Source organism: Lampetra fluviatilis, chromosome 16, assembly GCF_964198595.1.
Source record: "Lampetra fluviatilis chromosome 16, kcLamFluv1.1, whole genome shotgun sequence".
NCBI lineage: Eukaryota > Metazoa > Chordata > Hyperoartia > Petromyzontiformes > Petromyzontidae > Lampetra > Lampetra fluviatilis.
The window spans coordinates 11,765,956-11,816,860 of record NC_136290.1 but is presented as its reverse complement, the minus strand read 5'-3'; the positions used below and the strand labels follow the sequence as shown (position 1 = coordinate 11,816,860).

The 50,905-nt window shown below is 47.8% G+C and overlaps 2 protein-coding genes across 2 annotated transcripts; both read left to right on the top strand.

The window, feature by feature from the left end:
• The first annotated feature begins 287 nt into the window (after window positions 1-287).
• On the top strand, window positions 288-7,570 carry LOC144936414 (D(4) dopamine receptor-like). The gene is made up of 6 exons (XM_078863463.1): window positions 288-530; window positions 1,443-1,555; window positions 2,926-3,207; window positions 4,423-4,675; window positions 5,957-6,065; window positions 7,347-7,570. Exons 1-6 carry the CDS (start codon window positions 288-290, stop codon window positions 7,568-7,570), a joined length of 1,224 nt encoding a protein of 407 aa, XP_078719589.1.
• Window positions 7,571-10,401: 2,831 nt separating this feature from the next.
• On the top strand, window positions 10,402-18,962 carry NDUFB2 (NADH:ubiquinone oxidoreductase subunit B2). The gene is made up of 3 exons (XM_078863722.1): window positions 10,402-10,528; window positions 14,495-14,636; window positions 18,643-18,962. The coding sequence occupies exons 1-3, from the start codon at window positions 10,452-10,454 to the stop codon at window positions 18,715-18,717; spliced, it is 294 nt and encodes a 97-aa protein (XP_078719848.1). The 5' UTR covers window positions 10,402-10,451; the 3' UTR covers window positions 18,718-18,962.
• The last annotated feature ends 31,943 nt before the right edge of the window (window positions 18,963-50,905 follow it).

The following is a 50,905-nucleotide window of genomic DNA, read 5'->3' as shown; positions in this document are numbered from 1 at the left end:
TAGCCTTAACAGACTGTCGGGGCAAGTGCCGTTAGCGAGCACCTATGAAGGCCGGTACGGCACACGAGGGGGTTGGTGGCCAGCACCACGCCCGGCCGCCTTTGTCTCCCCCGTGCTGATATTGTACACGCCGCACCGGGTCGTCAATTAAGACTAAGTCGACTCACTGTCACGCACAGACAGACACACACGTGCAATAACCCCCACCTCGACACACACACACGCGCGCGAACAGCGCACGCCGTTCACCTAAACCCAATCAGTGAGCCCCAATCTATCAGTCAATCATGCGCAACCTGAGCTCCGGCGAGCCGTACGGGAGAGAGGAGGGACAGGAGCGACTCAGCTACCCGGCACTGGCGCTCGGCGTGGGTCTCGTCGCGACAACTCTGCTCGGCAACTCCCTCGTGTGCCTCTGCGTGACCACCGAGCGCTCCCTGCGCACGGCCACCAACTGGTTCATCGTGAGCCTGGCAGTGGCCGACCTCCTGGTGGGCATCTTGGTCCTGCCTCTGTTCGTCTACTCGGAGGTGGGTGGCTGAGCTGGCTGGGTTGGGTCACGAAATCGCGCGTCCGCGTGTGTCTCTGTGTGCGCCGTGGTTGCTGGCCACCACCCCCCCCCCCCCATCGCGCGCTATTCCGGTTCGGGCTTCATAGGTGCTCGCTAACAGCACTTGTCACAACAATCTGTTGAGGCTATACGGGGGATCTTTGTCTTGTGTAAATAGTGGAGAGCGGTAGCGCACTGCGCTGTGAACACGGCGACCCGAGTTCGATTCCCGCTTACGGCCAACACCGGTGACGATTATCTGAACCGGTTCTGGGCCTCCCCTAGGTCGACTCAGCCTCAAATACGTACCTGGTGCGATGTGTTAAAACATGGCCTCCAGTGAGACGAAGGCGGCCAGGCGTGGTGCTGGCCACCCACCCCCTCGTGTGCGGTGCCGTTCTTCACAGGTGCTCGCTGACAGTATTTGCGGCGACAAGCTATTAGGGCGATACGGAGGAGATTTACGTGTGTAAGTATCGCCACTGGGGAGACAAAGGCGGCCAGGCGTGGAGCTGGCTACCCACCCCCTAGTGTACCGTGCCGGTTTTCATAGGTGCTCGCTGACAGCACTTGCCCCTTAAGTCTGTTAAGGCTACACGGGGGAGCTTTGTCTTTGTGTGAAGGGGTGTTCGTGTCGTGGATTATGCCCGACTCTGTAGCGGTGGGTGGCGGTGTTCTTGGTTGCTCAATGTGGTTGTCGTGTGTTTTTAGTCTTAGCTTATTTTATAGTTTAGTTAGTTCGTGCTGCTGCTGATGCAGATGCGGATGATGGTGGCGATGTTGCGATCTCGGAAATTCCGACCTCGCCCCGTCCGCTCCCGGCGCGTACGTACAGCGTGTGTGTGCGTTGAACATTTTTCGTACCGTACGCAACGTCCAACCGTGCGAGCAGTTCCTGAGCGGCGTGTGGACCCTGGGGAGCGGCCTGTGCGACGCCCTGATGACCCTGGACGTGATGCTGTGCACCGCCTCCATCTACAACCTGTGCGCCATCAGCCTCGACAGGTGTCAGATACCACCCACAGCCTGGCTTAAGGTGTCACTTTGGTTCGTCTACAGCGGTGATCTTCGCTAACTTTTTTGTTCTTTTGTTTTTCATCATCAGTGCGAGGGCCGTCACAACATTTGAAACCACTGGGGAGGTGTGGGGGGGGGGTGACAGCAGCACGATGATGATGATGATGGGCGGTGTTTTCACTCTCTGTGTATCGTCGTGGGTCACAACGTCAGGGACTGCACTAAAGGCGACCAGGGAACGCCAGTGGCACGCGGGCCTTGCGATGAAGAACACTGCTTTTCAGTGTCTACGCGGCGTTTTTCAATGATAACATTTAGAGGGAAAAAACATGTCCAATATTAGCCCGATTGTCATATCGGCCTCATGTAATGAGATGATGAATCCACTTGGATCTCTTGCACAACAGTGCAACCCTTCGTATTAGAGGTGGTCGACGGAAGTGGATATAACGGAGCTACCGCTGAGATCTCTTCGAGTGACGTAGGGAACAGCACTTTTATACCTGCTCTGACATGCAGAGTAATCCTCATCACATTAGAGTTAAAGTAATAGATATTCTTTGTGTCTTTCCGTAAAGTTACGTAGATAGAAACATGAAAAAATAATAAAAAAATAATAACAATATCACGACATTTCGATCGCAACACAAGCAAATATTTTTTTTCCTACCTCAGCAGCTCTCCCACTATATTTTTCACCTAATGACGATTGCTTGTGTTGCGATCAAAACGTCGGGATATAGTTATTATGTTATTTATTTTATTATTTTAATTATTTTCCTATCGACGTGACTTTACCGAAAGACCCAAAGAATATGAATTCTTGCAGTCACGAAAGCTTTAAGTCGAGATTCAAAGCAACATATTTTCACTTTCAGAACTGAAGAAAAGCGAATTTAAATCCAGAGACAAATTTTATGTGATGGGGAGTTGTCTGTGTGTGCAGTCATTGTGGGGAGCGATCGTGTATGAACCTTGCGACACGAGTTCGATTCCCGCTCACGGCCAACACCAGTGACGATTATCCGAACCGGTCTCGGGCTTCCCCTGGGTCGACTCAGCCTCAAATGAGTACCTGGTGCGATGTGTAAAAAAATCGCAATGAGGGATACAAAGGCAGCCAGGGCATGACGTTCTTCATATGTGCTTGCTAACAGCACTTGTCCCAACAGCCTGTCAAGGCTATATGGGGGATCTTTGTCCATTGTGTGCATGCGCGTCTCCCTACGCGTGCACGAATGGTCCGTCTCTATGCGTGCGCGTGCATGTACATGTGTACCGTACGTGCTAGTCGTTTGTGCGTGCTAATCGGAGGCGCGTCTCCGTGTGCACGCGCGCGGACGCGTGTTCGCGAGCAGGTTCATCGCGGTGCGCGCGCCCCTGCGCTACGAGCACAAGCGCGTGAACGTGCGCCAGGCCGCCCTCATCGCCGCCACGTGGTTCCTCTCCCTGGCGCTCGCCTCGCCCCTGGCCCTGGGTGCGAACTCGAACCCGGAGCGCGACCCGGCCGTGTGCCGCCTGGAGCGGCCTGCCTTCGTCATCTTCTCGTCCGTGTGCTCCTTCTTCGTGCCCTGCCCGGCCATGCTCGCGCTCTACTGCTGCGTCTGCCGGGGGCTACGGAGATGGAGTGCGCGGCATAAGTAAGATAAATTATTCGGTGACGTTGCTGCTGCGTTGGACTTAAAATAACAAATGTGTCACATATATACGATAAACTTGTAAATGCACGCAATATTCTCAGAAGGCGCAAGAAAACACAGACGGCCAGGAAGGCAACCAGGCGGCGAGCCGGCGACTGACAATTGCCCAAGCTCTGGCGTCCTCTCTATATATGTTTTCATCTTGTTAATGAGTGTTTGCCCGTGGTAGGATACCGAAGCACCCAGGGAAACCCCAGTCTATCTCAGGGGGTTGAAAAAACAACTCAATGTTTCAAGAGCCGCAATGCACGTGAATACGAGACGGTGGTCCTTAATAAATTATGTCACGAAGCAGTCGCTTATGAGCCGCCTGCGGCTCCGTAGCCACAAGTTGCCCACCCCTGGTCTATCGCACACAGGGGGGACAGACGATCTTAGTCCATATTTTCGCTCGAGTGCCTTCTCCTCCTCGACGCCCACGGGAAGGGAGTTTCACAACATTTGTGCGGTGAGCCACCAACCCTCGCTGTTGTCCCCACAGTGCTGGATCACAGGCCACGTGCATAGCCACCACTGGCCCCGCGCCGTTTAGGCAGGGTGCTATGAAGTAGAGCCATTATTACTCTTAGGTTTTTTCGGTAAAGTCACGTAGGTAAAAAAAATTAATAAAAGTAAAATAAAACAAATTAAAAAATTCACGACGTTTCGGAAGCAACACAAGCCTCCGTCTTCAGGTGGAACCGTCACAGCCACGAAAGCTGTATCACCTGAAGACGGAGGCTTGTGTTGCTTCCGAAACGTCGTGAATTTTTTAATTTGTTTTATTTTACTTTTATTAATTTTTATTTTTTACCTACGGGACTTTACCAAAAAAAACTAAGAGTATGAATCCTTGCAGTCACGAAAGCTTCAAATCTAGAATTAGAGCCATTATTGACAATATTTACGCGATATAAAGTCCAATACCCGCGCAATTAACCCAGTATTCAGAGTTAGATTCCAGGCCACGGCTAACATCAGTGGCGAGTTATAACTGAACCAATCCTTGGCCACGTCTTTTACAACCCGCACTGACCAGTGTTCTAAGGTATGGCCAAACAATTCCCTTAGCCGACGCGGCGTGGGAAGGGCCTCTATCCAAAAGTAGAATAATAAAGTGCTGAAAATTATCACGATAATTGTTATTGCTATGAATATGCACGCCGGCCATTTCAGATGCAGCAGCAGCAGCGTGCGGCGTAGCCAGGAGAAGGAGAGTGTGCGGACGAGACAGCTCAGCGGCGCAGGAGTTGTGAGGCCGAGTGGGTCTCCAACCTGCCGGGGTGAGAGTTCAATCCCTGGTGAGAAGGAGCAGCAGCATCATCAGCAGCAGCAGCATCATCATCAGGATGAGACGAAGGAGGAGCATACAAGCACCTTCACCAACCCCACCAGCAGCACCATGAACAGCGCTCACCGCGACCTGCAGGTGAAGGGGTCAGGTTGGAGTGGCCACCTGAGTTTGATTCCAGGCCACGGCTAGCATGAGTGACGAGCGACATCACACCCACCATGAGACGACATGGGTGGGAGGCCTTCATCCATCGGTGAATTTATAAACGAGTAAAAAATAGAATTTACTAATTGTGTTCTTGGCAACATGGTGCCATGATATGGAGACATTTTTACAATAAGAATGTGGAATTTCCACCACTCACCAAATGCACCTAGCATAATTGCTACGAAGGGCCATTTCCCGACATGTCGCCTATTATATAGATGTGTTTTCCTTTAAAGGCCACAGTGTTGTTACTGATGAACGTGTTGAGTTGTTTGGTTCACGCAAATGAGACGGACTGAGTCTCTGCAATGAGGTGCTCGCCAAAATCAACGTTTAGGTCGTTGTGTTGTGCTTGGGAGGAGACAGCAGAGTGTGAAGAAAACACCACGTGGGGAGAGAGAGAGGGAACACGCGCAAAGCGGTGCACGTATGTCGGCAATCTACTTGCTGCGTTGCTATCTAACGTACAACTAAACTATTTTTATTTGACCAGGTAAGGCCCACTGAGCTTTTTTTCAGAAGCGACCTGGCCACAAATGGCAGCTCGACGAAGTGGCTTGTCACGTGGACATGAAGAGCAGACAATTTTTCTAATTGGTGCTTAACTTTTCATGCAGCCTTGCACCCATTTGGTTTACAATTTCAACAAAACGTACAATGTTAATAAATACACCGGGTTTGCTGAAACAAAGTAGTTGTACTTACGTGCTCGTGCTTAATCTGTGCTTCGATTATTTACCTTCTAAAAAACTCTGGCCATGTCTCGCACCTCCAGAAAGGACATATTACACCCCGAGGGGGTGCGCGCACCCCAGGTTAAGAACCACTGCTCTAAACGCACACGTTGATTCTAAATGCGGAGAGAAAACTCAGTGGACCCGGAGAAAAAATTCACGCGGCCACGGGGAGAGAGACATGCAAACTCCAACTATACAGGAGGCGTCAGGGTCAGGATCGAACCGGGGTCGAGGTAGTTATAACATCTCGCCCCACCTCTCGGCACCGGGCTGGGCAATTCTCGCGCGCGATTAATTGCGCGATCGCTCCAGTTGGGTCGGCGTTGTGCCCGACAGGAGAGGGCGCTCCAGCACGCGGTACAAATCAAGGGTGTCCGCGCCGCGTGCCGTGCGTCCCCCACGACGACGATGACGACGACGCGTTACTCACACGGAGCCGGGGGGGGGGGTGGGGGGCGCGTGCGGTCCGTAGGGCTCGTGCGGCAGGAGAGGCACCACCGAGGAGGTGAGTGGGATGAGACCGAGCCGGTTCATCGGCCGAAGAGAGCGCAAAGCCATGAAGGTGCTTCCCATCGTCATCGGTAAGATGCAGTGAGTTCAGATGCTCCATACACAGTGGTGGGGGTGGGGGGTCTTTAACTTGATTCACTGGTGGGGCTCTGTTTTTTTTTAATTAGCGGTTAGTTGGTAGGGCACGCCTATGCAGTACTGGACGTGTGTGCAGTACTTCCACTTTGTATTGTATACGTGTGTGCAGTACTGCACCAGTGGTGTAACGAGCAGGGGGACAGGGATGCTTTCACCCCCCCCCCTCGACCAAAGTTACGAGTTGGAGCCCCCCTGAGAACCCGCATGGGATTTGTTTTCTCAACAATATTGCGGCGCCAACTGGCCGATTGCAGTTACGATGCCACCGGTGACCACTCGTGTGGATCTCTTGTCTACAGCTCTTTAATCTCGATCATGCTCATTCATATCACGAATCTGTGTCTCTTATCCACTTCTTTCTCATCTCTATTCCTTGTTCATCACTGTCGTTTAAATAATCTTAAACCATGGTATGCAAGTGTCTCATCTCTGTCGCTTGTTTATCTTTTTTGAAAAAACAATCTGAATCTCTCTTTACGTCTCAGCGATCGGACCATATCTCTGCGGGACACTCTGAGATTACCCATTTGCTCTGTACTGCGCTTCCACTTTGAATTGCATTTTAAGGGTTGGTTCAGTGGCTTGGCTATCGAGTGTGCCAGGTGGTGCAACTGCACGTGTGCTCACGTGCCAGGCGGGGCCAAGGCACCGGGCTCCTAAATGGGGTTCAATTGTACAGGGCTCCAATGCCACCTACGCTTCACCACTGGCCTGGGTGCACGTGCATGCGAGCTGCACGCTTTGCGCATAGGAAATGTTGTGGCTCGGTTCGTATGTAGGCAGCCTATAACACTGGATTAAAAAACAAACTTGTAGATTAGTGGTGATTATGCCATATGTTATACGCGTAAGCCATCATCTTGAGCTGTAGCAGCAGCAGAATCATAATTATCAGCGATAGCAGCAAGAGCATCATCATCAGGAGCAGCAGCGGCATCACTGTCATCCATAAATGACGTCACGCGATTTTGGACGATTTTTGACCCCCCCCCCCCCCCTTGTCACACGGCATCACAAAAAGTCAGACCCTCCCTCAAATATGACGTCACAAAGCACTGCCCCACCCCCCTTCAGTCGCTGTGTCGGGTGGTGGCGGGTTTAACGACACATTTGTATCTACCCCCCCTCCCCCGCTTTATTATAAATACACGGGTGGATTTTTGCCGATGTACAATTAACATTGCGGCATCGGTTTTACGCACCCCGCTTCCCAGGCGCATTCCTCGTGTGCTGGACCCCGTTCTTCGTCGTGCACGTGTCCCACGCTATGTGTCCCGCGTGCCGGACCCCTGCGCTGGCCAGCGGGCCCTGCACGTGGCTGGGCTACGTGAACAGCGCCCTCAACCCCCTCATCTACGCCGCCTTCAACCCGGACTTCAGGCGCGCACTCCACAGACGCTGCCCTTGCCGGAGCGCGCCGCGTCGCCGCCGTTGTTGACAATCGTGTGGAGGTGTTGGTGGTGGTGGTGGGGTGCGCAGAGAGAGAGGTGGGGATGATGGGTGCTGGGATGCGAGAAAATCTGTCAATTGCCAACAGAGAAGTCATCCCGAGCTGCAACCTCTCCTACCGGTGCGTGCATCCCTTTTCCAAAAAGGTGTAATTCGCAATCTTATCTGATATGGATGTATATGGCTCCTTAGTCCAAGGCACCTCCGATTAGCAAGGTTGGTTACGTATGGTGCGAACGAAGTTCAATGTTCAGTACACATAGTAGTATAAATGGGCACACTACAGTTATCTTCTTGGTTCTTTCGGTAAAGTCACGTAGAAGGGAAATAATAAAATAATAAAAATAAAATAAAATAATAATATAAAATAATATAATAATCTAAATTTAACACTACAGTTAGTCAATCGGTTGCTCGCGCATGATGAACTCAATTGATGGAGCATCTTTACAAGCGCCCCGGCTAATTGGAATGGTTGTCACAAGGCACGCGAGAAATGCGGAATCATTCTAAAAAGAAATTAGATAGTGATCTTATGTACATGTAACAGACCAGTTTTGTCAGTCCGTTGCTGGATATACGGACGTATGTTGAACTTCTTTCGCACCGTACGTAGCCAACTGTGCTAATCGTCAGGGTCGTGGGGGTAATTTTGGCCATACTTCACCACGCTGGCTAGTGCGAGTTGGCGAAGGTGGTTGAGCATATACAGTACAGTACGTGCAACCTTAGAAGTATAAAGTATAGTAACATGGTGTTTCGCAGCGTTGCCCGCAGAGTAACGCCACAGCAGCCTGCAACGCGTGTTGTGCATAGTTGTCGCCCAGCTAAGCAACATCCAGACTAAATCCTGCTTGGATTTCAAGCTTTCGGGATGACTGCAGACATGTCGGACGATGTGGCCATAGGCAGCCTAATCTCACCGCAAATCCAATGTGTTGATGATGTGTAAGGGCAGCTTTTTGGAAAACGAGTGTCAATTTGTTTAAATAATTCCAGAATCTATCAGGAGGGAAGTGATGGTCGCATCAGTGACGTTTGGCACGATGATCTCTTGGACCGTCACGATGATGATGTTGATGAATTAGCAGACCTTGAGTTATGGTTGTTGACCTTTCAGTAGCTGTGGGGTCTAGCATAAGGAAGGAAGAAATGGCGATGTGTGATGATGACGATTCGACATTTCCACAGGTCTCTGCGAGGGTGGTGGATTCCCGACCCTAAAGCTCCGAGGAAATTCGTCCAAGATGCAGCACCTGTCCAACCGGGGGTTGGTGATTCAGCAGAGATGACGATTTTCACGAGACACAAGTCGGTCGCCTCTATATGACAGTACAGCAAGTGGGTTGCAGATCATTTGTAGTTGCATGTTTTCATGCAGGCACCGTCCTTCCATGAAGCACCAACAACAACACGATTAAAATGGAAGTGGCCCAACATTTGAAGCAAGACCCTCCTGAAAAAGATGTATAGCGGTTGTCTACGTACGGTGCAAAAGAAGTTCAACACACATCAATGATTGCTGTGACCTTCACTCAACTAACTCTGATGTTCTGTTAATGTCGGTTATAAACATTCCAGATTTTTTTAAAATGGAGCCTATTAGAAAAATTGTGACAATTTTTTTCTTCTTAAATTAACAAAGTTTAATATGTCATTATCAAATTTTGATTTTAAGCTTTCGTGACTGCAGGGATTCATATTCTTGTTTCTTTCGGTAAAGTCACGTAGAAGGGAAATCATAAAATAATAAAAATATAAAACAAGAAAAAATATTATTTCCCTTCTACGGGACTTTACCGAAAGAACCAAGAACATGTCATTATCAGTTTTGATTAATCTAATGATGATGGTTTCCAAAGGTTCGGTTAAAACATGCGTTTAATAAGAAACAGATATTGCAAAAGTGTTTTCATGTCCCATTGCAACTTGTACACTTTAATCTTGATTTGTACACTTTACTACAGGTGTGTGTGTATGTACGTACACCTGCCATTCATCTCAAGTCGGCTAACCCAAATGAACACCTGGGCGTGTCCCGGAACCTCCTCATGCCAGCAGACAGCCTTTGACAATTCACGTGATTACCTCAAAGTGCACCTAACCTGGCACAAAATGCGGTGTCAGCGAGGGAATGACTGCTGCTATTGTTGTTTTTCTTGTTGTACATGTTACAGGTATTTCGTAAAACGCATGCAATCACGTGCATGTTTAAATCACATTTTTCTTTGCAATATAAACCACAATGCTTGTGTATATTGTGCACTTAAAAAACACTCTAGGTGTCGATATTAGTTGTAATGGATACCTTTGACATCTGTCAGTACAGCGCTTCTTGAATTGATGTACATTTAAATTGTTATCAATTATGACAATTTAATAAAAAGCCTCTTTGTCAACATACGCTACAAACGAAAAATAAAGTCACAATGACCGAACGAGAGGTCTGCGTGTAAATGCCTCGTCTTTCGTGGAATATTAATATTGCACAAGTGACGAAAAACAAAGCTTGTAATGACTTGAGAGATTTCCCCAGACTGCCACGATTCTGGGATCAGGACCGGTGCCCATCTGACTCACCACTGTTAGCCATATTTTAATGTATTGTTTTATTACCTACGTGACTTCACCGAAAGAACATAAGAGTAGGGGGACATCAGCCATCTTTGTCAGGGGTGCCATCGGCCATCTTTGTCAGGGAATCATCGGCCATCTTTGGTCTGTGCGTGACAGTCCCCACGCCCCCCCCCCACACTCTGAACCCCTACCAAAGATGGCCGGCGCTGCTCACGTCACCGCAAACTCGCCGGTGACGTCACCGCCATAGTGGGCAAGCGGGGAAGGTCGCGTCCCCGGCCTCAGCGGGGAGGATGCTGTCACCGCTGCTCAGGGCGGCCCTGTCGGCGCGCCGGGCCATGGTGACCCCTCTCAGGGTCCCCGTCCGCAGGTGAGGGGGGTGGTGGTGGTGGTGGTGGCGGTTTCAACGTTTGCGGAAAGAAATTTTTAAAAAAGCCAAGTTAGAAGCGAAAACGTTGAGCTTGTTAACTCTTGCGGCCTAGGTGTCAGGGTGAAGCCTGTGCTAGGGTTCTTGGGTTTCAATGTCACGTTTATCGATTTAAAAAAAAATACATTTCACGATTATTTGTTGATGTTGGTTTATTTGTATGTACACTCGTACATTGATTGTCCTTGTTTATTTTTTTAATATCCCCTGCTGGTTGAGGGTTTCCCCACGTCGTGCGGTTGGGGGGTGGTCATACTTCACCATATTGGTCAATGTGGCGTTTCGAAGGCGGGGACCGTCGACGCGGGAGCGTAGAAGTACAGTCAACAATGTAAATCGGTGCACTGCTCTGCTGCCCGCAGCCTACCCCCGCTGCCTATAAGCACCTGCTTATACATTGTGAGCACCTATCAAAGCACTCTCCAGCCATTGACTTATTCGATAAATATGTACTCGCTCAAATCATTACGGGGGCATACTCTTTGGTTCTTTCGGTAAAGTCACGTAGGTGAAAATAAAAACAATAAAAATAAAATAACAAAAATAAATCACGACGTTTCGGAAGCAACACAGCCACAGCAAATTATTTCTTGCTGTGGCTGTCCTACCTGATGACGGAGGCTTTCGAAACGTCGTGATTTCATTTAGTTATTTTCATTTTATTTTCACCTACGTGACTTTACCGAAAGAACCAAAGAGTATGGATCCTTTCAGCCACGAAAACTTCAAATATAGAATCATTACGGACTCGGGTGTTTACCGATAGCTTTAAAAAAACTACACTACCTAAAAAACCGAATATCTACATCGTTGGTGGAACTTTTGACCAAATCACCTGAAATGTGCCCAATCTCGTCGAGCAGAGTTAAAGCCTAAATCGTGTGTGGGATAGGCGACAGGCCATACGTAAACGTGTGGTCTTGTCAGCAGAGGGCAGCGCAGCATAACCTCATTGCTGTACTTTCTACGCTCGCCACGTCTATTCTGACCGCACTCTGCAGCGCGAAATAGTCGCCGAATAACCCCCCACGAGCCCAACGGCGTGCGGAGGCCCTCATCCAGCAGTGGATTGACGGTACTATATTGTCCTATGAGTAGTAGGTTTTTGGAAGTAATTTGAGTTCTTAGATATACACTTGCCGTTGCCCATACGTGTGTGTAATTTCCACTTCTCGAAGTGAAAGCAGATGCACTGTCTCAGTACAGGCAACATAGCTGTGCACTGCTCCACTGATTTAAGCTTGGGCCCAGACTCTCACTTGGTTATCATCAATCACTCCTGACATCAATATGAACACAGTCGTAAATTATCCACCATGCAATAGTAATCATTGCGATCCCTCGAGGTTCAGTGAAAGTGAACCGCTATAATTCCTTCATCCAGGAAACTCACTAAATCTCAAGCCTCGTTTTTAGGCGTTTGCAAAAAAAATGTGATGTTTGGCAATTCTGCCAAAAGAATTGTCAAATTTCCATCATCAGCTAAAGAAATGTCAAATTTCCACCATCGGCTAAAGAAATGCCAACTTTCCACCATCGGCTAAAGAAATGTTAAATTTCCACCACCGGCTCTAGGGGCTATAATTACGACGTTCAATGTCACAAGATTGTTTGATCAATAGAGGGTAATCCATTTACAGATACCGTACCCAAAAATATTTAAAAACGTATTTGGACAATGCTGTATTTCATTTAAAAGGCCCTACATGTAAGATATGGAGCCATCGATTTCACAATTTTATTTTCACAGTTGAGACGATTGTAAGAGGGTTATTAGAAATTTGGTATCTGTATCGCCCTGTATACCATATAAACTTGAGATATGTTACAAACAAAGACTGTGTTATTGTTATAAATGTGTACACTGTTCACTGAGTTTATGAAAATAACGATCCTTTGCGACGATTGCTTATTTATATTTTCGATATACAGATCTGTGCCAGGAGCATAAATACAGCTGGATGTGTTTTGTCACAGGCAGCTTATCGCTGTCAGAGGTGTTATGCCACAACAAGGTCTGCCAAGGTGCCATTAGCAAGTGGCCACAAAAGCAATGAAGAATGTTCCATTATTGGAACAGAGCTTATAGTTTAATTGATGAAAGTGAATGGGTCAGAAACCATAACCCACAGTGAATGCAATCCTTGCTAGCAAACTCAAAACGAAGCACTGCTTGCTGTAAGTGGCTGCAAATTTAATAGTAATTGCATTATGCTCAGTTTATTTGTGGTTACAAGTCGCTTTTAATGATGAAAATTACAGCATTCTATCAAGTAAATTGTTCAAAGTATCTTTTTCAGGAGGTTCCTGCTGCATTTGGATGTTTGTGAAATTACATTCAAATAAGTGTTTTGCACCTGGGAGGAAACTGGAGTACCTGGTGAAATCTGCTAATACGAGAGGATCTTCAAAAGGGCTGCACAGATGGATTCAGGAAACTACCTGCTGTACAGCTACCTGCTGGAAATCTTGTCTCACACATTTGTGTGATGCACTAACTCTTAAAAAGCATCGCTTGTCACCTTAAGCTGAAGGCCCTTCATATAAATCGTGTAATTGCGTCTCATAAAATTTTGTCAAATGCTATTTATATCATATACATATTTATTTATTCTCAAGTTTCTAGTCCAGTTACATAACCGCGCATGATTTAACACGACTTTTGTTCCTGGGTAGTAAGTGTTATTTTCTAATTGCTTATGCCTCAAAAGTATAGAAAACGGCTATTCCCCACAAACTTTGCTTTTGTGACCAGGACTTTACGTGAAGGAATGACACAAATGCACACCACGTTTTCTCATTGCAATAGGTACATAAAAAAATATATCTGGGTCACAAAAGCAAAGTTTGTGGGGAATAATAGCCATTTTCTATACATTTGAGGCATAGGCAATTAGTAAATAAGGGGCAGTCCATAAATGACGTCACGCGATTTTTGGACGATTTTTTACCTCCCCCCCCCCCTCATCACACGGCGTCACAAAATGTCAGATCCCCCCTCAAATATGACGTCACAAAGCTCTGACCCCCCCCCCCCAAAAAAATAAACATGCTTTAAATTGCTTTAAAGTATTGTCATTGCAGTGCGTATTTAATGTGGCGCTGCACTCTGATGTAGGAGAAAACATTTATTAAAAGTCTATTTATTTAAGTAGAACGTGTTGTCTATATTTATTTAAAGTTGCGCATTTTGATGTGACGTCACATTTCTCAACCCCCCCCCCTCATCACACATCGTCACAAATGTCTGACTCCCCCCAGGTGCGTGACGTCATTTATGGGCGGCCCCTAACACTTATTACCCAGGAACAAAAACATTTAAAATTTGTTATACAATGTTATTAATGGAGTAGGATTATTAACTTTGCTTTTGTGTCCTCGTCACAAAAGCAACGTTTGTGGGGAATAATAACCGTTTTGTGTACCTTTGAGGCATAAGAAATTGTAAAATAACACTTACTATCGAGGAACAAAAAAAATAAAACACAATTTGTTGCACAGTGTTATTTTAGTTGGCTTGCTTTCACTTCAATATTCACTTTAAAAACAACTGCGTAGCCCACAAGAACATCTACCTGCAGAGAAGGAGACATGAAATTGGCTCGTGCGCAGGAGCTAGATGGATTGTTTGCAGGACCATGAGAGATGGTCATGACTTGGGGGGGGAGGCCTTCATCCAGCAATGGATAGATCATGGCTGCTGATGGTAATAATGAGACATTTAAGATTTTATAAGGCATGCTGTACTCATAGGTATGTTGTCTTCAAGTGGATTTACAGACACCTGAACTGTGGTGTTACATAAGGTGACATTGATGTTCTCCAACTTTGGAAATGTATTCACAATCCAAGAATATTACCAAGGTCATCCAGGTGTGGATTGATCACGGCTAATACCGTGTCTGACAGATCTGGCGGCGGGCATCACGCAGTGCGCTATCGCCAAGCCACAGACCCGGACCCCTACTACGTGCGCTACGGCATGTTCCTGAGCAGCTTCATGTGGTTCTGGATCTTCTGGCACATGTGGCACACCCCGGAGGAAGTCTTCGTGAGTATCGCACATAGCCCGTGCCAGAGATCACTCGCACCATCCACATAGCCACACATGTAGTAATAATAATAATACTGGTTTACTTGTAAGTTATGGAAATAATAAGCAAAATCTGTCGTACTGAACTTCTGTGCTATCACATCTCCGTTCCCTGGCTTCACCAACCCACATTGACCAGTGTGGGGAGGTATGGCTAAACAACTGTCATGACCCATATGGCGTGGAAAAGCCCTGAATGAGCAGTGGATGGTAAAGGGCTGTACATGTACACTTAAGCCAATAGTAAAGATAGAACTGCTGATGAGACAAACATTTGAAATCAATGAGGCTATATTATATTTTATATTTTTTGGGTCTTTCGGTAAAGCCACGTAGATAGAAGAATAATAGAATAGAATAATAACAATATCACGACGTTTCGATCGCAACACAAGCAATCGTCATCAGGTGAAAAATATATGGCGGGACTGCTGCTAAGGCAGGGAGTTATAAAGGTTTGAGATGGGTGTAGCCCAAGGGTCAGTGGGGGGGCTAGAGATAAATTTGCATGTCAATGTAATATCGGATAAATCTTGACAAACGAATCTGTGGGGGTGGCCATTGTATTGTGAGAGATTAGCATGTCAATGTAAGAAATTTGCTTGTAATTGTAAGATCGGAGAGAGCTCGGAAAGATCCCCACCGCCACATCGAGGAAAGCGAACAACGGTGGCTGTGGGAGTGAATGTAACTCAGAGAGTCGAAAATAACTGCTAACATCGGCAGACTGTAAAAATGACACACTCACTGCAGACATGGATCAATACTACATAGATTACAGCATCACAATAATGTGAGAAATGGTGACAGCTTAGGGTGGCCATCATCCAGCGATCATGGCTGATGATAATGATGATATAAGCCAGCTATTTAGAAACAAAATATTTTTTAATTACTTTTAATTGTACCCTCAAGTATGTCTGTGTGTGGCCCAGCGTGTGTGTGTAACATTGTATTGTTGAGACAATACATGACCACCTCAGTTTGGTTTTCATTATGCAGTCCATGTCTGTTGTTGATGTGCGATCGGAGTTGCTTGGTTTGAAGGCATTATTTATCTGTAAACAATTAGGGTGCGTGCATGGGTGTGGGATTTGTAATGTATACAGTGAATTACGTAACTGTAATGGTGAAAATGTTATTTTCGCACAGGGACGCACAACTTTTGAATTTGAAGCTGCATAAATTGAGTAATGTCTGATTTGAATCCAATAGAGCCTTGACTTGAACACAGTATGGTATGGTTGGCTGGATGAAGGGGAGTCAGACTGAGGGTAGCAGAGGTGAATCATTGACTTTCCACTCAGCAAAAGTTGACTGGGGCTTCGACAGAAAGCCCTGATTGCTCGACCAAAGAGTACGTGGAGGGGAGCGGAGTGAGATTATGATATTAGGAGTGAGATAAGAGAGTGTGTGGAGGGGAGTAGGTTTGAGATGAGGAGAGAGCTCATTTCCATAACACTGCCTCTGTATGAAACCGTCCAGTAAAAACGTGCAATAGTGTATGAGAACAGAGATGAAAGTTCTAACTTACAATTGAGAAGAGGCATGTCATCAAACTAGATTCGAAGCTTTCGTGACTGCAGGAATTACTCTTTGGTTCTTTCGGTAAAGTCACGTAGAAAATCAAATCAAATAATAGAATACGACATTTCAATTGCAACACAAGCAGCAACCGTTATCAGGTAAGAATGAATGAGAAAAAAAACAATACGGTAAACTTATGAACACAATGCAACACAACCTACAGAGCCGGACTACACAACAGCCAATACCTCACCTGGCTGACCACGCTCCTCCAAAGAATGACAAAAAGAAAGACAGTGCCACTGTAGTCGTATTCTATTATTTTTTGATTTTCTTTTCTACGTGACTTTACCAAAAGAACCAAAGAGGCATGTCATCGCTAAGCTGTTTTTTTCTATTTTAATACACGGATGCGTGCATGTAGAAACACCGATCCCAACTCGGCAGTACCCACGAGGCACATAGCAAGCGAGGGGAAAGGACAACTTCTTTGGGTCTTTCGGGAAAGGGCAAGTTTTACAGAAAAACCTCTGACCCCCCGCCCCCACCCGTTGGGCTTGATATGATCAGCAGCACCTGCCTTTACTTGCCAGCCTTGATGTTTACAATGGAACATTTTATTTGGGACAAAATATGGCCAAGTTGTCTGTGCCGTGACATGCCGGGGCAGGATTAAGACCCCCCCTCCCCTTCTGTTGATTTTTGGATCACTTACACGATTTTGCCGTGGCTGGTGGGCGCCGGGATCTTAGAATACGCGAGCCATTTTTTTTTTGGCAAGACGTGTCTCTTGCAGAAAGTGCGGTTTTCAATTTAGAAAACCTTTGTCGGCGACACATGGCACTCTGTTGTGTGTAAATTGGCGTGACAGCCTGAAATGTTGGCGTGCAGTTTGTTCGTGAGCGGTCTCTGCATGTGTACGGCTCTTTGGTCAGTTTACTGTTGTATGAGAGCATTCTTCACACTTTAGGGGTCACTGTTTTTTTTTACCGTACTTTACGTTCTGTTCGTGCGGGCTGGTAAAGGTGTTGAGCGTACATGTGAGATCATAGAATCACAGTACGACCTTGGATTTTGTGACACCACCCTCTCCTGAGCACTGTGTAGCCCCGTAAGCCTTATGACAACCTGGTTGTGCATGGTGGTCACCCATCCGAGCACTATTCAGGCAAGTTGTGACTGAATACAGTGGAACTCATCTGACCCTAATTTATGTGGAGGTGCTGGGAGGTCATAGTTGTTGTCCTACCCCGGCACCTCCGATTAGCACGGTTGACTACGTACAGTGCAAAAGAAGTTCAACATACATACTCTCTGCACAAGTTACTTTTTTTTTCCTCGAAAAATTAGGATGATTTGCCACTACTTCCTGTTTACTTCCATTATCTATGCTTCATCATTAACTATGATCATTCCACTGTTGAATGAAAGCCTCCTCAAGCCACCATCATCTCTGCGTATCATCTAAATTATTCAATCTTAATTTTAGAACTTTCGTGACTGCAGGAATTATTATTTGGTTCTTTCGGTTAAGTCACGTCTAAAGATAAAAGAATAAATTAAATTAAATAATAGAAACGTCGTATTCTATTATTTAATTTAATTTATTATTTTATCTTTAGACGTGACTTAACCGAAAGAACCAAATAATAATCTAAATTATTACTTTTATTTCATAATAAAGGTGGTTTACATGAGTCAACTCAGATCTCTGGGTTTAATGCAATTTGCACAAGATTATCTAATCTCCCCTACCAACAAGCTACTGCAAGCTTACGGTTAATGTTTGCAGTGCACAAGAGTGCACTTGACGTTTGAACCAAACCCCAGGACTTTCGCTTCAACTGTAAAATATTAATTACAAGGGGCTTATCATGCAAACTGCGAGAATAATACTCGGTGCACATGTGAGTGTCGAGCTGAGACTTGCTTTCGTTTAAAAATGCTGTCGTGATAAAGGTGACATAATAACTTCTTGCGTTCCCCTTAAGCCCACCACTGTTAGAGATTAAAGTAAATGGCGACCAATTACAGTGAAACATCTCGTATAACGGATTACCCAGCACTCCTATAATCAGCGTCCACAAATTAATCCATGCCAAATCCTAATGCCTGTTTCTCGCTTCATCCTGTTATACGAGCATTCATGTCGAGGCTGATGATGGGGTGGCAAGCCAAAGGAAGGAACCTGCCGGATCGAGCGATGAACCCGGCTCTTGTGTAAGGTGCTTGCTGGATTGATACATCGCAGCTGCTTCAGAGACGGTGATGGCTTGGAGAGGCCTTCATCGACTCGTGTGGTTTGTTGTTGAGTGTTGCGGTCATGGTAGGCCATTCTTAGAATATTAAACAATTATTGAAACTTCGTGTCTGCTGCTGGAAATATCTAAATCCCCGCACGCTGCTGTGTGTTCTTTCTCCTCCTCTTCACGGCCAGGGCCACTTCCCGTACCCCGACCCCTCCAAGTGGACGAACGAGGAGCTGGGCATCCCACCAGACGACGAGGAGTGATGTGCACGTGACACCTGGATTGCCAGCCGAGCTCTCGCGTGCGTCCCCTCTGCCCGGCTCCCCCCCCCTCCCCCCCCCTCCCCCCCCTCCCCCCCTGCAACTCTCCTGCTGATGGTGCCCCCCATGTGGCCACGGGTGCCGACCTACGGGGCCTTGGGCAACGATGGGGGACCTGTACATACTCCAGCAAATTCTATCAACGTTGAAATTAATTAGAAGAAAGATTAAAGGCTGTCAGAATGAAATTGGTCTGGTTGTGTGTTTGTGTATAGGTGGCATCGGTGAAGTTGTTTAAATAGGGGGAGCAAGTTTGGTGTGATGGCAGTATTGGGCATCTGTTGTTTTGTTATCTCTGTTTGTTTTGTATTTTAAATTTTATCCGGATGGTGCAATTGGCATAATTTGATACCATGAATGATATGTTCAGATTTCTCTCAGATCAGTGCAAATCTGCATGTGAGAGAATAGCCCATGGAAGTAGATTCAAGTTTCCTCTGGTCCACACACAAGAGAGGCAGCATTTTCTCACCCACTGTGGTACTGAGAGTAACGTTCATTGCATGACAGTCAAACAACAGCTCAATTCGTATTACTGGAATTTAGCCAAATTTATTGCAGAGTCAAATTTAACGTGATGGGTGTTTTTGAGTGTGCTTTTGTGACTGGACCAAGACCATCAACTCTATACACCTGAGATTCCAGGATATCGGTGGTGCTGGCACTGAACTCTGACCTCTGAGCCATCCAGCCAACTCTGGCGGTGCATCTATATGTGATCCGCACACTTGTTTTGCACTGCAGGCTAATGTTATTTAGTTTCAGCTCAAGGCAATGGAATCAAGGCCCCTTGAGCTGGATCCCAAAACATCGAGCGACGTTCGGTAGATATTCAATCTTGAGGCTGCCAGTAAGGCTCCACTACCCTTGGGGAACCGTTGAACAAATTGTCGTAGATGTCCTTAATTTAACACCACGTGAGAGACCATTCAGGGACATTGCCTCGAGAGAGGCCTTGGGCACAAAAATACCACAACACGCCACCCAAACAGGATGGACCAAAACAAAGTACAGCGCTACTGTGATCATCCGTGAGGTCGTGGAGAATTCCCGCAACCTTAAAAAATGTAATCCGTTCTAACTCATAATGTGCCGAAACTACTTAGTGTAGCGCATCTGGAGATACGGTCACCATAACTTGCATTGAAAGTGTACCGCACGCTCGCGGTGATCATGTTTTGATATGTATTCATCCTTTGCTACTCCATTATCTTTCCCCAGTGATAATATATTTGCTAGGTTGAGTGTGTAAAGTGCTTGGAGATACTGTATGTATTCCAGCGCTATAAAGAATAGATCCGCAGGCTAAACTAATTTAAATATGTTGAACTTTTTTTCGCACCGTACGTAGCCAACCGTGCGGATCACGTATATATGTAATACCAGAGTGGGTTTTCGCTGCCTGTGTGTGTGTGTACGAGTTGTCTTGCTCCGCAGTTGGCTTTCTCGTTATAGTGCACTGGCTGTATGTTTCACGCATGCAGGTGTGCAGTACTAGTGGGCAATTAGTAGCAATGCTTACCCAGTGTCCAACTCGTGTGCCCTTACCCAGAGCTCCATCAATCGCACCGAAGGTTTAATGATAACCAGATTTATTTTGGTCAGCGACCCAGAATATTCTGCACCCGGCCCCACCACATCCAGAATACCTCTTACTGGCTGGGGCTACGAGTTGCATGCCACCTACTGTCGACCGGTGGTCTGGGTACATTGGAAAATGAAGCTCCGTCAGCACTCGTGGACACGACAGTGCACGTACCCACATATGGCAATACGTTACAAAATATAGCAATGATAATGCGCAGGAAAGTGCGCAACGAAGTACGGTGAGGTGCATGCTTGGAATTTCACCGAGGAAGGATGCATGGATCAGACAACTTATGAAAGTTAAGAGATTTTGTATTGAATGTTCAGAAAAATGTGGATTGGGCAGGTAAGATCAACTTTTATTTTACCATTTAAGGCCCACTGAAGCAAACTGGCCAGAAATGATAGCTAATCGAAGGGACTTATCACGTGGAAATGTATAGCAGCCAAATAATCTAAACGCATGTTTCTAAATGGGGAGTGAAAAACAGGAGGACCCGGAGAAAAATCCACGTGGCCACAGAGAGAGAAAACATGCAAACTCCAAATATAGAGGCATCAGGGTGGGGATCGGGATCGAACCCACGACGTCCAACATACCAGGCGAGGCAGTTAACATCTCACCACACCGAGGTGGGGTATTGATAGAGACTGAAGAGAGAGTGGGAGCCAAAGAGGGGAACGCCCAAGTGGGCAGCGATGAACGTGGCTGGCGTGCAGGAGTGAGATGATATTGTCTCTTGAGGCCATGAGAGATGGCGATGAGTTTGGGAGGCATCCAGCAGTGGATTGATCATGGCCGATGATGTTGACTCATCACAAAGCTGAACCTTTTCACCGAGCTGACTAGCACTGAAAGTGTGATTGTTTTATCCAGCATAGAGTAGTAGACCTCAATAATGCCATAGCTCGCGCTCTGCAATCGCACGATTGAATGGAATGATTGACGACTTCCTGTAGGTGGCGTGCGGCGTTAGCTCTGTGGGCTGCAACGCTTTCTTATGGGCGTGTGTGCTGCGTATGACAGACCCATATGAAGGGTGTTCAGAAAGTTAATCGGACGAGAACATACAATTTGGATGTATCATGAGCACACTTCTATCAACTTCAATGCTTGATGAAGGTCTCCCCAAGCTGTCATTTCTCACGGTCGTGTGATGCAACTCTCTAGCGTCTGGACACGAGCTGCGGTGGCGAGATGTTAACTCCCTCGCCTGATATGCAGTCATCATGGGTTCGATACCGACCCTGACGCCTGTTGTATATTTAAAGTTTGCGTGGTCTCCCCGTGGTCGAGTGGATATTTCTCCGGGTCCTCTGGTTTTGCCCTCCACAGTTAAAAACGTGCGTTTAGAGTATTTGGCAGCTACAAATTGCCACGCGATAAGCCACTTTGTTGAGCTATCATTTGTGGCCAGGTCGCTTCTGAATAAGAGCTCCATAGCTCAGTGGACCTTACCTGGTAAAATAAAAAAAAAAGTTTAGTTTAGTCTTGATTTGAAGCTTTCGTGACTGCAGGAATCCGTACTCTTTGGTTCTTTTGGTAAAGTCACGTAGGTTTAAAATAATAGATCACGACGTTTCGATCGCAACACAAGCAACCGCCATCAGGTGAGACCAGCATTTCCCCTGCTGTGCTGGTCTTACCTGATGATGGTTGCTTGTGTTGCGATCGAAACGTCGTGATCTATTATTTTCTACCTACGTGACTTTACCGAAAGAACCAAAGAGTTTAGTTTAGGTCAGAGACACGTATTGCTGGCCACCCGTGATTAAGCCGGGTTCTCAAGTGTGGCGAGTTGATGGTCTAACTTGGCCGGTCACGATTGGAATGCACATCCAAACAACTTAATAGTATATTCTTTTTTGCTCGGTTACATTCCAAAGTTAAATGTAACCATTCGGCTTGAATGTTAGGCGCGTGAGAAAGGGCAGTATAGTGCCAAGTGAGTGGATACAAAAAAATGTCCACTTTAAAGTGGCTTCAGAAGCAGTTCTTCTATACCCGCTTCCGCGTAGCGTTCTGTACCCGCGGCGCGCTGTTTCGCGGATCTGCGAGAGTTACCGCCGAACGCATTCCTGCGTCTCACGACGACGACGATGATGACGAACAGCGTCATTGAAATAATAAAAAAACCCCGGGACAAGACAGCGTCAGCGAGAAACGCGTGAGGTGGGAAACAAACATGCACACGCGTGGATTTGTGTGCCGCTTTCACGACACGCATTTAGAATCTTTGTATTTTTTTTTAACGAGCAGCGTGCAGGTCGGCGTACAGCTTTGAAGAAGAGTCATTGCCCCATAAAACGTCGCCGATTACAGATATGTAGATGTTTAAGTTTTTTTCTCTTTTTAAATGCGGTGCTGTTGACGGTCCGGTTGGGTTTCAACATGGGCGGAGTTAGCCGGGGTGGGGGGGGGTATGCAGGGCCGGATCATGGTCCCGTGAGGCCCCTGGGGACATGTCTTTTGGAGGCCTCCCCCCCCCACCCCCCGCTTTCCTATATTGGTGTCTTTCTTGCCTTCCTCCTCGCAAAATCATCCACTAGATCGTCAACATCTATCTGTCTTCTTAGGTTTGTTCGGTAAAGTCACGTAGGTAAAACATTAAAATTCATAAAAGTATTTTTATTTTACTTTTATTCATTTTAATTTTTTACCTACGTGACTTTACCGACAAAACCTAAGAATATGAATCCTTGCAGTCACGAAAGCTTCAAATCTAGAATCTATCTGTCTGACAAGGTCTGACTCTACTGACATGAGTGGAAATGAGCTGAGATGTGTTTGGCAACATGCTACTCCGCAGCTCATTTTCTATTCTGCCTAAAATGGGAAAATGTCCGTTCACCTTGGCAGTTTCTCACTGGCAAAGTTAGAAAAATCCGAAGTGCCACAAAAACATTGGGGGCACACTGACTGCAGAGTAAGTGCCTGCAACGTCTCAAGCAATTTAGTTGGGTGCTTCTCACCCTCAGAGTCAGACATGAAAGACACCGAATTGGATGAGTTCGTTGGCAAAGTTCATGTCCAGGTCTGATGGATATGCAGCGGAGAGTGCATTTACCTTTTTCACTCTGACATCACTGTTAGACACCTGATCTGACATAAACAGAACTCCAAAGAGACTGGTAAAACGCTTGTAAGCGTCCAAGCGATGTTCAAGGCATGCCACTAGCTTATCAATGACCACATAAAATGTTTCTATTTTGAACTTCTCCCCCCCCCTAAAGTGTCACACCTGGCTCTGAGCTCTCATCTGCAAATGTTTTGCGTTTCCTCTTTCGCTGAAGATCGTGCTTACATGACTGAGAGACACCCGTCACATTGAAGGCTGCCCTTTAAAAAGTCTCAAACTGGTCTCGCTGTCCCGCCACCAAATCCCTCAACGAAGAAAAAAGCTGTGCTGCTTCAGAGATTTCAATGTCACTTGTCTGTAGGTGCAAGCTTGTAGCGTGGAACCGGTCAAGTACGACGTCCCGGAAATGTGCCATGAACAGCATCTCTAAGGTGTCCAATTTAGCGCATAGTCCAGCGGCCTCAATTCGAGTATCTATTTTCTCATTACCATCATTGCACATACCACCGAAGGCCTCTCTAATGTGGGTGTAATTACTCCACGATGCCTTGGTTAACTCTGCCCGAGCACTCCACCGAGTACTGGACAGCGATTTTAATGCCAGTCTGACATCTGTCTTCCGATAGACTTTCCCCCATCTGTGTGTGGATGAAGAGCAAAATGTGTACAGTGACTGCAACATGTTAAAAAACTCGTCAGCCTCTGGGCTACTGCCGTCTAAGGTGTTAACACCAACTAAGTTAAGTGAATGCGCTGCGCAAGGCACATACTCTATCAGAGGTTTTTGTTTTGTTTCAGGTGGGCCTGTAGCCCATTATATTTTCCTGACATGTTGCTTGCATTGTCATACGACTGCCTCTACAGTTTTAAGAGGTCCAACCCAAGTCCCTCCACCATCAAAGTCACACAGTCTGCTCAACTTTTACCAGCGTGGCTCTCAATTGGCTCAAAGCCCAGGAATCGCTCCACCACGTTCCCGCTGCCGTTAACAAACCGGAATATGAACGTCAACTGGTCCACATGTGACACATTGAAAGCGCTGAGGGGCCCGGTGTCCCACGTGCTCAGCTCACGCTTTAAGCGTGGAGGGGCCCAGTGACCCTCACACTGTAGGTGCCGAGGGGCCTCGGGGCCCTAGTGGTCAGCTCACTCTTTATAAATGCCAAGGGGTCTGGGGGCCTTCACATTGTAAGCACTGAGGGGGTCTGGGGGACTCTAGTGGTGAGGTCACGTTTTAAACACCCAGGGGTCTGGGGGCCTTCACATGGTAAGTCCTGAGGGGTATGGGGGGCCCTAGTGGTGAGCTCACGATACAACCACCCAGGGGCCGAGTGGTCAGCTTGCGCTGTGCGCACTGAGGGCCCTGGCGTTCAACTTCCTTGGGAAGTCTTGGGTCACGCACCGCGCACGTGGCCTGAGGCTTGGAGGCCCCCTGGCAGTCAGGCCCCAGGGAACTGGTCCCACTGGCCTGGTCCATAATCCAGTCTTGGGGAGATGCCCCTCCCAAATTGGCCACCTTCATTAGTTCATTTTCAGTAGTTTACAATTAGGATAAAAAAAAATCTAAATTAATGAATTTTAATCCAGCCGCGATTCCTAATGCGTGGGACAAAGCGAACGTCACCCCCCCCCCCATCTGCCCCAAATATTGCAGTCAAACTCCGCCTACTATGGTTTTCAAGGGGGTTAGTCGCTAACCGAGACGCGACTTTATATACCACAGTTTGGCTCATGCTGTATGGGTTATCAATACGAGATTCTAGATTTGAAGCTTTCGTGACTGCAAGGATTCACACTCTTAGGCTTTTTCGGTAAAGTCACGTAGGTAAAAAATAAAAAATAAAATTAATAGAAAGGCAACACAAGTCTCCGTCATGACGGAGACTGGTGTTGCCTCCGAAATGTCGTGATTTTGTATTTTTATTGTATTTTATTTCTATTATTACTTCTATAAATTTTATTTTTTACCTACGTGACTTTACCGAAAAAGCATAAGAGTATCAATACGAGAGTTTAATCATGCCGCATTGCCTCTCCCCCCCCCCACGGTTTTAAAAACTCGCTTCTCCATCCCGAGCAATAGTTGCGTGCGACACCGGAGACCGTCGTCGACGCGGTTGTCCTCCGATGAGCAACCGAGACGCGAATATCGAGGGACGCAGCCCCGACGCGAATTGTAATCCAACGTCTGCGTTCGCACGCAATCATGCATGATTCAGACCATCGCGAGAAGGCTGTGATTATGTACACAAAGGAGCGAAGACAAACATCTAAGTGTTGCGATTAATTATTCACGTGTTGTTAATTTATATGAATGATTTATTAAGCGCCAGGCGCCACGATTGTCTGCGTGCCACCTTTGCTCGGTAGCAACGTGATATTAATTACAGGGTTTTTTTTTACCAGTCGGGATCACCGGACGAACATACGGAGAGACAAATAGATATACAGATATACGGATGTACAGCTGAATGGACATGTATGCAGACGGACAAACAAGCAGATCGACCGATGATTGATGGACAAGACATACAGAACGGGAGACAAACAGACAAATAGACGGATGGACAGACAGATGGAGAGACACGCACACTGGGAGCCCTCTCCTATGTCGACTGAGTCTGAAATGATCACCTGCTGCGAGCCGTAAATAAATCAACACTGGAGAGACAAAGGCGGCCACGCCACCCGTCTAGTGCACTGCGCTTGCCACGCGCCTTAATAGGTGCTCGCTAACAGCGGGTCTGTCTGTGTATAGGCTGCACCAAGGTCGGAGGGGAATTGGCTTTGTGTATAAACTCACGTTGTGTATAAACTCACGTTGTGTATAAACTTACGTTGTCAAGATAAGGGCATGGGGTCTTATCGAACCTGCACGGATATCGCTGGCAAAAACAAGTCGTGTTTTTTAAATATTTTGAATCGAATCTACATCTACACATTCCCACCCATAACAAAACACAAGCAGAGTGATTGACAAATCAGCTACAGAGTGGATATTGATTTAATATAAGACAAAGATCCCCCCGTGTAGCCTTAACAGACTGTGCGGTCAAGTAGTTTGGTTCTACAGTCTGTATGTATGTATTCATTTCACGTCTGTAAATGTATACTGTATGAGTTAAACACGACCGTTCTAATTACAGGCTACACTGTGTGTCTGTGCGTGTGCGCTGTGTCTCGTTTACGCGTTGTTTGTATAAGCTGCACAATGCCGAATGTGTACACCGTGAGACATTTACATCAGCAGCTATATATACACACACACAGGGGTCGTTATCATCCTCTTCATCCAATGGTCAATCCACTGCCGGATGGAAGCTTCCCTAAAGCCCCGCCGCCCACCAACACAGACGATGGTGCGACGTAACGATACAAAATAAACGAAACTCTTTATTTTATTTTACCAGGCAAAGCGCGCCCAGCTATGCGGCTCTTTAATCAGAAACGACTTGGCCGCAAATGATAGCTCAGCGAAGACACTCATCACGTGGACATGTATATCAGACAAATACTCTAAACGCGTGACGTTCATTCTCAATGTGGGAGGGGAAAAAACGGAGAACCCTGAGAAAAATCCACGCGACCACGGGGAGAAATACATGCAAACTAAAAATATATACAGCAGGCGTCAGGGTCGGGATCGAACCCACGACCTCCTGTATACCAGGCGGGGTAGTTAACATATCGCAACAGCGGCGCCCCCAATCCATTCAGCACATACCTCCATCTCCTCGACGGACGATATAACGAAATGGCTCCATATGAATGTACAAGTATATACATGTTCTTGGGTCTTTCGGTAAAGTCACGTAGATAGGTTCAAAGAAAATGACAAAAATAACAAAAAACTACGACGTTTCGATCGCAACACAAGCGGTCGTCTTCCCACCTCATCCCTCCCTCCCACCCACCCCCCTTTTTCCTGAAAACGACCGCTTGTGTTGCGATTGAAACGTCGTAGTTTTTATTTTTCGATTTAAAGCTTTCGTGACTGCAGGGATTCATCTTCTTGGTTCTTTCGGTAAAGTGTTTTGTTATTTTCTTTGAACCTATCTACGTGACTTTATCCAAAGACCCAAGAATATGAATTCCTGCAGTCACGAAAGCTTTAAGTCAAGATTTATGTATATATACATACGAGAACAAACACATTCCTATCGCGAAACAGAATCGCCACTGCGCCACCATCCACTTATGCTTGACCTGTCCAGCTGCCGTGCTTTATCCATTGCTAGATGAAAGCCTCTCCAAGCCGTGAACGATCGAGTAGATGAAATAAAGATCGGTTGAGATGTTTGTCTGTTGCTCGATTTGTTTTTTTCTTTGTCGACACGTGGAGGTGATGTCCCCGTCAATAGCAATCTGGCCAAGCGCCAAAGCGAGTATGCATCACTGCCATGTAATCCACGTGCGTGGATGTGTGAACGCACATTATTTCTGTGTTAATATGCGCACAACACATTCACATTTAAACAACTATTTACATTTTTTAGGTAAAGCCCACCGAGCTACAAGCTCTCTAACGGAGGGTTCCTGGCCACACGTGATGATAGCTCATTGAAGTGGCTTATCATGTGGACAGTTCTAGTAACAGCCAAATCATCTCAACGCGGGTTTATTCTCAATGTGAGGGGATAACAAACGGATGACCCGGAGAACAATCCACGCCACCACCACCACTACAGGGAGAGAAAGAACACGCGAACTCCAACTATACAACTGGTATCGTCAGGGTCCGCGATCGAACCCATGCTCTCCAGCGTACCAGCGAAGGAGATAACATCTCCTCGCCACCGAGATTTGCGTGTCTTCTTTCAGGATTTCATTATTATTATCATAAAGGTTTGTTACTATATAGCTCCTGTTCAGCTAAATGTTCTGAATTGAAAGGGAATTTTTGTAGAACTGTTTTTCGTGCTTCGTTTGTTGTCCTTCCCCCGCACCTCCGATTAGCACGGTTGGCCACGTACGGTGCGAAAGAAGTTCAACACACATGCATACAACTGTTAACATGCCAATGTAAAGCATGTTCATCAGCAAGCATTTAAAAAATGTAATTCTCATTAGGCCCCTGCGTTATGTTCAGCGCAGTCTCAAACATATTAATATTTAAACAGATAATTCACTCTATCCCTATGGCTTCTCTGATTATGTTATACGTAGAAGGTTCATCTCCCGAAACGTCACCTACTATGTATGTATTTATTTATTCTAACCCCACGGCGATATTGACACGGAACGTGTTGAGTTTTGTTCTCTTCATTGTTGCCCCAATGCCAACGTAGCAGTAGCAGCATCATCACCAACGTAATTATTTCATATTCGTACTGCATATTTAATTATAATGATACTCTTAAGTTCTTGCAACCTTGTTCAATTTCAGGAACGTATGAACTGTGGTCTGTCACAACGTATAGTGGTGCTGTTTGTTGCTGCTCGCCAAAAGCTTTGGGACCATTTGGGCTTGCACGCAGCAATCGCGATGATAGACGGACGCGTGTGTGAGCACACAGTCATATAGCCTCGATACGTGAACACACATTCAAATGTGTGTGTTGTGTGTGTAAGCACACAGCGATGTGTATGTGACTGTAGATTAAATGTATTTTGCGTGTGTTAGCACATGCCTTCGTAGGTGCTCGCTAACAGCACTTGACACAACAGTATGTTGAGGCTATACGGGGGATATTTGTCTGTATATATGTGGGGAGCGGTGGTGTAGCGGTTAGCGCGCAGCACCACGAACCCGGCCGCCCGAGTTCGATTCCAGCTCACGGCCAACACCAGTGATGATTATCTGAACCGGTTCTGGGCTTCCCCTACGTCGACTCAGCCTCAACTTAGTATATGGTGTGGTGTGTAAACATCGCCACTGGGGAGACAAAGGCAGCCGGGCGTGATGCTGGCCACCCAGCCCATCGTGTGCCGTGCCGGCCTTCGTAGTTGCTCGCTAACAGCACTTGCCCCAACAGTCTGTTAAGGCTACACGGGGGATCTTTATCTTTGTAATCACGCATGTGTTTACAGTACTGTGTGCAGCAAACACTGCAAAACATCTGTGTGGCTAACTACATGGCGATGCCTACGAGTTAAAAGGCACATTTTGCTTTAATCACCATGATATTTTAACAGCACACGAGCGGTACAACATAAACTCAATGTAGCAAGCTAACTTTCCGCCAATTACCCATCTTGAGAAGCTGTTCGAATAATAATAGTTTAATATCTCTGTTATAACTCAGTATTCCTGACTGATATTGTGATTTGTTTTTTACGTATTTGTAATTCAATCCAGTACAACTGGACCTACAGTGCCTTATAATTATTGATAAGTCATGTTTTTCATTTGTACGAATGCGTGTGTGTGCCCGTACAATGCACGTGTACCAGCACATTTTATATACATTACATATTAATCATTAACTGCATATGTTTTTTTTATCTTACTTTTATTAATTTAAAGTTTTTACCTACGTGACTTTACCGAAAAAACCTAAGAATATGTTAATGTACTCATTTATATACGGTGCAATGTGTGTCGTATAGAATGCATTCAGCAGTGGATGTGTGTACAGGGGCGCTGGTGACAACACTGCCGCTGCTGCTGATGCTGCTGCTGATGATGCTGCTGATGCTGCTGCTGATGATGCTGATGATGCTGCTGCTGCTGATGCTGCTGCTGCTGATGATGCTGCTGCTGCTGATGATGCTGCTGCTGCTGATGATGCTGCTGCTGCTGCCGCTGCTGTCGCTGCTACTGCTGCTGATGATGATGATGATGCTGCTGCTGCTGATGATGGTGGTGGTTGTTGTATGAGCGCGATGGATTTGCATTCCCGGATGCTGCCAATGAAGTGGCCACTTCTCGTCTCTCCCGAGCGCCTCTTGAGTGCCGTCCAACTCCGCACTTCTCTCCATCGACCTCATCCCGGATCGAACCATTGGTCTCCCTTCCTCCATCCACCCCCCTCTTCCTCCTCTCCATCGTGACCGGATCAGGAGCCATCGAAACGGCCGAGTAAACACGGATCTGTGCGGGTTTCTCTCGAACTCGGCCTCGGCTCGGAAATTCCCCTCCAATCATTGTCCCGTGCCCCCCCCCCCCCCCCCTTTGCCCCACTCCCCACCTAATGTTTATATTTGTTGTCGTTACGAAATTGTCCAATTCAACAAACGTAATCAGCCGTTATCTTTAAAAAACAACTAAATAAAATCCTCAGCACATTCGTCAATAGCACTAAATAACAAAAATAATAGGCGACGTTTCGGGCAATTACCCTTATTCATAGCGCATAGCAAGGCCAGATAGCTATTGCGTTGTATTTGCGTGTGACGTTGACAATCACTATCGTGTAGACAATGGGGTGCTCTGATTAATTATCATCATAGCCCATATGCAGAGCCGCCGTCAGGACATTCATACGTAGATCGGTTCAGCTCTTTATCAATCTACTGCTGGACGAATGTCTCCCCACGCTGCGTTGGTCATGGTGTATGTGGGGGGGGGGAAGTTGGGAGAGGATTGATTAACCATACTTCATCACGCTGGTTAGAACGCGAGTGTGAAGGACCGCGTTGCACCCAATTCAAGAGCCGAATGGCTCACAGGGCTTTACCAAATAAATGAAACTAAAAATAAATTAAACTGAATCGTCATCATCACAAACGTCATCACCATCATCGTCGTCACCATCGTCATTCCATCATCGTCGTCTCCATCGTTATCATCATCACCATCGTCATCCTCTTGTTTCACAGGTCAACTAACTCCTTCAAGGGCCGCTCTTCCAGTATCATCGTCCACCACCAGCTGGCAATAGAAACTCCCCTCGTTGCACTGAACATCTTCAATCAAGGGCCGCTCTTGCAGCCCCATAATCACCGCCATCTGGTAATAGTCATTCCCCTTGATTTGAAGCTTTCGTGACTGCAGCAATCCGTACATCTTTGGTTCTTTCGGTAAAGTCACGTGGGTAGAAAAAATAATATATGACGACGTTTCGATCGCAACACAAGCAACCGTCGTCAGGTGAGACAGCTACAGCAAGACAAAAACTGCTGTCTCACCTGATGACGATTGCTTGTGTTGCGATCGAAACGTCGTGATCTATTATTTTTTATACCTACGTGACTTTACCGAAATAACTAAACAGTTTAGTTTAGGTGAGAGACGCGTATTGCTGGCCGCCCGTGATTAAGCCGGGTTCTCAAGTGTGGCGAGTTGATGAATTAACTTGGCTGGTCACGTGACTTTACCGAAAGAACCAAAGAGTATAGTCATTCCCCTTGTCGTAATCAACATGTACTTTGAGGACCAGTCTTGCACCCTCACCCTACCATCGGGCCTTAGCTTTTCCCTTTGCTCACCGACTTCTGGATGGATGTCACTTCAATGCAGCACACGCGTCCCACCAATAAACAAGACAAAGATCCCCCATATAGCCTTAACAGATTGTTGGAGCAAGTGCTGTTAGCGAGCACCTATGAAGGCCGGAACGGCACACGAGGGGGTGGGTGGCCAATGTCGATGTTTACACACCGCACCAGATACTCATTTGAGGCTGAGCCGACCGAGGGGTTGACAATAACACCCACCCACCAACCCCGTCCCGTCTCTGAGTGACTGTGCCGTCTTCTCTTGTTGGAATCCCTTACAATCCGAACTCACAAGTCGCCTAAACCCCGTGCACTGCAACGCCCCTCTTGTTGTGGCACGGCGCGCGGAACGATCGGCCCGTGGATCATGCTCGGCCACTTGTAGATGACGAAGCCGCCTCTTCTTACACGCTTTTATTTAACTCACTCTGTCCGTTGTTGTCGTTGTTGTCGTTGACGTATCCTCAAATCTTGTAACTCAATTTTAACCTCACTTCCCAATGTGGTATCGACTGCAAACTTCGTATACTTATGTCTTACTGATGGAAATACTATATTCTATCATAAAAAACCCCATCTTTTTTAGGTGTTATGTTTCGGTTTGGGTCTAATTGTCCACGCTCAACTGACGTTGGCTGTAAATCACCATGGTCCCTTACGTTATGGCAAGCCTCGGGCCACTTCCTGGAGTCGTGGAGTTCTGTCATTACCCGTACGGTACATATCATTAAAGCTTGTTTAAAAAAAGTATTTTTTAATATAACTTATTTTTATCGGAGAGACTAACAGTAGCAATAATCCCCGATACAGCTGCCGAGGCAGTCGCGATTGCGTTCTATCCATACATGTCACGTCACAGAATTAATTATGATGTGTGTGTGTTTTTTTAGGGGTGTTGTCGAATGTTGTTCGGCACGATGTCCGACGTTTCGCTCCTCCACGCGCGCTCCTTCAGAAAGGTCCCAGCACGCGGAGTTGAAACGTCGGACGTGGTGCTGGAACACGAGGGACAACCCCTTAGACGCATCGGAGAGTTGCCATTGTCCCCGACACGTGCCTCTTGTCGTTACCAACACCGCACGCAGCCAACTCTGCCCGGGATTTTCACTGCTTTCAGGGATACGATTATGTTATGATTATGTTGCTTAATATCAATATACTATTAATAATTAACGACGATGATGATGACTTGCAGCCCTTTGTCAATCAACTGCTGGACAAAGGCCTCTCCAAGCCGTGGCGGTCATGAGGGTGGTTGGACTATACTTTCTGCTCCCCGCCCTCCCACGCTAGCCAGTGCGGTTCGGTGAGGTGGAGAATGGGCACGGGCGGGGGGGGGGCACGGAGGGCTGGGGGGGGGCACCCCCACCCAGCACCGGTTCAAAATAACCACTCGTCTCACGGCTGCAGTTGGCCAACAGCCCCCTTTGGGCCACCGCTCAAATTGCGCGCGACCTGTGACCGTCAGCCGTGCGCTCTCCACTCCTGGATGGAGGCCTCTCTCGTGGCATTGCGATGCGGTAACCCGTTTGGGGCCAGAGGCACACGCATATTTATTCGAATTAGAATAGAAAGGACCCCCAGATATCTTTAACAGACTGTTGGGGCAAGGGCTGTTAGCGAGCACCTATGAAGGCCGGCACGACACACGAAGGGATGGGTGGCCAGCACCAGAACCGGCCGCCTTTGTCTCCCCAGTGGCGATGTTTTTACGCACCGCACCAGGCACTCATTTGAGGCTGAGTCGACCTAGGTGATTCCCAGGACCGGTGTCAAATAATCGTCACCGGTGTTGGCCGTGGGCGGGAATTTAATTCGGGTTGTTGGGTTTGTAGCGCAGCGCGCTAACCGCTGCACCACCGCTCGCCACAGAAGCACACACTCGACGTTGTAAATCGCTCCATCTCCGCTGCTCGATGTCCTCTCGGCCGTATTTTTCTACCACCTTTTGCTGCCGCTCCGTCCTTAGTCTCGACCACCACCGAGCGTGCAGCAGCCTCTCCGTGCTCTCTGCGCACAGTCTTTGTCGCTGTTTAGATTATTTCGATTATTTTGCTGCTGTAGATTTCTACACGATAAGCCACTTCGTTGAGCTCCCATTTGTGGCCAGGTCGCTTCTGAACAAGAGCTACACAGCTCAGTGGGCCTTACCTGGTCAAATAAAAATAGCTTAGTTGTACGTTAGATAGCAGCGCAGTAAGTAGATTGCCGACATACGTGCACCGCTTTGCGCGTGTTCCCCCTCTCTCTCTCCCTACGTGGTGTTTTCTCCACTCTCTGCTGTATCCTCCCACACGCAACACAACGCCCAAAACGTTGATTTTGGCGAGCACCTCATTGCAGAAACTCAGTCCGTTTCATTTGCGTGAACCAAACAACTCAACACGTTCATCAGTGACAATATTGTGGCCTTTAAAAGAAAAAAAAAACGATATAATAGGCGACATGTCGGGAAATGACCCTTCATAGAAATGCTGTTAGGTGCATTTGTTGTAGTTTCGTTTTATGTTTGCTTTGATATTTTTTTAGTGATTCGTTTACCTTTCCTATACTTTGCACTCCTATAGTGTTTTTATATTGTTGGTTGTTGTTGTAACTTTCTGACCCACCCCTACTGGACATCGATGAAAATGAGCTTTATAGTTCATCGGATTCCGCCAGTGCAAATAAATATTCTGATTCTGACCGTAACGAGAGTGATCTCCCCTCGCACAACGCACGAAACCCCCCATATGAACCGAGTCAAACACGAGTGTGAAATTAAATAATGCTCTTTAATGAATCCACGTTATAGAATTATTTAAATACGGGCGAGATTTCCAACGCGCGCGAGAAACGACAAGACCACGGGATGGAGCCACATCTTGCCAAAAGGACATCACGCCACACACAATCACGCCACGCCACACAAATGTTCGGCAATTTCTTTCAATTCCTTCATCAACCCGCTCTGACCAGCGTGCTAATTGTATGGTTGCCCAATTTATTATTATTACTGATATACTTTTTTTGTTTAGATGATCGCAACTAAAATGTAATTTTGCCGTGCAACACGCAAATCTGGCCAAGATGCGAGACAGGGTCAAGGCGCAGCCCTGCAATTGCTTGGTCACGTCACTGCTGTTGGAAGTGACCTCTAGAAGGGCGGGGGGGGGGGTCTAAAGAGGGGGCTCTAGAGGGGGGGGCGGATTCTAGAGAGGGGGCTTTAGAGTGGTGTTTGGCCTACTCTTCCATGCTGGTCAGTACGTCTTGGAAGAGGTGTGAGAGCCCGCACTTGACCCCACCACCTGTAGATCGACTGAGCGTGGTGTGGCCCCAGCTATGTTGCTGGGTGGGCAGTGGGTGGGTGGGAGAGGGAGGTGGTGGTGGGGGGTGTGGGGGTCATTTAAGTTACTCGCCCATTGTTTACACCTGCCGCGCCTGGAGATCGAACCGGCGACCTCTGGATTTGCAGGTACAATGTGCTGCTGCTCACCGTTTAACACCGCGGCAGCAGCATCGCTATGAGTCTGCACACAGGGTTCCCTCGCTTTATGCGGTAGATGAGTTTAAAAAAATAAGGGCAACAAAAAAACCCGCCGCCTCAGAAGTAGCGACTCTACAGTACACACACAGCATACATACACACAGTACACACACACACAGTACACACACACACAGTACACACACACAGTACACACACAGAGTACACACACACAATATACACAGTACACACACAGTACACATACACACAGTACACACACACACAGTACACACACACAGTACACACACAGAGTACACACACACAATATACACACACAGTACACACACAGCACACACACAGTACACATACACACAGTACACACACAGTACACACACACAACACACACACAGTACACACACAGTGCATACACAGCACACACACAATACACACACACAGTACACACACACACAGTACACACAGTATACACACACAGTACACACACAGTACACACACAAACAGTACACACACACACACAGTACACACACAGTACACACACGGTACACACACAGAGTACACACACACAGTACACACAGACAGTACACACACAGTACATACACACATTACACACACACAGTACACACACGGTACACACACAGAGTACACACACACAGTACACACACAGTACACACAGCACACACACACAGTACACGCACAGTACACACACGGTACACACACAGAGTACACACACACAGTACATACACAGTACACACAGCACACACACACAGTACACACACAGCACACACAGTACACACACAGCACACACAGTACACACACAGCACACCCACAGTACACACACAGTGCACACACAGTGCACACACAGCACACACACAGTACACACACACACAGTACACACAGTACACACACAGTACACGCACAAAGTACACAAACAGTACACACACAGTACACACACACAGTACACACACAGTACACAAACAGTACACACACAGTACACACACACAGTACACACACACAGTACACACAGTACACACACAGTACACACACAGCACACACACAGTACACACAGTGCACACACAGCACGCACACAGTACACACACACAGTACACACACACACAGTACACACACACACAGCACACACACAGCACACACACAGTACACACAGTACACACACACAGTACACACACACAGTACACACACAACACACACATAGTACACACACAGTACACACACAGTACACACACACAGTACACACACAGTACACACACACAGTACACACACAATGTTGTCCCACGTCTGGACCGTGTAGCCGCATGTTGAGTGAATTCAAACCGCATGAAGCGAATTCTTGGGTAGAAATATTTTAGCCGCATTTTATGCGAAATCGCACAAACCTAACCAGCATAAAGCGAAGGAAATCTGTACTTTATATATATAACATAAACACAGCTACCCTGTTTAGCCACATAAAGACTGTTGGGGCAAGTGCTGTTCGCAAGCGCAAACGCACTCAGCATGTACACACGCATTTATACACGCGTACAATTGATATGGTATAAGCACAAACACATATATATATACACATACACACATGTATGTGTGCAGTTGACGGGCTCAGAGATGGTTATTCCGGTGACAGCATAAAACACCTTAGGTGATCTTCGTTTTCTGTCAAGTTAAAACTTATCACGGACATCATTAAGAACAACATTGATAACAAATGTATCCGTGGGTGTTTCGTGCTCGTAAATACTCAATTTGACATTTCGTATCGCTCGGAGCACGTGGGCACCCACCGCATAGACACACACACAAACAGAACGCCCGGCTCGGTCAGCACGATTTCTCACCTCGGGGTTCCGACGAGAGGCAAGCAGAACATTGTCAGTCTCGACTTAAAACTTTCGTGACCGCAGGAATTCATTTTCTATGGTTCTTTCGGTAAAGTCACGTAGATAGAAAAAATAAAAAATAATATATTTAAAAGATCAGCTGTTACTGATGACGACCGCTTGTGTTGTGATCGAAACGTCGTGATATTTTTAATCGTTTAATTTAAAGTTTTTTATTTACATTTTTTCTACCTACGTGACTTTACCGAAAGAACCATAGAACATTGTCAGTCTCGTGCAGGGGGCCGGCATCCTGCGGCTCCGAATACGCACGCGCCTCTTGAACAGGCTGCTTCGCCACGCGTTATTCGCGATGCATTGCGGCTCTGGAAATATTGAGATTTTTTTATACCGAATTTTAAAAGTATGGCTCTCTTTCGTTATTTCGGTCGGACATCCCCCTAGTCTAGGAATGCAAATAAAACATATTCTGGTTTTATATAAAGATGTAAATTAATTTATATGTCTTGCGCTATGAACCCTGCGACCTGATATTCATAACCAAGCCCGACCACGGCTAACATCAGTGGAAAGCGATATCTGAACAGGTTCTGCAACCCGCACTGACCAGCGGGGTGAAGTATGGTGGGCTACTCAGCTGTATTTATTCAACAAACCTGACGTATGTTTGTTGAACTTCTCTCGCACCGTACATAACCGACCCTGCTAATCGGAGGCACGGCGGATGGACAACAAGCCAACACACACAAAGCAGTTGCAAAAAAATGAGTTTGTCAATTCTAGATTATTTAAAAAGTGCATATAGCTCCATTGGCTTCCTCGCATCGGAAGGAAGAGCGTTCCAGACGGCCGCAGAAGCGCATCTGAAAACGCGAGATGCAGTCACCGTCTTTGTTCGATGGCTGAGCCAAAAGCTGCTGCTGCTGTTGTTGCTGCTGCGAGGATGAGCGGAGTTTGGTTTATGCTCTTTTTGACAGTGTGTAAATAATAGCACTGCTGATGAGGCCCCAAAATGTTAAAAAAAACCCGGTCCAGAATCTGCTTACTTGAACGAATATTGCGGGTATAAACTAAAATGAATGCGATTTTTGGTGTGAAGAAATTAGTGGATTTATGTCGGTCCACTGTACCATTCACCAAGCAATGCCTCCGATTTCCTCCGCAGGACTTTAATTCAATGTAATAGGTTAACTTGTACTGTACTGTATACGAGTGCATTAGAGTCGAGATGTGTCATGATCATTGAGATCCTGCCTCTGGAACAGTGTCCCGGATAGTTTGTGGACTATGGACGAGATTTTAAATAAATGCACGTTATGTAATTATCCTTTTTCATCGTATATATATATGTGTCGTTTGTATCTTAGTCGTGATTCTTTCATATGTTCTTGTTAGCTTTAAATGTTAGTTTAGCAACACTTAGTCTCTGCCCTCAAGTTAAAAATATGGGGCCTCGGTTTTGTCCAATCCTGGCGCAGCGTGGCTCCACAGACTAAATCAATAAAACGAAATCAGTGAAATCAGGACTTGAGCCGAGGAGCAACCACGGGGCAGGCCGGTTCTCCCGAGGTAGTCACACACGCGCAGGCCGTGTTTCAAAAGAACCGAGCAGGTGGTTTGAGATGTTGAAAAGGTGCCATGCGTGGTCAATGCCACTGCTGTCGTCAGGATCGCGTGTGGTCTGACGTTGTTGTGTTACGAGACTGGCTTCTGCCATCTGATAAATGACATTTCACGACATTCACAACATTCTCGAGAATTAATATCTACACTCTTGTTTTTGTTATCAGTTCAAAAATATCGGAAGGATTGCTTCCGGACTGTGCCTTGTGTTTGTGTGTGCGGGGATCGGTGGTGTAGCGGTTCGCGTGCTGCGATACGAACCTGGCGACCCGACAGTGATGATTATCTGAACCGGTCCTGGGCCTCCACTAGATCGACTCAGACTCAAATGAGTACCTGGTCACGATGTGTAAGACATCGCCACTAGGGAGACAAAGGCGGCCGGGCGTGGTGCTGGCCACTCCACCCCCTCGTGTGCCGCTCTGGCCTTCATAGGTGCTCGCTAACAGCACTTGCCCCAACAGTCTGTTACGGCTTGACGGGGGATCTTTGTCTTTGTGCGCGATTATCTGAACCGATCATGCGCCTCCCCTAGGTCTACTGAGCCTTAAAATGACTATCTGGTGCGGTGTATAAAAAAAACATCGCTGGGAAGACAAAGGCGGTCTGTCGTAGTGCTGTCCACCCGCTCCCTCGTGTGCTGTGCCGGCCTTCATAGGTGCTACTCGCTAACAACGCTTGCCCCAACAGTCTGTTAAATGTTACACCACGGGGGATCGTTGTCTTTGTGTATTGCTACTCACACGTGTGAGATATAAATGTGTCAAATACAGCACAATTTAGTTTGCTCAAGCATCAATCGACAAAGCCACCTGCAAACTGTATAGGCTGCTTCTAGATTTGAAGCTTTCGTGGCTGCAAGGATTCATACTCTTAGGTGTTTTCGGTAAAGTCACGTGGGTTAAAACAGAAAACAAATACAGCAATTTTACTGCGACGGTTTCACCTGAAGACGGAAGCTTGTGTTGCCTCCGAAACGTCGTGATATAAATTATTTGTTTTCTTTTTTAACCTACGTGACTTTACCGACTAAACCAAAGAGTATATAGACTGCAACATACAGAAACCACCATCATCGTGAGCCGACACAGACATATTAACTTGTTCAGAGACATGAACATAAAAATTCATAAAGGAGGCCAGTAAAGTAATGGAGCACGAGCCGGATTTAAGAAAGGCTTCTCTACCACCGTCAACATAGACGCACACACACACTCGCGCGCGATCAATACACGATTCTGGAAAAAGAAATAACGAATGTACAATGCCAATACGCCCTGCCTTGGCAGACGAGGCAATGGACTCAGTGGAAATGTATATGCAGTTCTCCAAACTTGTCCAAAGAGCAAAAGCGATATCCAAACATAAATACACACGCGCACACATATACATGTCATGAGAAACTTGTACGTACACAAGTCAGTTGCATCGGTACCGTTCTGGTCATTATACCAACAGTTTATCCAGGAATAGTTATATTTCCTGAGCAGGACCAGACGTCAACAAAGTAACTTTTAATTCGATTTCATAGATTACAACGACGACAAACACAATTCGCTTTATATCTGTATCGAATCTGATTGTCTCTTATATGCAACGTAGAGCAGACATATCGATCTATCACACATAGCCATAGGTAGCGGAGCTGGCATACCATTTATATATAACGCTCGCGGAGTGCGAATGCGCACGTGTGTGTGTGTGCGCACGTGTGTGTGTATACACGTGCGTGTGTGTACACGTGTATGTGTGGACACGTGGTGTGTGTGGGTAAACGTGTGTGTGGGTACACGTGTGTGTGTGTGTGGGTACACGTGTGTGTGGGTACACGTGTGTGTACACGTGTGTGTGTGGGTACACGTGTGTGTGTGTACACCTGTGTGTGGGTACACGTGTGTGTACACGTGTGTGTGTGGGTACACGTGTGTGTGGGTACACGTGTGTGTGGGTACACGTGTGTGTGGGTACACGTGTGTGTACACGTGTGTGTGTGTGTGTACACGTGTGTGTGGGTACACGTGTGTAAGTGTGGGTACACGTGTGTGTGTGGGTACACGTGTGTGTGTGTACACGTGTGTGTGGGTACATGTGTGTGTGTACACGTGTGTGTGTGTACACGTGTGTGTGTACACGTGTGTGTGTGTACACGTGTGTACAGTAGGTGGCTTTGTATAGGTAGAACATTGAGAATTATTTACATTCTTGAGTGGAGCGACGTTTTAATAGGCGGAGTCTGACTGAGACGTGCTCGCGCACATCATCAACATCTCCATCATCGACTAAGCACGTCTGATATGTAAGCCAATATTATCATAATTCATGCGCGTACGTTTAACTCTTATATACGCAATTATCAAATGTATATGTAATCATCGCCGTCATAATCATCATCTAATCATCATATAATCGCCACATTTTTTTCTCCGCCCAATCAATCAATCAAGAAGGCTCACTCATCTCTATGGGCTGCTCCTAGTCAGCGGTGGAAATTCCACATTATCCATGACGGCGGCCGGTCTCATTCCACAGGTCCATCACTGTTGATTGTCACGTAGCAAATGTTACATTCACCACCACCATCATCATCATCAGCAGCAGTATCAGCAGCAGTAGTCTCAGCAGGAGCAAGTGCTTGGTCTCGGGACTCTAGTGCGAGTGTAGCCCCTCGTCCGTCTCGCTGTAGAGCAGGGGAGACGAGCTCTTGGATTCCCCGTCGCTGTTGCACACACAAGGAGCCATCCCTCGTTGCCCCCTTCTCCTCCTCCTCTGCCTCTCTCCACCCTCATCCACCTCCTCTGCTCCACCTCCTCTTCCGCCCCCTCCTCCTCCATCTCCCTGCACCAGCGTCATCCCTCCAGACGCGACGGCTTCCACGCCGTGCGTCGCCTTCATCACCTTGACCACCTCATCCTCCTCGTCGTCCTCATCCAGATCGTCGTCGACGTCATCCTCATCCTCGTCGTCGTGGCCGCGCATCTCCGCGTTGCCTCCGTGGCCCAGCATGGCCTGCAGGTGCTTAATGTACCGAATTGCCGCGCGTAGCGTCTCCACTTTGCTCAGCCGCTTGTCGCTGAACTCGTCGGGAAGGTGGTCGCGGAGGCGCGCGTAGCCCTCGTTCACGCACTTGACCCGCTGCCTCTCGCGCTCGTTGCGCTTGCGGATGAAGGCGGGCTCGAAGCCCGCGTACTCGTGGTAGAGCGCGAACGCGGCCGCCGCCGCCGCGGGCCCCGACGTGGCCGAGTAGCCCGCGTGGAGGTGGTACGGCAGGCGGCCCGACGCGGCCGCCGCCGCCGCCGCCGCAGCCGCCGCTGCCGTGTAGGCGTCGTGGTACGCGGGGTCCAGGTAAGCGGGGTCCACGGGGAACGGCAGGTGGTGGTGGTGGTGATGGTGCGGATGGTGGTGGTGATGCGGGTGAGGGTTGTGGAGCTGATGGTGATGATGATGATGTCCGCTGTCCGTTAGCGCTGGGTGGTGCGGGTGGTGGTGGTGCGGGTGATGGTGGTGGTGGTAGCGCGTTACGGGGTCAGGGTATGAGCCGCCGACTCCGCCGCCGCCGCTCCCGTTGCCGCCGATGCCGCCGCTGCCGTAGCCCATGGGCTCCGAGGAGACGGGGATTCCGAGCTGAAGGCACGTGGGTGCCGCGGGGAATTGAGCCATGCGCTCCAGCACGCACGCGTGGCTCTCTCCGTCCATCGCTGTGATGATTCAACGGACCTTTGAGGCCACCACACACACGCCCGCCCGCCCGCCCACCCCTCCTCCCTCTCACTGCCCGTGCCTCGCTGTCACTGCGTCTCTGCGCGTCCGTCTCTCTCGGGTCCCTGTCAGGGACGCCCTTTGGAGTGCCGATCAACAAGACGCGAAAAGTGACGAATTCGACTCACCGACTGCAGGGACGGCCACTCACGCCTCGTAACCAAGCGACCATCGAGGTTAGCTCGAAGCCCCTCTGCCCGGCTCGCGTCGGTCCCCAGCCGCAGGCAGCCGAAGCAGATCCATGCTGAGCCGCCACGCTGAGTTTGTCAATTCCCCTCCGCGCTCGTGCTGCGGGTCGTGTCCTCGACGATGTCACCGTCCCAGAGCAACGCTCACCGCCTTTTCACGGCACGCCGACACACCACACACTCACAAAAAAAACAAGGTGGGCTTGACTCCGGGCTTCGTGGGAGCCGCGACAATTGGACGCCTCGGCGAGTGACGTCGGGGACACCTTGAACTCGCCCCCGAGTGGCCCTCCCCGCGGGATGCGCCACGGCCTCGGTACCCCGGAGCGCACACGCGCGCGCGCACGTCACGAGGCACGTTCCGTTGCCGGCGAAGTCGAATGCAGTTCAAACGTTCGTTTGCCGTCAATTCGGATCTTGCGGCAAGCGCACGCGCACGCGACGCACGAGTGCGCGTGTGGCGCGCGCGCGCACTCGTGTGTTGCGTGCGCGCGCGTGTGTTTATTGCGTGGTGGGGAGCGGTGGTGCAGCGGTTAGCGCTACGCTGCGCTGTGAATTCGGCGGCCCGAGTTCGATTCCCGCTCACGGCCAACATCGGTGACGATTGTCTGAACCGGTCCTGGGCATCTCCCCTAGGTCAACTCAGCCTCAAATGAGTTCCCGATGCGGTGTGTAAACATCGCTACTAGGGAGACAAAGGCGGTCGGGCGTGGGGCTGGCTACTCACCCCCTCGTGTGCCGTTGCGGCCTTCATAGGGTGCTGCAGCACTTGCACCTATGGTCTGTTAAGGCTATACGGGGGGTCTTTGTCTTATTGCGCAATGATCTATGCACGGAGTACAGCATTGCAGCGAGATGCCTGCAGCGTCGCTGCGCCGGGAGGGATTGTGAGTCGTCCATCCATCCAGCAGTGGAGAGATCATGGCTGACGATCCAGATCAAGATGTCATCGTGGCCAAACCCGTTGTCGACGCAGCATGTCGCGAGCGCTTTCTGTACCCTCCGCGTAGCAGCATCCTACCACCTGACCTTAGGTCTTCCCCTTGGCACGGCTCTCATGATGATGACCGTGATGCTCACGGTGATGATACTACTGCTGCTGCGTGCGCTTCACATGGAGCGAAACGTCGGACATCGTGCCGAACAACACGCATGAGCACAATCTGGAAACACGACAGTGAATTACGTGGTTGCGTCGGGCAATTGGAATGGTGCGGTTTTGTTCAACAATTGTTTGGTAATGAAGTACGTGGTGTGTGTATATATATAACATATAATAAGCATACACGTACAAAGATCCCCCGTATAGCCTTAAGCGACTGTTGGGGCAAGTGCTGCTAGCGAGCACCCACGTCGTGCATACATTTTAATATACGCTTCAAAAATGTCAACGCATTCGTCGTCCATGTGTGCTGTGAAGGAGGGCCGTTGCCCGAAACGACGCCTATTATATTTATTTTAATAACCACACTGTTGTTGACGAACGTGTTGAGTTTTTAGTTTTTTTGTGTTGTTTAACCGTGTTTGTGCACCGCTGCCAACGCAACGGTAACAGCCTCACCAAATAGTTTGTCTTTAATAAGTACGGTATTTTAGACTGTTACGATTTTGTTGTCGTTGTTATTTACCTAAAATGTATCACGACATCCATTCGGAACCCCCCCCCCCCCCTTGCCGATCCGGTATTAGCATCACTCCGCGTCAGAGTACGGGCCGCGGACAGAAGGAGTCAACATCTGGGTGCCACGGTGGCTAGGTATACAGGAGGTTGTGGGTTCGATCCCGAACCTGACGCCTGCTGCTGTATATTTGGAGTTTGCGGTGTCTCTCTCTCTATCTCTCCCCGTGTTGAGATTGTTAACTACCTCGCCTGCTATACAGGAGCTGGTGGATTCCGATCCCGACCCTGACGCCTGCTGCTGTTTATTTGTAGGCTGGATGTTCTCCCCGCGGTCGCATAGATTTTTTTCCGGGTCCTCTGTTTTTTTCCCCTGCACATTTTAGAATCAGCGTGCGTTTAGAATATTTGGCTGCTATAGATTTCCACGTGATGAGCCCACTTCCTCGGAGCTATTATTTGTAATAGCCAAGTCGCTTCCGAAAAAGAGCTACATAGCTCAGTGGGCCTTACCTTGGTAAAATAGTTTATCTCCTTGGTTCTTTCGGTAAAGTCACGTAGAAGGGAAATAATAAAATAATACAAATTAAACATAATAAAATACAATTCTCACGACGTTTCGGCCACAACGCAAGCAGCCGTCCTCAGGTGAAGAACAGGGCTGTCCGACAGCGTCTTTCCGACAGAAATGAATCCATGCAGTCACGAAAGCTTTAAATCGAAAAATAGTTTAGTTTTATAGAGATGCCAGATAACTGCTGCTGAAATCTCTATACATGATGTCGTAAATCCACAGTTGGTGAGGAAGGAGATGGGTGCTGTATTGTCCCACCCGCACCGCCACAGAGAGAATTGCTCCATCGCAAGAGAGCAAATAAATCAGCAAGTTAAGTGTACATGTACATGGATTCCTCTACTTACGAACACTCGACTTACGAACTTTCAGAGATACGAACAAACTTGTCCGTATTTCCAGTTGCCTGTTCGGGCTGAGAGTCGTAAGTTCAACCGCTACGCAATAGATGGTGGTGGTGGCATCTACATCTGCAGAACATGAAAACCCAGTAGCTTCTACATCTAGGGATTATACAACTTTTAAAGCCATTCCCTTTGTTTAGTGTACATACCGTACAAAATAGTTTGGAATTAACAGGAGTAAAGTTAGACTTACAAACAAATCGACTTACGAACAAATCGACTTACGAACATACCTCGTGTTCGTAAGTAGAGGAGTCCCTGTATGTTGAACTTCTTTCGTATCGTATGTAGCCAACAGTTCCAAATCGGAGGTGCAAACTCAAAACTTAGCACGACGATCTCATGCAGTTGGAGGTGACCCGGCTGAGACCATTTCCCCCCGCACCTCTGATTAGCACGTTCGGCTAACGTACGGTGCGAAAGAAGTTTAACATGCGTACGTACGTACATACCATTGGCTCCATCTCCACACTCGAGAACCTGGCATAGTCACTCACGGTTCTGGATTAGAATCCACAGAGCTCTCGCCTCTATGCGAATCACCCTTTCACCTGAACTGTTCCCGCCGTTGTTTACGCTTTTAATCTCAAATCGTATTTAAAAAATAAGAGATAAAAAAAACCTGTTCCCGATATGCATCCTTGTTTTTTGGTCGATGATGTATATCGAGGTGACATTGACGTCGCATTGACTGATAACGGGCGGTGAGCGACCCTTTTCATTCGGTTCAAATCACCCCACGACTTTGAACCATAGATGGAATTGACACAATGTTAGTATTATTATGTTAAGTTTATGTATTATATTGATGATTTTACATGTTGTTATAATTGAACACAAGTAGCTTCGACGTATATTATATGTGATCGTGAATGTATACGCATATTGGTAACCGGTGAGAGCTAACATGAAACTAAAATTTTTTTTTTTAACGAGGACATGGGATATAATTATATATAGATTACAGCTCCCTGGTTTATTCAATCGCTAAATGGATTCAGGTCTTTCCACAACTTTCGCTCATACGGGTCGCTTGACCATACTTCACCACCCCGGCGAGTGAGGGTTGATGAAGAAGGAGCGACTGGGTATCAGCCGTGGCTGATGTTAGGACACACAGCGTGCGCTTACACGCCGACGCACGCATATAGATACACATACAAAGATCCCCCGCGTAGCTTTCACCCCGATTTTCGGGCAAGTGCTGTTCGCGAGTACCTATGGAGACCCGAACTCTCACACGAGGGAGGGAGGGTGGGTGTTGGAAACCACTCCCGTCCGCCTTTGTTTTCCCCACAGTGCTGATGTTTGCACACCGCACCAAGTGAATCATTTAAGGGTCCAGCGAGCGAGCGGAGGCACAAGCCCTGCTGAAGATTGATGTCACTGACGTTGTCCGTGAGTGGGAATCGAACTCGGGCCGCCGGGGTTCGACGAGCAGCGCGCTAACCGCTACACTACAGCTAAAAAACAAAGACAAAGATCCCCCGTATAGCCTTAACAGACTGTTGGGGCAAGTGCTGTTAGCGAACACCTACGAAGGCCGGCACGGCACACGAGGGGGATGGGTGGCCAGCACCACGCCCGACCGCTTTTGTCCCCTTAGTGGCGATGTTTACACACCGCACCAGGTACTCGTTTGAGGCTGAGTCGACCTAGAGGAAGTCCAGGATCGGTTCAAATAATCGTCACTGGTGTTGGCCTTGCGGGGAAATCGAACTCAGCTCGCTGGGTTTCGCAGCACAGTGCACTAACCGCTACACCACCGCTCCCCCCCCCAACTACCACTCATTTGAGGCTGAGTCGACCTAGGGGAGGCTCACACTCTGTGTGTCACTCACAAAAAGACAAAGATCCCCCGTATAGCCTTAACAGACTGTAGGGGTAAGTGCTGTTAGCGAGCACCTATAAAGGCCGGCACGGCACACGAGGGGGTGGGTGGCCAACACCACGCCCGACCGCCTTTGTCTCCAAAGTGGCGATGTTTACACATCGCACCAGGTACTCATTTGAGGCTGAGTCGACCTAGGGAAGGCCCAGGACCGATTAAGATAATCGCCACTGGTGTTGGCCGTGAGCGGGAATCTAACTCGAGTTGCCGGGTTCATAGCGCTACCGCTCCCCCCCCCCCAACTACCACTAATTTGAGACTGAGTCGACCTAGGGGAGGCTCACACTCTCTGTGCCACACACACACACCTAGACACGCACGCACACACGGCGGTGTGCTCGTATAAAGGAAGCCGGCTTCTCGCGAGGACCAAGTCCCCGATCAAAGAGGCGGGAGTTGAAGTGCCCCCTCGAGTGATGTCCTCCACTCGCTTGGAGAGCCCTGACACCTCTCTGCCTAGAATATCGAGCCGCGTTTAGAGACGGGGGTCCAAACGTGAAGGGGGAGGGGAGGCGGAGAGCTAGAGAGAGGGGGGGAGGTAGACAAAGAGGGGGGGCAGAGAGGGGGAGGGGGGGTTTACATGAAGCAAAGATACAAAAAAAAACTAAATGATGAACGAAGCAAAGTGCCGACTACACCGAGCATTTTCTTGTTTCCTCTGATGGTAAAAAAAGAGAGAGAAAAAAGACAAAAAAAGAGAAAATAAATCAATGGAATTTTTTTTTAAGCGAGAGAGGGACGAGAGAAGGCGGGGGGAGAGATGAGAGAGTAGGAGGTGAAGTGAGGGTAAGACGTCGGCTTGACCCCGCAGACAGTTGCTATGAAGTCCACGTTGTTAAAGATTTTTTTTCTTAATCCAGCCATTCCCGATCCGCTGCTGGATGAAGGCTTTCTCCACACTGTGTCAGTCGTGGGGGGTTATATTGCCGTAATGATGATGTGAATAATACAATTAAGCACACTCTCAACATCAACAACACAATATCACTATCATGATCATTATAGCAATCGATATCATCACAATACAATCATTCTTCATCATGTAAATGTACATGCGTGCATAGTTCATTCTCGATCCACCGCACAGATGGAATTGTCGAAGAGGCGAGCGAACCTCCTTCGACTCGACTATCCACCCCGTCGCGCGCCTTGCGCCGCACAGAGACAGCTGCCGCTCGGGGGGCCCCCCGGATAGCACGCGGCCCGGGGCGATGGAGCGAGCGGCTGAGGATGAGATGCACTTGGAGGCGCCGATGATGCAAGGGAGGCAGGCGGCCCCTTGTCCACCACGCCGATCCTTAATGTCGTGCCGTTGTTTGTGAACCCGGAGAGACATCGGCACGGTTCGAACCAAATGTCAGACGAATTTGAACTTTGGCCAACACGTGACCTCAGCCGTCAGCGTTTGACACTCGCGTACGAAGTGACCGCGCGCGTGTGCTGTATACAGACCCGTGGTGTGATACGGGAGCAGGGTGTTTTGTTGTTGTTGCAGTCTGTGAATATTTTCTTCTTTGAGACGTGGATTGGCAAACGCCGACACTGGCGATGGCAGTAGAGCACAAAGACTGAGAAGTGAACATGCGAACAAACGCTACTCCCATGTACGGTATATGTGTGTCAGAGGTGGGACAAAGTCATTGTTATGCAAGTCCAAGTCGAGTCGCAAGTCATCAAATTCATGACTCGAGTCTGACTCGAGTCCAAGTCACATGACTCGAGTCCACACCTCTGATGTGTGTATGTATGTATGTATGTATGTTGAACTTCGTTTGCACCGTACGTAGCCAACCGCACTAATCGGAGGTGCGTGGAAGGACAACAAACTAAACATAAAAAAACAGCTTTTAGTGTGAGTTCGATTCCCGCTCACGGCCAACGCCAGTGCCGATTATCTGAACGGTCCTGGGCCTCTCCTAGGTCGACTCAGCCTCAAATGAGTACCCGGTGATATGTGTAGACATTGCCACTGGGGAGACAAAGGCGGCCGGGCGTGGTGCTGGTCACCCACCCCCTCATGGGTGCTCGCTAAACAGCACTTGCCGCACACTCAGAAACGCGTGCACAGCTATGCGATGCGTTTCCTTGCTCGCGATGTCCGACGTTTTCCTGCTCCACGTGCTGGGATTTGTTTTGTTTGTTCGACTTGCAAGAACTGGAGAAACTTAAACAACAAAGCGAGCTCGCATATTCAGTTCCTGCAGAACCACCCCCCCTCCCCCCCCCCCCCGTGGACGTGGAGCGAAACGTCGGACAACACGCCGAAACAAAACACGCGGTACACAATCCGACAACGCATTGGAGACCTACGCGGACGTCTCCAAGCAACATCTTGCGAAACACACAAATAAAACTCCTAGGCCGTTCTAAATGTTTTATTTTCGCCACCGTTCATTCGACTCGTTATACATTTATATAAAAAAAGAAAATAAGAACATGATTCTCGTTACCCTTCCCGGCAATGGAACAGGAGGTGTTAAGATGTCCAAACACAAAGTAGAAACCTTTTGCAAACACTGGTCAACACACTTTTCTGGCATAAGGTATTCCAACGGGTTTAAGGTAATTTTGGGGTGCTGATTCCAAATCTGGCATCAGTTTTTGTCTATCACATCAGGTTTTTGAGATATAAAATATTGCATTTTCAATAAAAACTGCAGAAGAAAAATATTAAATAAATGTGGATATCTACATAAAATGATATTATAAACACACTATCCTAAAAATACAGCACCATATTTTAACACTAAAGCAGTCACTGACTCGCAACAACTTGCAATCATAAGTGACAGAGTTAATTTCGGGTAAAGTCAATGAAAATTGGGTATGGCCGATAGCATAAAAATGAGATGTGATAGAGAAAATCTGAGATCAGATTTGGAATCAGCACCCTGAAATTAGTCTAAAACAGCTGCAAAAGTCCAGGCCAGAAAAAAAGTTTTTTTTTTGTTGACCAGTGAAATGAATCAAGGCCTGCATTAACCACACGCAGTGCTTGCGGCGAACACGCTAACAAACATGCCTGACGATTCACACATCGTCTGTGCACATCGTGTTCACCGCTGCATGGAGCGAGTTCGACTCCACTCCCCCGTCACCTTCGCCGGACTCGTCGTCGCGGTGGTCATCTCGCGTGCTTTTGTTGTCGTAAAGCCATTCCCGAATCGATGCGGCAAATCAAAGCGGGGGGCTCTGGGCTCGCCCCTCGTGAGGGCAGTCAGCCCGAACCCAGAGCCCTCAAACAGCCGGGGGCAGCACAATGAGTTTGCTTTAGCCCCTGAGGGGCCTTTGAACCCCCCCTCCCCAGCCCCCCCTCCACCCAGCTAGCTCGTCGATCCAAGCGTTATTCTCCACCCCCTTCCCACCTCTTGTTGACGCTTTTCCTTCAGCAATGCGCTTTGCCCGCTCGCTATTTGCCCATTGTTTGTTTGCGTTCGTCCGCGAGTGTTGAATGTGAAGCCGACAAAATGAAAAAAAAATTGCCGGTGGAAATAACGTTTCACGGTTTTAGGCCCTGATCCATCCCTCCCCCTGTCTTGAACTCTCTCTCTCTCTCGGCTTCACTACCGATAATACAAAGGATGGTTGATATGTGGGGTATAATCACGTCGTTATTTATTTTATTTGATACCTACGTGACTTTACCGAAAGAACCACAGAGTATGGATTCCTGCAGTCACGAAAGCTTCACATCAAGATT

What these genes read in the sequence shown, in the direction of transcription:
- LOC144936414 (XM_078863463.1), top strand. Translation starts at nt 288, where the DNA reads ATGCGCAACCTGAGCTCCGGCGAGCCGTACGGGAGAGAGGAGGGACAG. An exon ending in CTCTGTTCGTCTACTCGGAG is followed by an intron (nt 531 to 1,442) that starts GTGGGTGGCTGA and finishes CCGTGCGAGCAG; the next exon opens with TTCCTGAGCGGCGTGTGGAC. An exon ending in GCGCTCACCGCGACCTGCAG is followed by an intron (nt 4,676 to 5,956) that starts GTGAAGGGGTCA and finishes TGCGGTCCGTAG; the next exon opens with GGCTCGTGCGGCAGGAGAGG.
- NDUFB2 (XM_078863722.1), top strand. Translation starts at nt 10,452, where the DNA reads ATGCTGTCACCGCTGCTCAGGGCGGCCCTGTCGGCGCGCCGGGCCATG. An exon ending in CTCAGGGTCCCCGTCCGCAG is followed by an intron (nt 10,529 to 14,494) that starts GTGAGGGGGGTG and finishes CGTGTCTGACAG; the next exon opens with ATCTGGCGGCGGGCATCACG. An exon ending in ACACCCCGGAGGAAGTCTTC is followed by an intron (nt 14,637 to 18,642) that starts GTGAGTATCGCA and finishes CTTCACGGCCAG; the next exon opens with GGCCACTTCCCGTACCCCGA.